Raw genomic sequence first — 71,812 nt, forward strand, 5'->3', positions numbered from 1 at the left:
GCCAAGACGTCTCTCCAAATAGTAAACGATCGGCTAAGTAATTTCCAACAACTAGACATCGATTCTTTGGTTCTACTCCCACCCATTTTCTCAAGATAATTGGTGTTGAGCAAAAATTGTACATAATATGTAAACAAATAATTCACTCGACACAATTTCACCCTCGTTCTTTTTTCCGAAGAGGGTTTTATTAATTCGAGTTCGACCCATTCTAGGCTATGCGCCTATTAATTACAACCCTTCTTTTGGGAAAGGAATACCCTTTGATTCCAATTCGAATAAAATGTAACTTGAGGATTTTGGTGTTTGTTTGATTTTGTGACTGCATCTAGGTCGAATCCTAGATTGCCTACGTACCCTCTTGAGGGATCAAGTCACTCATAGTTCATGATGTATTTGTTGGAGTTTAATGCCTTGTGCAGTTTTAGCTCATGCGGGCAAGGAGCAACTGATGCCTTGTGCAGTTTTAGCTCATGCAGGCAAGGACTTTAAGCCGTTGGAGCTGTTTAGTGCCTTATGCAGTTTTAGCTCATGCGGGCGAGGAGCATTAGAAAATTTGATGTGGCTTTATGCCATTTGAGATTTTTCTTCGGCTTCGTGCCACTCGGGATTTGATACGGCTTTGTGCCCTTTGAAACATTTCTTCGGCTTCGTGCCATTTTGGTATTTGATAGTAGGAGTGAATTTAGTTTATATAAACCAGAGATTCGTTTCGGTTTCACGGTTGCGTCTATAACTTGATATCAGACTGCCTACGTATCCTTAATGGAATCAAACCGGCGTAGTTCGTTATCTTGATTTCATGGTTGTGTTTGAAAATTGATATCAAACTGCCTACGTATCCTTAACGGAATCAAACCAGCGTAGTTTGTAATGTATTTGAGACCTTTCTTCGGCTTCATGCCATTTGGAATTTAATACGGCTTCGTGCCATTGAATCGGCTTTTAGCCATTTGAGGCAGCTTTGTCCCATTTAAAGTGGTTTTGTGCCGTTTGAGCGTAGAGTAAATTAACGGATTTATTTCTGATAAACCCACTAATATTTTGGCATTTGACTCTAGCTTGGTACCATTTCTTACTCCATGTTTAATTTTACTTTTCCTTTGCAGCTTTCTTTCTTCTGACAAATTTGTAGGGGATCATGCTTGGAATAGAGAAAATATTTTATCTAACTCCTTCACGGGATTCATCCCATACGGGTTATGTGTTGAAAGCAGCCTTCCCCTTTGTTTTTATACTTTTATTTTGAACTTTCAATCCCACTCAACATGGGATTTTAGTCCCATTTGTCCTAAGCTTCTTTCTAATATGTCAGCAAGCCTTTTTTTCTTCTTTCACCTTTCCAAGTCCAAACAGGACCTTTTCATGAAGTCAGGAAGATAGTTATCTTCTGCTGTTCATTTGAGTACGCGGCGTAGTTTTCAGAATTTTATGAAGTCAACGAGAGTCGTTGCATGTCCTCTTTATTTCCTTGTGAGATTAACATAATCTTCTTTTTGCATGAAGATTCCGTGAGTCATCTCCCCATTATTTCTTTAGGAAACAATGATATTTTTTCAATCTTTGGTGTCTTAGAGCAGCTGCTGTATGATTGAGATGATAGTGTTGATTATTATTTCTTTTTTATTTTGCTTCATCTTGGTGCTCGTAGAGCAGGTGGAACATGGACTGCAGCTGTACCAATTTTGGTGCACCTTGAGCCCGATCTTAGCCTTCCAATTTTGTTTGACTTTAACTAGTGTCGTAGGCTTTTTGTCCCCATGCCGTGAAGATATCAAGGGGCAAATTTGTTTTGTACCCTTTAGTTAGTTTGCTTCCATATTTTCTTTTCTTCCTGCACCATATTCGATTAAATGGGGCCCTTCTCATAGTGCCCACGTGAGTGGAAAGTTTTGGAGGGGCTTTTGTTTCCCTCTCATGCCGTAGCCTTTTCATCTCACCATTTTATATGTTTTTTTTTTGTCTGGTACCACACATTATGATGGAGTTCTTATAAACTACAATACAACAGCCTGAGAACTTTCTTTTAAACAAAAAAAAAAATCTTTGAGGCAACTTCTCCCACCATGTGTGAACTTGGAAAAAAAAACACGAGGGCTCTTCCCTTTCTTTTTAAAGAAACTTGCAGCCGCAGTTCTCTGGGCACTAGAAAATCGTGATGATAATCACTCTGCTACGGAAGAAAATTGAAGGACTGGCTGCTTTCTTTAAACACTCATAACCAACGGTGCGCGGAAGGAGGGAACGGTACGAGCTGCTCCTTTTCTTCTTGACATGGACGAAAAGTATGGATGGAAGGTACTGTTTCGGGGATAAAGAACTTGAAATCTCAATTTCAAAATCTTCTTTGTCCAGGTGCTGCCGCAGCGTCATGGTAAAAAAAAAAAAGGCAAGGCTACTGCTTGTTCGTCCATCATTGTTGTTGCCTTGTTCGAAACTGTCCTTACATCATCGGCGGGTTTCAGGACCATCGCTGGGCACGATGGTTTCTTCCTTCCCATTTGTTCAATCGTGGAGGATGATAGTTTCTTTTCTGTTGTATCTCTGAAACTTCTTTAAACACCCAAGAAGTTGCTCTTTCTCTGTCGCATTTCTGAAAAGAGAAAGATGTCAAAACTTCTTTAGACACCCAAGAGATTGCTGCTTCTCTGTTGTATCTTCGAAGAGAGAAAGAAAGATATAGAAACTTCACGCAAGAGATTGCAGGAGGCCGTGGGAAGCGGATCTGCTGCGTTTTGGTGGGATTCATGCCGCCCGGAGTGAGCATTGTGATAATGGTTGTTCTTTGTGAGTGGCTTTCTTCTGGTTTTATGCAACACAGCATCACCAAACCCATTTCCTTCAAGCCACATCGACTTCCTTCGGGTTCTTCTAGTTTTATGCAACATGGCATCACCAAACCCATCTCCTTCAAGCCACATCCTGCGACTTCCTTCGGGTTCTTCTGGTTTTATGCAACACGGCATTACCAAACCCATTTCCTTCAAGCCGCGTAGTGCACGGGTTCCATCTGGAAAACCACCGGAGACGACGGTTGGAGACGTGGTACGACTGCCATTTCTGTTTGGGATTTTTTTTTGTCTAACGTCGACAGTTGCTAGCATATAAGTTCTTGTTGCTGCCCAAAGTTTTTTAAAGACAACGTTTGCCTGCAAAATAATTTTACTAGAGAGCAGATGAAGAGAAAAGAATCATAGTTTTGTACCTTTTGATTGTTGCTTGTAGTTTGCTCTTCTTCCTTGAAAGTCTCCTCTTTCGTTGCTCAATTTCTATCTCAATTTCTGCAGCGTACCTTTCCTTTTCTTTCGTCCTCCGTGTGCTGCAATTTCTGCAGCGTCTCCCTCTTTTTTTCCTGTTCTCCCTTTTTTTGCTATGGTTGATGCCTATTTATAGGCATCTTAGGAGGTTTCCAGAGTTCTTACTTGGGGGAGGATAGAGGCCTTTCTTTTCGCCACTTTCTCTTAAACTGACTCCACTTTTCTTTTTTTGTTGCAGGAAATGGGGGAGCCGCTGATTTTGTATGTTTCTTCCCTCTTTTGTAGGGAAATGCATATTTTATTTTATTTTATTTATGGATGTATGTAAAGCCCATCCTCATTTTTGTTGGGCTGGATTACATCTTGTTTTGCCTTGTAGTTTGACCCAATTTGTATGGACCTTATTTTTTATACGTCATGTATTTTTATTGTTCAACAATTGGTATGAATAAGACTCCACATTTCTCGCAACTGCATCTCATTACCCGTACACGAACTATGAGTAACTTCAACCCAACTAGTACACAATGCAACATCTTCAAGAGACGTCCAATTTGTACCTGCATCAATAGTCATTTTGTTGAAAAAAATTGGATTGAAATTTTGAGAGAAAGATAGGAATGTGATTGAAAGTAGTTGAGAACATATGAAATTGTGGTGCAAGGTTGTTGACCCTAGAAACTACAGAGCCTACGTGGCGCGCAGGCCGAATATTTTCTAAGCTAACTACGTCCTTCGGTGATTGCGGGGCGTGCCAACTCGTCGGCCGAGCTCGGCCGAGGAGTAAATTTGATGATGTTGCGTTGGGTCGCGCTACTGACTTTTGCGTCTTGCGATTGCGGCCGAGAAAGGAACACGTCTCGGCCTCTTGGGTTCTCGAGCCTGAAGACAAGGCTGCTATTCTTACGAAGTTCACGAACCGAATTCGGCTTTCAACGTGCCGAATATAATAACTGTAACACCTCACTTCGCCGAGAAGGCTAATGAGATGACCCCGACCAATAAGGATTCAGAAACCCTTCTCGACCGAGACTTGGATAGGTAATCAATCGTTCTCACCGCAGTGCTGTTGATGCCAACGGAAGATACTGCAAGACCGACTGACTCTACGGTGACAGAGCTATCTATGCCGACTTAAGATATCACCGGTTGCTTCCACAGTGCTGTTGATGCCAACGGAAGATGTGTCAGCGAAAAAAGAAAAAGAAAAGATCTCAAGTTGTGAGAGTTTGCGCAGGGCAATTTTGTATTGATTTGCAGGCCCTCTTTCTGTTGCAGAATAGCTTGTATTTATAGTATTTTGTACTTGCTTGGCACGAACTGCAACTCTGACTCCTTCAAAATTGATCCGTGTAAGCCTATCCTCCAGCTTTTGTGACTTTTCAAACCTAATAAAAGTTAGGCTTTATCATATCTCATAAAAAGCCTAGCCCACCTAAACTTCTTATCATCAAAACCCCATCTGACACCATCCATCACCATGTAAAAAGACCTAGTCTACCTAGGTTCCTTATCCCATCATTATCCAAGACCATGACTTTAAAATCATCAAATCCCCAAGTTTTTTTTCAATCTGCACGTTCATTGCTAAACATCCAAATTAATTTGAACTGTACCTCTTACTTGAGGATATAATTTGCATCCTATCCATCCCGTTTAAGAATATGTCAAGATAATTCAAATTAAAAGATAATTATGATAAAAACCATAATATTATCTTTTAACAAAAATATCTTCACTTTTCCATCCGACGGCTGAGAACTATGTTTACTCTACGGTCTCGATTACACGGGCCGATGATGTAAATTTGGGTCCAAACATTGCCCCCCAGTTTCCTTGAACTTCGGCTCGTAAGCCGAATGATTAAGGAAATTAAGTATCTCCAGCCTAATCAGATGTACTTTTGACCGTCATCCCTTGCTGCTGTTTACTCACGGCTCCTTTCGACCAAAGAACAACTCATGGCCGAAGATAAACAGTTATGAACCAGGGTCGAGAAGAATTGGAATTGGGGTCGAGGATAAATTTGGCCGAGGTCGAGAAGAGTCTTTTCTTGGCAGCTCGGCCTGCCTACATATATATGCATATCAAACCCATTGTCAGCAATCATGACTATATACATATATATATATATATATATATATATATATATATATATATAACCTCAAAACAGCAACCATGACTTATTCAGCCAAACTTTGACCCTAGCATCTTCCTGATTAAATGGTTTTGAAACTTGTCCCCACACTTTAACCATAGGCATGGTACTATTGATAGCAGCGAAAATAACTCTTCTCAGGTCGGCTTGTTTGTCGAGCCCGGCTAAAAACAAAATGACCAAAATTTTGCCGAGCACACCACTTGTTGCCCCTCTTATTTTCTTAAGTATCAGTCAAGGGCCGAATGGTTAAGAAAATAATTTATTATATATAATTATATTTTTAGCAAACGAAAAGAAAAGTGGCCGAAACATAGTCAGGAGGAGGCCAACGATGCTTTATTCCAAGCCGAGATCTTTTTACATCAAAATTTTCACTTTGACATTTTCCAAAACCGAATAAAAGATCATCTCCCAATATTTCTGACTTGGTGAAATATTTTGCATTTTCGGCCGCCGAATGTGTGGAATAAGTATTATGCCCCCCAGGCATAATTTCGGCGTTTAATTCAAACAACTTAGCCGAACAGGATTTCTCCATATCGGCTTTATTGCCAATAATCATATCAATTGGCGTAGTTTCTCGGGCTAGGCCAATATCTCGGCCTCGTTCGTCACTGGAGCATTCTTTTGACGAATCTTTTTCCAAGTCAATTTTTGTATATAACTTAGGGACTTGCATTTTTTCTTCTAGGCCTACCACACTTTCAGTCTCGACCGAAAAAATAGGTAGCCTAGGTTTTTCTTCTTGGCCGACCATATCTTCAGCCTCGACCGAAAAAATAGGTGGCCTTTGTTCTTCGGCCAAATTAACAATTTTCTTAGGCCGATGTCTGATTACGGCCGGAGCGAAAAATTGCCCCCCGGCCTTTGGGCCTAACCATTTTTCAAATGGAATTGATCTGTAATCAGAAACGTAAGGAAAATTTTCTTCATCTAACCAGGCATTAAATCGAGCTCTGTCTTCATTTACCCATTGCCCTTGCAGGGTAACAGGAGCTTTTATTTCCAACATGCAAGCGAATGACTTTTGCATCTCTCTATGGCCACGAAGAACTTTTTCTGCTTCCAAAGATTTTTTACATTCCTCATTATGTTTTTTCAATTCCTCCAGGAGCTCGTACAATCAGCTACGTTGAGCCAGATTGGAATCTTGATATATCATATGAACTTCGTAGTTTTAGCACTGGGTCCCACTGGGCGTGCCAAAACGTTGACCCTAGAAACTACAGAGCCTACGTGGCGCGCAGGCCGAATATTTTCTAAGTTAACTACGTCCTTCGGTGATTGCGGGGCGTGCCAACTCGTCGGCCGAGCTCGGCCGAGGAGTAAATTTGATGATGTTGCGTTGGGTCGCGCTACTGACTTCTGCGTCTTACGATTGCGGCCGAGAAAGGAACACGTCTCGGCCTCTTGAGTTCTCGAGCCTGAAGACAAGGCTGCTATTCTTACGAAGTTCACGAACCGAATTCGGCTTTCAACGTGCCGAATATAATAACTGTAACACCTCACTTCGCCGAGAAGGCTAATGAGATGACCCCGACCAATAAGGATTCAGAAACCCTTCTCGACCGAGACTTGGATAGGTAATCAATCGTTCTCGCCGCAGTGCTGTTGATGCCAACGGAAGATACTGCAAGACCGACTGACTCTACGGTGACAGAGCTATCTATGCCGACTTAAGATATCACCGGTTGCTTCCACAGTGCTGTTGATGCCAACGGAAGATGTGTCAGTGAAAAAAGAAAAAGAAAAGATCTCAAGTTGTGAGAGTTTGCGCAGGGCAATTTTGTATTGATTTGCAGGCCCTCTTTCTGTCGCAGAATAGCTTGTATTTATAGTATTTTGTACTTGCTTGGCACGAACTGCAACTCTGACTCCTTCAAAATTGATCCGTGTAAGCCTATCCTCCAGCTTTTGTGACTTTTCAAACCTAATAAAAGTTAGGCTTTATCATATCTCATAAAAAGCCTAGCCCACCTAAACTTCTTATCATCAAAACCCCATCTGACACCATCCATCACCATGTAAAAAGACCTAGTCTACCTAGGTTCCTTATCCCATCATTATCCAAGACCATGACTTTAAAATCATCAAATCCCCAAGTTTTTTTTTCAATCTGCACGTTCATTGCTAAACATCCAAATTAATTTGAACTGTACCTCTTACTTGAGGATATAATTTGCATCCTATCCATCCCGTTTAAGAATATGTCAAGATAATTCAAATTAAAAGATAATTATGATAAAAACCATAATATTATCTTTTAACAAAAATATCTTCACTTTTCCATCCGACGGTTGAGAACTATGTTTACTCTACGGTCTCGATTACACGGGCCGATGATGTAAATTTGGGTCCAAACAAAGGTATATGATAATGAGAAGGTATTTATAGAAAAGTAGAAACATTTTTTTTAAAAAAATTTCAGATATTTTTGAGGAATTTTTTTACAATTTTTTTAATTTTTTTATTCAAATAATTAATCTCTACCGTTGGATTTAAAAAAAAATTGAATTCCAACACTCCAAATTATGCCACGTGTCACAACGGTAACTTTTCTTAATTTTAAAACTATTTTTTCGTTTTATGTATTTATTTATAAAGCATATTAATATCGACCGTTGATCTCAGATCGAACGGTTGATATTAAATAAGATTTTTTGTATTTTTTTTACCGTTGAGATCGAACGGTCCAAGTTAAATAGCCATTGAGATCAAACGGACCGTGGGAAGCCACGTGGCTTCCCAACAGTAACATTGAAGTCTGAAAAGGCTTCTGTTTTTTCTGAGTCGGGCGACACGCCCCCACGCTCGAGTGGGGTGCACGCGCCTGACAGAAAAAAAATTAAAAAAAGGCCTGGAGCTCGGGCTTGTGGGCTGTCAACTCTTCACAGGCCCAGAGCTCGGGCCTCCACCTCCGCTTGGGCTCCTTCACGCTGGAGCAAATCTACAGGGCCTCGGGCCCTTTTCTCTCGCTTGTCCCCCGAGCAATCTACAAGGGTGGAGTTGCTCTTAGTGTAGATAATATTGTTTGTTAAAAAAAAACAATTATATCGTTTGTTAAAAAAAAAAAAACAATCATTTGATAACTTATTTAACCACATTGTTATCCGTGTGTGAATTTTTTTTTATAACCGCCATTATACGCCTCTTAAGATGTTTTTTGACGTGCTTAAAAATAAAGAAATTAAATCACATTATTGCTAGCTTATTGTGAGGTACTTATTTAAAAAAAAGCATCAGAAAGTAAATTATTAAAGAAATACTATTAAAATGACAAAAATGCCCCTACCTTATTTGATGTATTATTTTAGAATGCCTTTGAAGTTTTTTGTTTTGGGGGCATTTTTGTCCAAATATTTTTGTTGAAGCATGACACCAAATCACTATTCACCTTTTCCATTCTCTTTATATATAATAGAATAGAAGATAGATAATACAGAAAACATAAGTAATTCAGTTATGTACATAACATATGCCCAGCTCCAACATTTGGGGCTCTACATTTCTATACACAGGAAACTGTCAAAGTAGAAGCTGAAAGCCTGAGAGTACTGAGATAGCCAAACTATCCCTTTCTCAACAGCTCCAAGATGCACTCTGCATTCCGGATATCTTGGTTGTCTTGCGTATCCTCGTTCCCCTGCGAAAAATCCATGCTTGTGAAAGTCTGGATGCCCGGGCCGTGACCGCTACAATCCCTCTCCCTTCCTTGCTGTGCTCGCCTTACTTCCTTCTGATGCTCAGTTAGTTCCAACCTTTTCCTTTTCAAACTCGAACATGGAGGCATTTCTTTGAGCTCACCGCCTATCGTGTCCTCTTGCAGTTCTACTCTTTTTGAGCCTCTGTTATGGGTTGCATTGACCCTGTATCTTGGTGGAGCGGTAGCGGATCCCGGTCTTGATTGACATCTTTGACGTGGTGGGCTTCTCTTATGGAGGCTTATTCTTCCATTTCTCCAGAGCTTGTCTAAGACATGACGTAAGGTCTGGGGGTAATCCAATTCAGTTTGTTCGCCATATGTGGAATTCCAGAAGGTGATGGTTGGATTTGAAATGGACAGGTTTGAGTGATCAAGAGTTTTTGCAAGGATGGGTGCTTGGAGTTGGAGAAATGCAGAGTCAAAGATTATTGGAGGCTGACTCCTCCTTAAACAATTAAGCGTTTCTGCCCACAGGAGTTGAAATTGATTGCTGGTGTTCTCATCTTGTGTTTCCATGAGTACCAGCCACTGAAGCAGTGGATCAGATACTATCTGCAAGTACATGACGCATTAAACCAACATTAACAATATTTTAGCTATGCATTTACACACTGAACAATAAGGAAACCTGAAATAACAGATGAAACGGCAAGAAATTTCAGTATCTTGATCACCAACTCCAACAGATAAGGACAACGCTCTCAGAACAGCTTTCCTATGAGGAACATACTCTAATAGAAGGTTTCCAGCACCCATAGTTTAGATGAATTTATAGTGAAGATTCTACGGTTTGCCAAAAATAAAAAATAAGATAAAATTTTAAGAGCCGGTGCATGACATTTGTTAGGGTTTAAGAATAATTTGAACAGATATCATTCACTTCCACTTGCAACAACTTTGATCAGAAACTGATTCAATTTGGGAATAAAGAAAAACAATCTAAAGATCTATGGCAGTGAACTGGTACACAGCCTATCATATCGCTCCACCTCAGTATGAAATGAGACAGAACACAAAACCTTGGAAATAAGCACAAACCTTGAAGAAGGATAGGATATCCTCTTTCAAGTGCAGGGAACTCAGCAAGTGTGCCAATGCAGAATATACCCTGCAAATTTCACATCAAAGGAGAAATTGACATTAATGTAATTACACAAGGAACATAAACATGAAAGTTGACAAAATGGCTACCTAAACTAACCTTGAGACTGCACTAAGACCAATTGGTTCGTCTGATCCTATCTTTGTCTGCAACAACTTCATATATCTGTATAATAATAACACATTCAACATAAAAACTGACGGCGGAAGCATTTGACTTTGACTAAATCCAAACTAGCAACATTTGGACTAACCTGATGATCAATTTCAAGCAGAATTGAATGGCACTAGAGACCTTGTGGTTAGAGCCATGCTTGTTATCTCGATATGAATTAAATTCTGAAGAGCAGAATTTTTCCAAAATACATATCAACACATCGCCATATGAGGAAATGCGATGAAGAGCCAGATCCTTGAATTTTAAGACATACTCATCAGCACACACAAGCATGCTAGTACACTTTTCAAGGCACCTATCCAATATTGAAAGGAGATCCTCAAAGAAACTGCCGCCAATGAAACACCCAGATATTGAGGTGCAGAGGGAACAATAGAGGGACTTCCAGAGTGTGATAACTTGGTCAAGCTCAACCTGTATGTGATGTGAAGCATGAGATTCTTTTGAGGGGCTTCCAAGCTCTGCAGACATAAAGTATTTCGGAGTACAGGAGCATACAACTAGTGGATAGGACAACAGATCGCACACGGCAAAACAACATTTGCTGTCAGACTCCATTTTCAATGACGAAAAATCCTTCATATCATCAATGTAGAACTTCAAACCTTCTGCCACTGCAATCCACATCCTTAAGCAGCTAGGCCCACTGTGCTTGTACAATAATCCAGTAGTGACAACCAGGCTTTCCAGGGGATCAAACATTGATAACAGATATTTGAAATAATTCTGCATTCTCTGAAGATTGATGTCTGTTTTGGGTTCGGTCATTGTTGACTGAACCACTAAGCAGAAGTAAAGTACACTTAAATAAACCATTGGTGAAACCATATCCATGTAAGCGTTAGTGACACCAGATTTTCCACATCCAATGTCAACTAATATTTGCAGGTTATCAATACACTTGATGTCAAATGGCACCCTGTAAAGAGGGGATCCCACTATAGTATGTTCAATCTCCTCACAGACAGCCTCCACCAACTGAAGCGATATGTGATGTAAGTCATTTCTGTCACTACAATCTGAAATAACTTTTTCACAAGTATTTTTTACGAACTTCAATATTGCATTCAAACAAAACATAATATCATCATAACTGATAGACGACCTTTTCAACTCCAACTGAACTCCTTTCAAAACAGATCTAAATAACCTTAAGGAGGCATCCGCAGCTGAAATCCTGTTATCGTGGGAGACAGTTTCCCTTAACGCTTGACAGATAAGAATGTAGATCATCTTTAAATGGAAGTCTAAAAGACTCAGATCCCATGGAAACCATTTGATGGGATACTGCTTCCAAGAGAAACTTCCAGATACAAGGGGAGCAATCCTAGAGGTTTTGCCCAATAACTGATGGTTCACTTGATTAAGTGAGTCATAATCTATATCTTTACATTTTGCCAATATGAAATCATTAAGCAAATCTATGCACAGATTCCTGGCCCAGATGCTCTTACTATCAGGATCAACTTGAAAAATTGCCTCAACAACAGGCTCTAGTACCATTCTGATGACAGAAGAATCACTGAGAGAGATATCAAGTTTATGCAATAAATAACACCACGTGTTCAAGCAAGCTAAATGAACAGATACATCACATTTAGTCGACATGATGCCTATCAGTGGTGTCATAATGAGCTTTGTGCCTTTTAAGTATCCATTTTTTTTAATTTCACTACCGTTTCCCGTGCATGTTCCTATTTGTTCCATACCATTGTCCTTTTTTGTCGCATTTGTCTCAAAGGGTAATATCATGGTAGGGTGAACAAGGGCATCAATAAGACCTTCCCAGGCAACCTGCAAAATTGGAGTACATAACAATCTTAGCTTAAGATATGGAATCAGAAAGTCTGGATATTCTGAGACTAGATTAAGTTTTAACGCTGACAAGGATTAGGGACTTGGATCTAGCTTCGAAGGAGCATAACATAAATGAAATCATTAAGAAAAAGACATCATCTATTCTTTGGAATTAGACTTACTTGTGAAGCAATTTGAACTTGTGAGTCATGATCTGAAAATGTCTGCTCGGGAATTTTTAGCATCTGATTAATTAACTGCCTGTTCTTCAAGGCATGAGATCCCAGTAAGCGGATAAACCATCCCCATGCTTGAATAGTTTGAACCTTCATGCCATTGGTTAGCATGTGGTGCATCCCAGTAAGCAACCTTGGCTTCAAATCTTTGACAACTGCCTGTTTATGGAAGAAAATGAAGAAAAAGGAAATGTACATGTCAATATAAATTACAGAATAACCAGCAAGACAAGATCATGGAAAGCCACCTCATGGTTCTATGTGAGACCCGTGAAGCCAATGGAAGGGATGCTATATAATCTTATGGTTAATTTTTCCGTGACACGGCATAATCTACTCATACTAGAAGTCATACTTCAAGAAAATGACATGAGCAAGTGAGTACCTTGGAAAGATTTAGCGGAGGGGGTAATATTGTAGACCTAGTGTTCAATAAACAACTCTCCGACATATCCCTCTCCCTCTTATCAGAGCTAAGGAGTCTTCTATATACTGGAGGAGCCCATATATGCGACATCTCTCTCATATTCTCACTTAACAAAGTTGCTAGCTTCATAACAGCCTGTCACAATAACATAAGGCATATTCAGAAGAATTAGTATGAAAACAACGCTGTTTAAAACGCATGATACTTGCGATGTATTACCTGAATAGCCTCAAAAGTAGTCGACAAAGAACCGATAGGATTGTCAATGGCATGAACAATCGCAAGCAAAAGAGAATGGAAATGGGCAGCTAAAAGTGGTGTACTCAATTGTTGGATAGATATGCACCACACCCCTAAATTGCAAACAGACTGCAGTTATGAAATCAGCAGGTTAATATTCGGACACACACGCGAAAAAACAAAAACTAAAAACACAAAAAGATTATCGCTTTTAGTAATAAATTCCCGTTAATATAAAGAAATAACCTTCATTTTTGTGGTTGTAATGAGCTTTGCCAGTGAATCTAAAACAAATTTGACATCATCCGCTGCGAAACAAAGAAATTGGTGACAGAAATTTGGTTATCAGTTTAAGCTCAGCTGCCTAAAAAGTTCAAAATTTAAATTTCAAACGAAACAGATTTTTGAGTGGCTACATGTACCTGCGATTTCGGCAACGATGGACGGATGATATATCATAAAGCCCAAGCATTTCAATGCCTGAGTTGCACTGCAAAATTTTTAAATAAAAAAATAAAATCCAAGACGTATTCAGTTACACCATACCATTAAAATAAATGAAAAACCCAGAAAAATGACATTTCGAATCGGAAGAACTCACATTTCTTCGTCATTGTTCCGAACATCGGCGACGGTCGGACGGATGAGGCTCCGGCAGCTCCGCGCAAGCATTTGAATTGAATCGTGGCAGTCGGAGGATTGCTGCTGGAGGTGTAAGAGGGTGGAGTAGGCGAAGGACTTGTTTGCTTTGGTGGCGGCTGAAGATATCAGGGATTTTATTTCTTCGAGCTGGTCTGAAAATCCGGACATCGTTGCGGTGGGGGAGAGGAAGCAGCAGTGCCCAGACTACCGGTAGCATGTGAGGTGAAACCCTAATGTCGCACTGGATTTTTTCGGAATTGGTAGTCTTTTCGCGCCATAGCGCGGAAAAGGGTGACGGGTTTATCAACTTGGGGCCTGTTGGGCTTTGGGCCTAAATAAATGGAAAGAAATATTTCAAGTGTTTTTAGAACTAAAAAATATTTCTTTAAAAGCGTTTTTAATTGCTAGTGCTTGTTAAACGAGTCCTAAGGCCATCTCTAACCGAGGGCTGGCCAGAGGGCTCGTTTGAGCCCTCTGGCCCTCCAAGATTCCCCAATATATTAATATTTTAATGAATAGTATAAGGTCGTATTTGCCTCCGTCTCCAACTGAGGGCTAGAGGGCCAAATGACTCATTTTAGCCCTGTCACAAAAAGCCGTCTCCAACCGAGGGCCAAAGGGCCATAGGGCCAAACATAATTTATTATTTATAAACTACAATTTAAATTCAAATCTAACGGCTAGGTGACGTCAACATGATGTCAGCTAGCCGTTGGTAGCTGACATCATGCTGACGTCAACTAGCCGTTGGATTTGAATTTTTTTTTGCTATAAATAGGGTGGATATTGGGCTATAATTCACACAACTTTAAATTCAATCTATTTCAATTCAATCTCTTGCAATTCAATCTCTTTCAATTCAAGTTTGCAATGAATTCCAACTTTGGATCTTCATCCAATTCCAAATTGGAAGCAAAATGGGCGCAAATGAGACGAGAAGATGAGGAGTCTGATGAAGAAGTTCAAGTAAGGCGCAACAAACAAAACATGGCAGCAGCCATGGCTGCGGCCATGGTTTGTCAGCCAACTGAGGAACAACCTCAATGGGGTGGCTCTGTTGCTGGTCACTCTTACAAACCACGAAACAGAGCGATGGCGCATGCCAATCTGATGAACAACTACTTCAACCCCAACTCGGTGTACACAGAAGAGGATTTCAGACGTCGCTTCTGGATGAGGCGTCATGTCTTCGAGCGTTTACTTCGTGATGTCCAGCAGGTCAATCCATACTTTCGACAGAAGCGGGACAGAGCAGGCCGCCCTGATTTCTCACCTCATCAGAAGGTTATTGTTGCACTCCGAATGATGTCATATGGCTCCTCAGCTGATTCGATGGATGAAACCCATGGTATGTTTGAGTCTACATGCCTTAATACTCTTGAAGAATTTTGTAACACAATTGTTCAGGTTTACAAAGACGAGTACCTCCGAGAGCCAAATCAAGAAGATTTGAATCGGCTCATTCACAAAGCTGAAGACCGTGGGTTTCCGGGCATGACAGGGTCATTAGACTGCATGCATTGGGATTGGAAGAACTGTCCCACTGGATGGCAAGGAGGCTTTAGCGGAAGGTCGAGAAAGCCAACTGTTGTGTTAGAGGCAGTTGCCTCATATGACACATGGATCTGGCATGCTTTCTTTGGAGTCCCTGGATCCCAAAATGACATTACAGTTCTTGGGCGTTCACCCCTTTTCAATAACTTGACTGAAGGTAAAACACCTCAACTTGACTACTACATCAACGGCCGTGAATACAATATGGGGTATTACTTGGCAGATGACATCTACCCAAAGTGGGCGACACTTGTCGAAGCAATTCCAAACCCTAGGAATGATGCAGAAAAGTTGTTTACCTTACACCAAGAGGCATATCGGAAAGATGTTGAGAGAGCTTTCGGTATTCTACAAGCACGGTGGAAGATTATCAGCGAATCGGCAAGAGGGCGGAGTCGAGAAAATTTGAACTCCATCATGATGTCTTGCATCATATTACACAATATGATAGTGGAGGATGAGCGAGATGGGTATATTGATGGAGAGTTCGATGATGACCAAGAAGATCCAAATAGGTCAAGAAGGGCTCTAGCAAAAATATATGATGGGCCTAATTTGCCTTTCAATCCAAGAACTGGTAGTATCTCTATAAATGAGTATATGAGGCGCTATAGAATGATACGTTCTCGTGCCACAAATAGGTACCTACAACAGAATCTTGTTGCACATCTTTGGGCCAAAAGAAGCATGGAGTAGGCTTTTAAGTTTTATGTTGTTAAATGTTTTTAAAAATGTTGTTTAAGTTTCATGTTGTTAAATGTTTTTTTATGTTGTATAATTTGTATGTTGGTTAATGTTATTTAATGTTGTTTCATATTGTTTAATGTTGTTTCATGTTACTTAATTTAATTTAATGTTGTATAAATGGCCTAGGAAGTTATAGGAAAAAAACAGAATTGAAAAATAATATGAAACAAATTTTGTGAAATAGAAGTTATAGGAAAAAAAATGGAATTTAAAAAAATATGAAACAAATTTTGTAAAATAGAAGTTATATGAAAAAAAATATGAATCAAATTTTGTAAAATAGAAGTTATAGGAAAAAAAATAGAATTTAAAAAAAAATTGAAACAAATTTTGTAAAATAGAATTGAAAAAAAATATGAAACAAAATTTGATTCAAATGAAAAGGAAAAAAAAGGGAAAAAAAGAAGTTTAAATTCATAAAAAAAAAGGGCCTAATAATACAACGGCTACTAGCCGTTATATTAAAAAACATTCAAACTATTAGTGTCGGTTATAACCGACACTAATAGTAAAACTATTAAAAAAAAAGAATCTCTTTAATGTTGTCGGTTATAACCGACAGCAATAGGAAAACATTAAAAAAAAAATAGCCAGCTAGGGGCTGGCTGGCTGGCCGAAAGCAGCCAGCCCTCAAGCCCTCTCTGATCCTGTGGGGCCCTCCCAGATTCCAGAGCCCTCTGGCCTAACCCTCGGTTGGAGACGGTTTTAGGGCTATTTTCGGCCCTTTGGCCCTCTGGACCCTTCGGTTAGAGATGGTCTAAGTCCCACTAGGCCTGGAAAACGGGTTGTGTTTGTTATGTTTGTGTTGTTTTCGTATAACATCTGTTATCTTAACGGGTCGTGTCGTGTCACACCCGTTATCTTAACGGATCCTTAGAGTAAAGTGACCCGACCAGTTATGACCCCTTAAGAAAAATATATATTTTTTCTTAAATTTGCACATACCACACATTGCCACATAAATATTACTTCAAAACATTAAAACACATTTGTCATTTAAGTACTACATCTACACTAAAAAATAAGAGCCTAATAAACAAATATCCATACACTACTAGTCTATTACAAAATATTAAATGTGCAAGGATATGCAAAAAGAAAGAGTTTTTGTTTTCAGGGTTATGAAGCATTTCTCAAAAGTTTAAACCTTACTAATGGAACTCAAAGCTTGCATGTTATTCCTTTTACAAAATCCTCAATTTTCATCGATCATCATGACATAAGATTTTGTGGCATCCACTTGTGTAAATATTTTAGATTGACAATCAAATTAGTTCATTGTATTCATATAGGATTAAGGAGTGTAGCTTTTAAAAATCATCAAAATCGGAGTTAAAATAACCGTTAAATGATGTTTAGTTTATAACCGTAAATTTTTTTTTGTCCCATTACTTGATCTCTGAATGTTTGTTTTTTGCAATTTTTGGCGTATGTGATCTTGAAGTATATACAAACGTGTTTGATGGTTGGATCGTTGAAACTAGTTTCGTAGAATGCGTATCCCATCAATACAATAGATTCACTAACACTTAAGAGTTTATTCATATTTTCATTAAGTATAACATAAAATTTTGTAGTATCCACTTGTGTAAATATTTTAAATTGAAGATCGAGTTCATTCATTGTATTCATATAGGGTCAAGGAGTGTAGCTGTAAAAAATCATCAAAATCGAAGTTAAAATAACCGTTAAATCGTGATTTTTCTTTGATAACCATCGAAAAGTTTTGTCCCGTTACTTGATCTCTAAATGTTTGTTTTTTTCAATTTTTGGCGTATGAGATCTCAAAGCATATACAAACAAGTTCGACGGTTGGATCGTTGAAATTAGTTTTGTAGAATGCATATCCCATCAAAACGATAGATTCACTAACACTTAGAGTTTATTTATACTTTAATTAAGTATAACATAAGATCGAATTCATTCATTGTAATCATATAGGGTCAAGGAGTGTAGCTGTAAAAAATCATCCAAATCGGAGTTAAAGTAATCGTTAAATCGTGATTTTTCGTTTATAACCGTCGAAAAGTTTGTCCCGTTACTTGATTTCTGAATGTTTATTTTGTACGTATAACACTTAAGAAATTGAATGATATGTATATTTAAGCCGATCCAATGGTCACCAATTTTAAAATTTAATATACATATATATAATTATTATAGTTTTTAGGGGTATAAAATTGTTAAATTAATATATATAATTATTATAGTATTTTTTTAGGGTTATAAAATTATAAAATTCATATTTTACTTATCGTGTATCGTGATACCCACGTGTATACCCGAACCAACTCGTTATCTTAACAGGTGCTTATCGGGTTACCTAATAACGACATGATTTGTTATCGTGTTGATCCGAACACCTGTTAATTTCGTGTCGTGTCGTGTCAGGAATTGCCAGGCCTAGTTCCAAGTTTGCTTGTAGCGCACGTAAACTATAGTTGAGTTTGTGATAAGTTCAATTTCTTCATTATGCATGAATTTCTCCATATATATATATGCATATTACGTACTTATGTGTGTACTATAGTTACGTAGGTGAGACATTTGTACTAAAACTTATGTACTAATGTATTTGTGCCACAATTTTATGTACCTATACATTTGTAACAATACTCTGTACCTATGAGTTTTTTTCATATAAATTTTTTATGTATTGTTGTTGATTTTTTTTTTAATTATAAGAATTTAAATTTTGGATAAATTTTTATCTATTTGTATGATTGGAGCATAAAAATATACATGACTTAAGAATAGGTTTATAAATGTTATAATACTTAAATATGGTAAGTTTTAATAATAAATACTTGAATTAGATTTAGAAAACGATTCACGTTAAAATATAAAAATATCTTATTTAAGTCATAAAATCTAAAAACTCCATTTTTTTCAAAACTAGTAAAGGAAAAAGTGACGATGAAACATTGCGGACAACAATTGGAGTCGCTCGGGTTAGATTTCATGTCTTCTGGAACAAGTATGGCCATATCAGCGGAGTCACTCGGATTTCACCTATTGTCCCGGAACAAGGTAATGGTGGCATCGCTACTCTGTCAGGTCAAACTCTTCACAGAGTTGTTGAGTCATGACCAGATTTTTGAGGTAACATTATTCCGATCATCCTTTCTCCAACTTTAGAATACGTACTGTTTGGTCTTCTATCTTTGTATATGATCCAATTTCGTACAATGTAGCAGAGACATTTCCGACTCAGTGGTGCAATCTCGAACGTTGTGCAAAAAAATTGTGATGATGATGAATACTGTTTGCTTCCTAATAGATTAATAGAGTTTAATCTGTCAATCTTTTCGAAGTAAGGAGTGTTGAGGAAAAACATAGGTAAGCTTATAGGCCCGGGGTAGAGTTCAAAAGCCATCTTCGGTGACGTTGTTTTGGAAAAAACGTCACCTCCAAATTTAGTATTTGTAAAGATTTCCACCGCGATATCCGGAATACCACCTTACTTCGATACTAGGTATTAAATATTAAGCTAATGGAAAACCTTTAGCCCTAGACTCACGGTAATGCATTGACCAGATTAAGGTTGAGGAAGTGTCGAATCATACCTGGAAAGACCTTTAGATTTAAATGTTAGTCTGACATGTTTGAGTTGTCTTTGTTTGTTGATTTCGTTTGTTCTTTCACCTTGTCCCCACTCAAAGTTAGAGAATTTCAATAGTGCAACGTATCATTCTCAGTCCGAAGTGTGTGTCCATCCCTAGTGATTCTTAAACGAAAGATCGTTAGGAACTTGGTTGGCTGCATGTAGGTCGGAAACACTTTGTAAATCCTTTTATCAGACCCTATGCATCAGAATCGCGGACTTTGAATGTCGTTTTCGGTTTCTCCGAATGTGTCACACATATTGCATGTGGTGATGACCGGTTGTTGTTTGGATGGGATATTTTGCATGCGTACGATATCCCTTATGTGCACCCCACTGCGTTATGGTCTTGGTAGTTATTATATTTTACTTGGTCATCAGGCATTGTTGGTTTATAGTAATGTTCGGGTAATCACTTACCACTCTACTCTCTTATTTACCCACCATCACTTCACTCTTCATTTCTCACCGAATCTCTCTCTCTCTCTCTCTCACTCACACTCCACCCTCTTGTATTATGTGTATAATGCTAGCAGAAAAAGTGGCAGTGGAGGTTGGCCAGAGAAATATATTGGCGCCAATACTGGATGATATTCATGTGGAGGTTGAGATAGGAGGACCTCAATTTTGGTAGATTTTAGATGCTGTTATCTTGTAAAATGTTAAACAACTTCATTCACTTAATATATATTACCTAGTTAAACTCATTCTATTTTCTCTTCAGATATTGTTTCTAATCTTAATACCTCACCCAATTCGTGAATTTGAGTTAAGTTTTTTTTTTCCTTCTTCTTTTCAATTTTCTTCTCAACTAATGCAGTTTAAGGTTTATTAATTATAGATCGATATAATTAGTATGTGAGTGGGCAAGAATCCGATATAATTCATGTGAAAAAAAAATTTCAATTCTTTTAAAAAAATTTTGGTATAGGGCACGATTATACAGAAGTGCCCAATCAGTTGAGAAGGGCTGTCAGACCTATCTGAATGAAGGCACAAATTAGGCTCTATAGTGCTTTGCCTTAATAACACAAACAACTATATTGTGCCCTTTGACCAAAGGACACACTCATAAGGGGCACACATAGAATTATCGTTGCTGCACTGTTGCTATTTGTCTACGAGCACATATGTTGGTGCTCTTTGGTCTCAAAGGGCACAAATAGTTTAAGGAAAACTAATGAAAATGGCTTGAAAACTTTGAGTTTTAACGAGAAGGACAAAATAAAAAGGTAAAGTGAATAGTAGCAGGTTTGACTTTTTTGTGTAAAAATGTGATTTTTCGTTAAAATGAACAGAACCGTAGACTTTTCGTTAAAACTCCCAATAATTTATTGTGTGCAGTGCCCATATTTTTTGTAGTGTGCCGAGTGCTATGCATATATATGCAACCGGAGAGCTTGTCTAACAATCGATTTTAGCAATCTTGGTCCAAGATTTCAGAGATCTGTCATCGTAGTCTATTTCATACAATGCAAAGTGAGTTATGGGGAAGGTCCAGCTAGTAATGCTCTCGTCGAGAATATTAACAATTTCTCCAGCTTTTTTCCTTTCTTCTTCCGTCAACTTCCCGTAGAGGAGACTCAAATATGGCATAGAACCTGCATCAAATATTGCAGACACGCATATTACATACATACATTCCTGTCAACACTTTAAGAAATTAAGTTACTGTAAATAGCAACTTACTGTTGTAGAAATCGAAATGGTAGCTCCAACTTTGGGCATTTTCAAATAACTAAGAAAAGAAGGTGTAATGATAAGTGAGTCTATTCAAGCTCAAACCAAAACGAGAAAGATGAAAAGGAAACAAAACAGAACTAAACAAAACATCAAGAAAATATATACCTCTCGATCCATCAATAATGAAACACACTGGTGATAGTAATTCTTAGTAACCACCCGATCAACTTTAGCAACGATGTCATTAGGAGCAAATCTAAACTTGTTAAGGGCATCCTCACGACTCATCATCTGGATGGATCCCAAGATGGGGATGTGAGGTTCGATCTCTGGCCCACCAAACTCTGCCTGGAGGCCCTCCATCACCTTCTTGATTCTATGGGAAACATCAGCCGGTGGAATGGCCCAAACCGAATATGAGTACAACCTCTGGCAGCTTTCCCTCTTCCCGTCTACCATCACCATCGCATCTTCATCTTTATCTGAGCAAGTGTTCTCTATGCTCTTAAGCTTGTGGCTGCGTCCCATGACTGAAACTATGCTATTCACATAAACAAAAATATTCTCATCATCTTCTGTTTCAATGGGAATATGCTTAAGCTTTTTGGTACAAAGATTAAAGAAAACTACGTGTCCATCACTGTCAACCATAAGACACTCATTCCCCCACAATTCCACAATTCTAGACCTACGTATCTGATCATCTGTGCCCTCAATAGTCAAGTATTTTGTCCAAGCACCCTTAAAGTCATCATCCATCACCCACATTTCATAAGGTTCAGGATATCGACGATCGTCCACACTAATGGCAAAAAAAGCAACTGATTCATTCCAAACAGTAAGCTTCAAATAGAGGTGATTCGATCAGACAAACTGTTGGAGCTCAGATGGTAAGGGTATACCGTGAAATACCTCACGACTTGTATCGAAGGAAATGATCAATCTCCCATTCGTATGGAATCGATGCCCAACTGCGTCAAATGGAAATAATTCCTTATCTTGCTCAATTCCCAGCCAATAACACATTCCCTTGAAGGACATCTGGAAATACTCAGGCCAAAACAAAGTAGTTTCGGTTTCTAAAGAATCTGTGTTGATCTCTTCCCAAAAATCACAACCCATGGTGTATACTATTGCTCTGTGCCGACTAAGAAAAGTCCGGCAGTCTTCATGTACCTCTTGAAAATAAGTAGTAAAGGTCACAACTTTGTACTCATTAGACATGGGGTCATAGCCAAATCCAGTATGAAAACCAGTTTCCATATGTTCTTGCCCATCGTAATCATCCGGCTGGTCTAAGGGCCACATTGGAAGGCATGGCTCATCGGGAATACGATTGAATTCCCCAATTCCGGGATTGCATAAAACTAGGCTACTCTCACTAGATAGTAAAACGATGCCATTGCAGTGGCCTTGAATAACAAATTGTTGTTCCGGCACTCCGATATTTTGAATCAAAATTGAGGAATAATGATGTCCTGGACACCAACAAGAGAGCAGCTATTGCTATGCTCGTCATCAATATTATCATCGTCTTTGCAAAACTCAAGAAATGATAATACTTCTTCAGTCTCCTCCTTCTTAGTGGTGCTGTTACACTTGGGCTCCTCCTCCTCCTCCTCATGCTGCCGCTGCACTACTAATCGCGCCAAAAAGACGTGGAGAGTGGTGAGATTGTTGTTCGCGGAGTTGGAGAGGTGCTTTGACACGAAACCCGGATTGTTGATGAGAGCAGACCACCATTTAGAGACACATTTGAATCGCATCAGAGTTTTGGGAGGCAGAGTTAGTAGGATTTTCACCAACATATCTTGTCCCATTTTCATTTTGCTGCTGCGACACTACTCGCGCTCTCCCTCTAACGATAAACAACAAATTATGAAAACTTTTTAATTAAGATTTCTAAGAAGAAAAAATCACAAACAGTAAACTGATTAAGATTTTAGATCAAATCTTTGATTAATTCTCGGAAGCAAGGTCCAATTACATACATCCTGATCTGCGTGTGTGCATATCATCACCATAGAAACTGATTAGGATTAGTACGTAAAGATTTTAATTAATTGTTGCAGAAATTACCAGAGACGAAAGAGACCCCCGGTGGAGAAGGAGTCGATGGAGGCCGCACCTGCTGGCTTTGTGTTCTGCTCTACGACCGTGATGATAGACCGAGTGTGAGAGATGCGTTTCTTGAACCCTCTACCTCAAAAGTTGGGCCCACCTAATTTCATCCATTGCTTTCTTTGTGGCCCTCCGGTAGCGTTTGGTTCTGCGTTTGGTACGCGCAGAACAGGACAGTTGTTCCATTCTGCGTTTGGTAGCGCATGGACGGAACGGAACCAAAAGATTAAAATGACTAAAATACCCATGTTCCGTTCTGCGTTTGGTAGCGCATGGACAAAACAGAACCACAATGGCTTTTTATTATTTTTTTATTTTCTAAGTTGTTCAAATTTGAACACTATTATCCATTATTTGTTTTTCTTGGTCCAAATTTTAATAGGTATATATTGTGTTCCACATGCAAACCCCTTTAAAATTTGTAATTTTGGGTAGTTACTTGTAGTTAACCCTTTTATTGTTTTTTAAAACAAAATATAATTATCAAATAAGTTATCAGTTTAAAAAAAAATATTGATTGAGCTTTCAAATTATGGGACAAATATGTATAGTTGTTTGGGCCCAAAATAATAGTTTGGGCCGAGTGTAGAACCATTCTCGGCCCGGAAGGCCTTGCGACAAGAAGACCATGGATCGTTCAGCTTATGGGCTTCCAAACCTAGGCCGGTTAGGTCAAAATGCAATGACAAGCCGAGTCCTGATACAATAGGGATTCTCGGCAGGATTAACAACCTAGAAGCGGATAGGGCTCGAATAAGGACTAGGTTCACAATCCTAATAAAAACAGGACTGGTCGAGGTGATATTGATCCGGAGAGGGAAAACCTAGTCCGAATAGGATTCTATCTCAGATTCGGGGTCCAGTGCTATAAATAGCGGAAGCTGTGCATCAGGAAAGCCCCGACAAAATCAACACAAAATTGCCCTGCGCAAACTCTCACAACTTGAGATCTTTTTCTTTTCCTTTTTCGCTGACACATCTTCCGTTGGCATCAACAGCACTGTGGAAGCAACCGGTGATATCTTAAGTCGGCATAGATAGCTCTGTCACCGTAGAATTGGTCGGTCTCGCAGTATCTTCCGTTGGCATCAACAGCACTGCGGCGAGAACGGTCGATTACCTATCCAAGTCTCGGTCGAGAAGGGTTTTCGAATCCTTGTTGGTCGAGGTCATCTCATTAGCCTTCTCGGCGAGGTGAGGTGTCACAGTTATTACATTCGGCACATTGAAAGCCGAATTCGGTTCGTGAACTTTGTAAGAAATAGCAGCCTTGTCTTCAGGCTCGAGAACCCAAGAGGCCGAGACGTGTTCCTTTCTCGGCCGCAATCGCAAGACGCAGAAGTCAGTAGCGCGACCCAACGCAACATCATCAAATTTACTCCTCGGCCGAGCCTCGGCCGACGAGTTGGCACGCCCCGCAATCACCGAAGGACGTAGTTAGCTTAGAATATACTCGGCCTGCGCGCCACGTAGGCTTGGTAGATTTTAGGGTCAACATTTTGGCACGCCCGGTGGGACCCAGTGCTAAAACTACGAAGTTCATGCCAATTGAAACGCGATCGGTAAAAAAGAAAACAGCTATGGGAAAATCAACAGCCGATTTACCGATTCAGAACGTAGGACAAAGTGTGCCACAGGCGCAGAATCCCCTTAGCGCCGGGACACCTGAGTCCACAAGTGCGACTCGCCGAGAAAGGGAAGTTAATCTCGGCGGTCAACACCGCAGTCTAGAAATCCCTAACAGGAACACTTGTGTTCTCAATGAAGGGATAGTGGAGGATTGCGACGAGGATGGCGGTGAAGGATCTGACCCACCAACAAGGTCGTTTCTTCGAAAGCGACTCGACGAGCAGTCTCGGTCAGTTGAGCAGACGTTTAGCCGAGGTATTGACAAGCTACATGACGTGATACTCAATTCCACTGAGCAGCAAACCAGACTGCTCGAAATGCTGGTTAGTAAATTCAGTGACGGCAGGCCTTTCGATCCTTTCCAACGCTTGCCACCAAGAAATAATCCGTTACCAATGGTACAGGCCGAGCCAATTCCTGCTCGGCCCAAACCAATTGACTTGGAAAAGGTCGGAGGGTCAAATAGTAGGTCGGACGGAATCGACCAGAGGGTCGAAGCAACACCTGTTGATATGACCGAGGTTCAGCGGATGATCGACTCGGCCATGAAGAAAGGGCCGAAGTTTCCTAAGTTTATCCATCCGTACCCGGCCTACATAGAAACGTTCGGATATCCGAAAGGTTTCAAGATTCCGGATTTTAGCCTTTTTGCCGGTGAATCATCCTTGTCTTCGTTGGAGCACGTGGCTCGTTTCACCGCGCAATGCGGCGATGTTCATAGTGATTTCCATAAATTACGGCTGTTCAACTTCTCGTTGACCGGCTCGGCATTTGCTTGGTATATCAATCTCCCTCCTAATTCCATCCAAAACTGGGAGGAGTTGGTCGAGAAATTCCACGAGCAGTTTTATCGACCAGGGTTGGAGGTGTCGGTTTCTTCATTAGCAAGGATGGCTCAGGCATCAGATGAGTCCCCGATGGATTATCTTACCAGGTTCAAATCAGCCAGGAATTGGTGCCGAGTACCCTTGCCCGAAGTCGAGTTCGTCCGGCTTGCTTTGAACGGCCTCGACGTCGAATACAAAAAGAAATTCTTGGGGGCAAATGTTCGGGATATGTATGAATTAGCCCAACATGTCGAACAGTATGATTATTTGCTCCGCGAGGAAAAGATTTCGAAAACTCCGTCTCGGGGGACGATTTACAAGAATCCTACCGTCAGTTATGCGTCAACCGAGGATGAATGCGTTAGTGTGGATGCGGCTGAGATAGTAATAGATAAGCCATACGTTTGCAAGGCCTTGACTCAAGTTGACTCCAGGGAAGTCAAAAGCCGCTCGGCCACTGAAGGAACATTGAAACCGTCAAAAGTGTATACTTTTGATATTACAAAGGCTGACGCAATTTTTGATCAACTGTTGTCAGCAAGGATCATCAAACTTCGGCCTGGTCACAACATTCCCAAGGCCGAAGAGCTTAAAGGAAAGGTGTATTGCAAATACCATAATTCAAGTAAACATACGACAAACAATTGTGTCGTATTTCGAGACAACGTCCAGAGCTGGATTGATAATGGAAAACTGAAATTTCCAGAGAAGAAGATGAGTATTGATGCTGATCCTTTCCCCACAGCAACCGTGAATATGGTCGATGCATACTTACCTAAGGACAAAGGAAAAGGGAAGGCCGAAGTTGTTGCGACGCAAGACTTTCGCACTCAGAATTCTCGGCCACGTTTCATGGCCGATTTTCGTTCGAACAAACCACCTACAGCTTTAACAGGACCCGCTATTGTTAAACCTATGAGGGATTATAGCACCGATGAAGATAGTGGGACGGCGGTTTTTTGCAGTAAATGTAGAGCGAAGGTCGGCAGTGAGCCAGAGGAGAAACCATCTTCGCCTATCACAGAACGACCTACGGCCGCAATTCAGCAAAAAGCAGCCGGCGTCGGCCGACACCAAGGGGTTTTTGATAGGCTCGGCCCAAAAGTGAAGATGGAAGAGACATCCTCAGTCAGGCGGCGCCTCGATTTTGGCGCTTCATTTTATGACGAGGACTATTATACACGTAATTCTGGTAGTTCGGAATCGTCGCGGAGTCAAAAAACCTTCAAACCTCCCGAGCCTAAAGATTTACGTTGGTACACATATCATTCTTCGAAAGGCGTCTACACCGCGTTGTCCAAATCCCAGAAACGCCGGCACCAGAGGATAGATTGCATGGCCCGTCGGCAGGCAGCCCAAGAAACTTCGGCCCCTAAATGGCGGCCGAAGGACACAGTTGCTACTGGTGATGAACGACCATCTCCAGCTATTATGACAGAGTTGGGTCAGGGGAAACGGTTGGTCGACCGAGATATCGAGACCACGTTCGAAGAAGCCGATAAACGGATCAAACTTCTTCTTCGCCCAGGGGAGATGAAGGCACGCCTCGAGCATTTCAGGCAAGAGGCCGAGAGCAAATTAGCCCAGCCAGCTATACAAGAACCGTTGATTAAAATTCGACGGAATTTGCATCCACCATTCCTTGGGGAGGCTTTAGAATATATGCGCGAATTCCATAAGAAACATTCGGCCAACGATCTGTATGGTTTGCCGAAAGCATGCCAGGACACCATTGATCTAGTCCTGACTTGTCCGGACGCCGAGCGCATCATCCAGAAGACCTCTGACCCGGGATTGAAGGCAAGGTTCCAGCACATACGAGAAGCCCGTGTCCTTGGATTTGAAGTCGACCCATACACTGATATCGTTGCAGCCGACCTTCCTTTCTCAATGGAGGATCTTCAGTATTTACGATATCACTTCGAAGTATTTTCAGCGGTTTCTCTCTTCGGTCTCACGACCGATGAAGTAGCACGTGTTGCACGTCTGGATGCTTATCTCGATACCAGAGATGCCCGGCTATACTACCAAGAGCAGGTGCAGGTCCTGACCCCAAGCACACTGTCGATCTCAACCTCGCCTGCGGCGGTCACACAGAACCAACAAGCTGCCGAAGCAGCACCGCAGGTTCAAACCCTCGAAGAAGGGACAGAGGAGTCTTTTTGTCCAACTCTGACAAAAACAGAGCCCGCAGTCGTCGACCAAACGAGGGATGAGGTTAGCGAGGAGGGTCCCAACCCGATGGGCCCGTCAGTCTTGGATAACATGGAAATTAGTATGGTCCATGTGTTACCTGCTGATTTTCAATCAAGCACGGCTCAACCGAATTTCCTCGATGGTGATGTAGTCGCCGAGGAAACTGGCCATGTGGATTTTGTGTCTATTGCTGAAGATGAGTCAACAACGAAAGATGACAGTCTGAAGGCCGCTTTGACCGAATTATTTCCTCGTTCGTCATCGGCCGCACTCCACCATTTAAAGCCATTGTATGTGACGGCCCACATCGAGGGATATCCCGTTTCTAAAGTTTTTGTCGACTGTGGCGCGACCGTCAATATCCTGCCTCTGAACATCATGAAGGCCTTGCGTCGCTCGAACGACGAACTTATTCCGTCAGGGATCACAATGAGTAGTTTCGTCGGCGACAAATCGCAAACCAAGGGTGTACTTCCGTTAACTGTGACTATTGCCGGTCGCACTCACATGACCGCTTTTTTTGTAGTTGATTCCAAAACCGAGTATAATGCACTACTCGGTCGAGATTGGATTCATCAAACCAGTTGTATTCCTTCCTCATTGTATCAAGTGCTTGTTTTTTGGGACGGCAAATCGGTCACTGTTCACCCAGCCGATAACCAGCCCTTTGAAACTAACATGATCCAAGCACGGTATTATGATGACCACGTCGGCTACATTACTTTGCAAGGCTTCAATGATGAAGGCCGGCCGACTCGGATTTCTGTACAGAAAGCTATCGAGGTTGGCGCCGAGACTGTCCACCAGGATTCGGCGAGACTCGGATTAGCCAATTTCCTCCCCGAGGCCGATGTCTGACACCGATCGAGAAGCACGTAGGGCCGCGGTTTCATCTACTATGGAACGACTGCTGGCCCATTGGTATACTATATCTAAACAGCCAAATTCGGGCGTTAACCTCGTCGAGTTCCTGGCCGAAGGAGATAATGGTCCTGTTTTGTCTCTTGATAAAATTCAAGCCGCCCCGGCCGCGCTCGAAGACCATCGGCCCCAAGTTAAGGATCCCCTGGAAGAGATTAATGTTGGGACGGCCGATGACCCACGGCCTTTGTTTATTAGTGCTTTACTTCCCCAACAAATGAAAGATGAGCTTCGTGCCTTGCTTACGGAGTTCAAAGATTGCTTTGCTTGGAGCTACCATGAGATGCCCGGCTTAGATCGTACTCTTGTCGAGCATGAGTTACGTATTAAGCCCGGATGTAAACCTTTCCGTCAGCCACCGCGTCGATTTTCGACGGAAGTGCAACTCAGCATCAAGGACGAGCTGGTTCAGCTTTTGAAAGCCGGGTTTATTCGGACAGCTCGATATGTTGAATGGTTGGCGAATATCGTTCCTGTTTTAAAGAAAAATGGTGCACTGCGCATATGCATCGATTTCAGAAATCTGAATCTGGCAACTCCCAAAGATGAGTATACAATGCCGATTTCAGACCTGTTAATCGACGCCGCGGCGAATCATGAGATGTTATCCTTTATGGATGGGCATGCTGGGTACAATCAAATATTCATCGCCGAAGCCGATGTGCATAAAACTGCTTTCCGTTGCCCGGGGGCACTCGGTACTTACGAGTGGGTTGTTATGCCATTCGGCCTCAAAAATGCCGGCGCCACATACCAACGAGCGATGAACACCATCTTCCACGACTTAATCGGAACCATCGTCGAAGTTTACATCGACGACGTTGTCATCAAATCTAAACGCCGACGGACACATCTGGACGACCTCCGACAGGCTTTCCTCCGCATGCGTCAGCACAACCTCAAGATGAATCCTGCCAAATGTGCTTTCGGCGTGTCGGCCGGAAATTTCCTTGGTTTCCTCGTGCATCACCGTGGAATTGAAGTCGATGCGAATAAAGCACGCGCAATCGTCGATGCCCCACCCCCAACGACGAAGAAACAACTCCAGTCCTTGCTTGGCCAGATCAATTTCCTCCGCCGATTTATTGCTAACTCGGCCGGTAAAATGAAAGCGTTCTCCACGCTTTTGAAACTCAAGGACTCGAATAAATTCGTGTGGAACGGCGAGCATCAGGCGGCGTTTACACAGATCAAAGTATCCCTCACGAAACCCCCTGTCATAGTTCCCCCTCGGCGTGGTAAACCTCTGAAGCTCTATATCTCGGCGGCCGAAGAATCTATCGGCTGCCTCCTCGCGCAAGACAATGATGCCGGCCGAGAGCAGGCTATATTTTATCTAAGCCGGAATCTCAATCAACCAGAGATCAATTATCCCGCCGTCGAGAAACTGTGTCTCGCCGTATTTTTCACCGCATCCAAGCTCCGGCATTACATGCTCCCGTCGGTCACCCAAGTCATTGCCCAGACCGACGTTATCCGGTACATGCTTACCCGACCAATCGTCAAAGGCCGAATTGGGAAGTGGACAATGGCGTTGTCCGAATTTAGTTTGCAGTACGTGCCGCAGAAAGCTGTGAAGGGACAGGCGTTGGCCGATTTCCTTGCTCAGCACCCTTCGCCTTATGGTTTCGGGGATGCTGACGTCGAAATCGGCATGGTGGTGACCCGCGACAACTATTGGACGATGTATTTTGATGGTTCCAGTACTTCGTCTTCGGCCGGCGTGGGCATCGTCATTCAATCTCCTCACAACGATCGCTGGTATTTTTCGCTCAAACTGGATTTCGAGTGCACCAATAATCAGGCCGAATACGAGGCTCTTGTCATTGGTCTTGGCCTCCTTCTTGACCTTCGAGCCACTCGTGCCCTCGTCCTCGGTGATTCTGAACTCGTGATTAACCAAATTAATGGGTCTTTTCGTTGCATGAGTTGTACTCTGGCGCCCTACCACATGGTCGCCAGCTATTTGGCCGAGTCTTTTGACGGTATTACATTCGAGCATATTTCTCGGGTTCATAATACCGACGCAGACGAGTTAGCTCAGATCGCCTCCGGTGCTCAACTCATGGGGGGCAAGCTAGGCCGGGAGATACCAATATTACGACAGCTATACCCGGCCTTGGTTAATCAGCAAATCCTCCGTCGAGACAATGTGATCCGCACCAGGGTCATGTCCTTGCCTTCGTTGTTGGATCGGCAGGACTCTATAGAAATTTGCGCGGCCGAGGCTATACCAGATGATTGGAGGAAACCCATTATGCAGTACCTTGATAATCCTAACGGGACACATAGTCGCAGGACACGGGTTCACGCCATGAACTATGTCACGTACCAGAACGAGTTGTACCGAAAGGGCGAAGATGGTTTGTTACTGCTATGCCTCGGCCCCCAAGAGAGTGCTCGGGCGATCGCAGAGGTTCATGAAGGGGTATGCGGAGCTCACCAATCTGGACGGAAAATGCGATGGCTACTCCGACGACACGGCTATTTTTGGCCGAAAATACTGAAAGATTGTATCGAGTTTGCACGAGGATGCGTGCAGTGCCAAATCCATGGGCCTATACAAAGGGTCCCGGCCGAATCACTACATTCGGTCATTAAGCCGTGGCCGTTTAGAGGATGGGCCATGGACGTAATCGGCAAAATCACGCCGACTTCTGGAGCTGCTAAGCATGCATGGATAATAGTCGCAACTGATTACTTTACTAAGTGGGTCGAAGCAAAATCATATGCCGAGTTAACATCTAAAGAAGTTTGCGACTTCGTGGAGGAACACATTGTGACTCGGTTCGGTGTACCAGAAACAATCATAACCGACAATGGAACAATCTTCACAGCCGAAAGGTTTAAAGAATACACGGCAAATTTGAACATTCGGCTGGAGCAGTCCACACCGTATTATCCACAGGCGAATGGGCAGGCCGAAGCAAGTAATAAAGTGTTGATCGGCATCCTCGAAAAAATAATAAAAGACAGGCCTGGCATGTGGCATTTGAAGTTGAACGAGGCATTATGGGCATACCGAACGTCGCCCCGATCGGCGACTGCAACAACCCCATACGCATTAACCTACGGACACGATGCAGTGCTACCAGTCGAGTTGAGCATAAATTCGTTGCGATTAATTGAACAAAGTAGTTTGTTTAGCGCCGAATACAATCAGTCCATGAGACAGGAACTAGAAGATTTGGAAGAAGCGCGACTTGACGCGTATAACTTACTAGTGGCGCAAAAACAGATTGCCGAGCGAGCCTATAATCAAAAGGTGCGACAGAAAACGTTCGGCGAGGGTGAATTGGTATGGCAAACGGTGTTGCCCGTAGGACTAAAAGATCCTAGGTTCGGCAAGTGGTCGCCGAATTGGGAAGGGCCGTTCATTGTGCATAAAGTATACGGTAAAGGGGCGTATCATCTTAAAGATCGGACTGGTGTGATTCACAAATTACCGATTAATGGGAAGTTTTTGAAGAAATACTATCCAGTTACTTGGGAAATGCGTGAGTAAAAAAATCAATCCATTAAAATTGATAAGTATTTACAAATGAGTAGGACGGTTGGTTTACATTCAAATATATCTAAGGAGAGGAGGGAAGAAGAGTGCTGAGCAGAGCCTTCAGCTCCAACCACCGCACGTCGGCCATGATGACTTCGGCCTGCCGATTCTTTTTATCCAGCTTCAGCCGCTCGACTCGTTTGTTGGCCGCCGCATACTCAGTTAGGCGATCCTTCCCGCCTGACTCGAAGTCCCTCGCAAGCTCAGAAGCAATGGCCGACCAACGTTTTGCTAGTTCGGCCATCTGACGGTCGAGCTCGGCTAACATTTCTCCTTTTGCCCGTAGATCGTCAATCTTCGGACGGAGGGTGTCTTGAACGGCCATGGCGGCTTGCAGGTCCTGTTCGGCCTTCAGAGCAGTCTGGAAGATACTAAATGTCTCCCGAACGCGCTCCAAGGCAGACGATGCCCGGACAATGGCATCTCCGCTCAGGCGACCATCGGCTCCAAGGTCGTTCAGACACACGCCGAGCAAATCGAGACCGTTGCGCTCAAGAACTTGCGATGATGAGAGCGCTAGGACTTCTCGCAGCTGGGTTAGGGCACTTGGATCGGCAGCATCAGTCGAAGCGGCCGAAGGGCCGGACTCTGCAGTCGTGCTGGAGAGGAGGGCTTTGAATTCAACCTCCCATGAAGCCTGCACAAATAAACAAGGTTAAGTTTAAAGGAAGTCATGACAAGAATAGCAAGAAGGTGTCGTGTTTTAACCTGCCGAGAGGAGACCTCGGCCATGTCCCCAGGATCGTTGCTCGAACCTAAAGAACTCAATGGCCGAGCCCAGTGTCTCAGATTGCTTCTCACTTCACGCGGCCGATGGAGGTTATCTACGTTTGATGGCCACTGAGGCGGCCAGGAAATATAGATAACGCCCTTCGGCGCATAGAATTGACGGTGAAAAGAATGTATAGGCACCTGACATTTGGTATTTTCTTTGTTTAGAGGTCTAAAGCGGAAAAGTAATCAGGAGGAGACGAGTGAAGGTACTTACAAAGGCCGAGGTAACCTCCTGTGGAGGAATATGGAAGCCTTGGTCTTGGGGATGGACCGGCGATTCCGCCGTAGCCTCGGGTTCCTCGAGCAGCCGTTTGCCCCGGTCGGCTGCCGATGGGCCGACTGGCGCAGCTGCTTCAGAGGAGGCAGGGACGCCCTGGTCCTGAGAAGGAACGAGAGGTTCGGCCACCGGGATCGGTTCCTCGACCGTGCGCTTGCCACGATTAACCGGGGAGGGGCCGGTTTGAACCGCCATCTCGGGTATTGGAGGAGGTTGTCGACGAGTATGAGGACGGTGCGCCAGCGGGACCTCGTCGCTCCCCTCGCTTTCGTCCAACACAAGGACCGAGGGCTTTGGATTCTTGGGAGAAGTTCCCTCGGTCGTAGAAACCGCCTGTTGAGAGACAGGTGCCTTCTCGGCAGAGGGAGGTACAACTGATGCGCCGGCCACAGAGGCAGGCCGCGCTGGGGCCGTCTCTGCGGCCGAGGCCGGCTGTGTCTCGACCCCAGAATGGCCGGCGGCGGGAGAAGAAGCACTGGGAGTCGTCGTGTGACTGGAGATAACGTGGATCTCCCGGGCACCCTTCTTCGCCATTTGTTTGACCCGCTTGGCTGGCGGGGAAGGCTCGACAGCCGGCTCGGCCTCTTGGCGAGGCCGTTTGATCAGCACGGCCCTACCAGCGGGTTTGTCCTTTTGGGCCACGACCGATTTTTTCCGGTCGTGGCAGCGGCAACTGCCTCCGTCTTTCTCAAAGGCCGACTACCTAAAAAGATAAAGACAACTCAGTAAGGCAACTCAATATGCAAGGTTGATGGAAAGGAAGAAAATGAAACCGGTACCTTGAGGATGAGGGGCCGAGGCCTTCTTAGGCCGGTCACCAAAGAGTCTGCTAAGCACGTCTTCGACCGGCGCACCAAAGAATTCCTGGGTGTATTGCTCCCACCACTCACCAAAGGTGTCGGTGTATTGGGTTTCCGGGGTGGCTGGTCGAAGGCGGAATTTTTGGCAGCGCTCTTGGAACTCCTTCACGGCGATTCTACATTCCTTCTCAGAGGAACGAGGTTCGCGTCCACGGCTTAGGACCGTTCGGGAGAAGAGAAGGGGGATAGGGCAGCCCTGAAGGTAGCCGAGCTGTCGGGCGAGGAAGTTCGGATGATATACTTCCCATCCTGACCGTTTCCCATCGCAGCCGAGAGGGAGGTCGCGGGCAAGCACAAACGACCCCCAGGTCTGACGGAGATCGGCGTCCTCCTCCGCGCTCCATGAGGAGATAGGCAGCCTGATGGAGGAAGGATAGTCTCGACGACGACATATTAGGAACTCGTCGTTGGAGAAGTCGTCGAGGGCGAAGAGGTACCGAAATACCTCTTCGGCTTGATGGGGAGGTGTCGGACGAGAGGCCAATTGAGACCCAAGCGCCTCTGTTGGTGAGAATTCGGCTATGGCCGGCCGAAGGGAGGTGAAGTATACCTGCAACCAGAGTTGGAAGACCCAGAGAGGACCATTCTGGTGCGGGTCGACCTTTTGGAGGGTCGCCTCGGCCAGGCAGCGGAAAAGTTGGGCGAGAATGTTGGAACTCAGCGCCAAGACGTGACCACTGGCCAGGGCTTCGGCTACCGGCATGTTCTCGACCAAACACTTGTTTGACTTGGTACAACAAATGTATTTGTTGTACCAGTAGAAGAGGAAAGCTTCATGCTCTCCCTCTCGCAGGTCCTCTTCTCCTCGGCCGGCGAAGTGAAGATAGAGGGTGTTGTAATTACAGAAGTTCTTGTGGAGCTTCTGAATATCTTCCTTCGACGGGATATGACCGTCACGGCTCAAGGTCTCGAAGGCCCGACGGTCGAAGAGCGTTTTCAGGTCGATATTCGACGGATGCCCAGAGAGGGTCGCGTCGACAGGGATCCCGGTCGCCGAAGTCCCCAGAATGGCAGTAATATCCAGGACGGTGGGACCCATGGGACCCAGAGGAAGGACCATTGTGTTGGTAGCCGAACACCAGAAGCACAGAGCGGCTTGGAGAAGTTCCTTGTCGGGGACGATTTCCATGGACGAAAGGAGGATGGCGTCGTAGATGCCAAGGGCCTTCCATTGCTCGCCGAAGAGTCGTTCCATTTGAACGACCCAGGCTGCCCAGGATGTGGTCGTCGAGGGCCAGGAGCCCTGGGGTTTAGCCGCATCCCATCGCGACCATTCAAACCCTCGAAGCAAGGGTTTTAGGCAGTGCTCCTGTAGAAGGCCGATGATAGTCGGCGGTATTGTAGCCTTGAAGAGAGGACCTAGGATTTGGTACTGGGTGTTCATGTCGTTTTCAAACCGGATGGTCTTGATCGAGCTCCGATCAAGGATCTTCGGATGTTGGTCACATTCCCTGGAAAGCTTGGAGATGAAGGATGCCATTATGAAAAAGAAGCACGGAGTAAAAGGGTTTTTTCTGGGTTGGGGATTTAAAGACGAAGACTCGGAATAGGAGAGGCACTAGAAATCAATGGCAGAGAATTTTGGGAAGTTTGAGAGCGTAAAAGTACAAATGAGGAAATTTCGGTATTTATAGAGTTGTGGGGGGAAGAGCAATCGTTCGAAATTCAAAACAAAGGGCAAAATCGACCAAAGGAATTGTTGATCATGATGAACATTTGGGAAATGCGGTTGAGAAGACCGAAGGTTTTAGGGTTTTGGGGGCGCACGATTGCGTGTGACGGCTAAATTAATGACGAAAAGACGGTTCGACGACCGCACGATGACAAATGGGCTCACGGACTGAGGTAGTGGCTCGCGGATTGAGATAGTGGTCATGATAGGCAAGACAGTTCAGGCTGCCGCACGCCTTAGACGTCATTATGTGGGATTGGCCATATTAGAGGACGCCACTTGGTGAGTAGGTTAGCAGGATCAAGATCGTGCGATTGTGCTCAATAAATGCGCCTTGGAACTCGGGTATGAGGATTCTGAGTGGTAGATTCGCTTCTTCAAGGCCGGAACTCGGCCGAAGATTGCAGGCCGAGGACCTCAGAAGCGAGGGGGCAATGTTTGGGCCCAAAATAATAGTTTGGGCCGAGTGTAGAACCATTCTCGGCCCGGAAGGCCTTGCGACAAGAAGACCATGGATCGTTCAGCTTATGGGCTTCCAAACCTAGGCCGGTTAGGTCAAAATGCAATGACAAGCCGAGTCCTGATACAATAGGGATTCTCGGCAGGATTAACAACCTAGAAGCGGATAGGGCTCGAATAAGGACTAGGTTCACAATCCTAATAAAAACAGGACTGGTCGAGGTGATATTGATCCGGAGAGGGAAAACCTAGTCCGAATAGGATTCTATCTCAGATTCGGGGTCCAGTGCTATAAATAGCGGAAGCTGTGCATCAGGAAAGCCCCGACAAAATCAACACAAAATTGCCCTGCGCAAACTCTCACAACTTGAGATCTTTTTCTTTTCCTTTTTCGCTGACACATCTTCCGTTGGCATCAACAGCACTGTGGAAGCAACCGGTGATATCTTAAGTCGGCATAGATAGCTCTGTCACCGTAGAATTGGTCGGTCTCGCAGTATCTTCCGTTGGCATCAACAGCACTGCGGCGAGAACGGTCGATTACCTATCCAAGTCTCGGTCGAGAAGGGTTTTCGAATCCTTGTTGGTCGAGGTCATCTCATTAGCCTTCTCGGCGAGGTGAGGTGTCACAGTTATTACATTCGGCACATTGAAAGCCGAATTCGGTTCGTGAACTTTGTAAGAAATAGCAGCCTTGTCTTCAGGCTCGAGAACCCAAGAGGCCGAGACGTGTTCCTTTCTCGGCCGCAATCGCAAGACGCAGAAGTCAGTAGCGCGACCCAACGCAACATCATCAAATTTACTCCTCGGCCGAGCCTCGGCCGACGAGTTGGCACGCCCCGCAATCACCGAAGGACGTAGTTAGCTTAGAATATACTCGGCCTGCGCGCCACGTAGGCTTGGTAGATTTTAGGGTCAACAATAGTACATGTTTAACAAAAAGAAAAAAAAAAAATATATATATATATATATATATATAGTTTATAACTCGCAACGCTCACTTAAAACGAAAAGAAATATGAACATATATTTTGTCACATTGTTACTGGCTAGTTCATCATTTCTATGATTATTTCGAGGGAACCCAGTATCCATGTAGTCCATATGGAAGACCATAGGGGAACTTTGCCCTAGCAATCTCTTCAAACGTTGATCCATCTAACAACAATGCATATATAAGTTTAATGATGGAGTGAAACCTTGAGCAATTTGAGCACGCCGTTTTTCTTTGGTTGACTCTTGATAAGCCTGTTATAGATAACAAACCTTTAAGTTTCTGAGAACAAATAAGATCTTACACAGAGAACAAATAAGATACTGATTGCATAACAACAAAGTTGACATGAGGTTTATATTCACATATCTAGCTCACTTCTCAAAACCTAAAAAGCATTTCTAAATAATGAATAAATATAACAACAATAATATGGAACTACAACAAAAGCAAAACATAGAATTTCCAAATGAATGTTCATGTTTCTCTGAGACCTCATTTGTGATGAGTCAGAGATGGTTCTTGTAGAATGTTACAACCCCTAGTTTTATGGTTAGAATTCAAAACTAAATATTGGACTTTCTAACCAAGTTAGTGGTATGTCCATACAATTTATGAATTGATTCTGAAGCCTTCTTCTTTTATAGCTACCTCATATACATAGACAACTTTTATGTCTTCCTTTTTAACAATTTTGAAAAGAAAGACAAAAAGAGTACAGTCAACCAGCTTTATGGAGTTTGTGTTAACAAAAGAGGTTCTTGGTTCAAAGGAAACATTTCCAGAAAGAGTTGAACTAACAAACAAGTACTACCACTGCTACATAAGAATGGTTACCAAAAAGAAACCAGAAAAATATGAGAAACAACAAAAAGTGCAATAAATACAGATATACAGCACCTGCAAGTTTCCTGTGCAATCAATGTATGGTTGAGGTTCTTCTTTTACAGGATCAGCTTTCAACAGACCCTTCACATTAGCCCCTTGACGCTTTAAGAGTGCTGCAGAAAGAATGAGAAACAATAGAAGTGAGATTTTGCTTGGTTATGATCACAAGAACAATACACGTTGCAAGCAAGAACAAGAAAAAGAAAAAGAAGAAGAAAAATCAGAAGCAAAACAGTTCAAACAGGGAAGAAAAAAATAGATACTTTGAACACATTTGAACGACTAAATTAAACAGATTCGAAGAAAAAAACAGACAATTTAATCCTTTAAGATTAGGACAACTCGTCATGGGATGGAAAAGCAACGTAAAGGATGGGAAAATCTCAAGCAAACGGAAGGAGGAAATCTTGTATAAAACAACCTCAGAAAAGATATTAACTTAAGAATCAATTCAAGTAAATTATAATCGAAAGCAAAACCACAGTTCTTCTAACTTTATTCTTTGGCCTAAACATAATTTGTGGGCAACAACCCCACAAAACCCTTCCTTTATTTTGTTAAAATGAGCAAACTTTGAATCAAATGGCATTGCAAATCCCAATATATGAAAACCAAAACAACGGCAAGCAACTTCACTGAGGTGTTGTATGAAACTTAAGACCAGAATCAATCAAGAACTCCAAAAAAACAACAAAACCCAGGATTTTAATGTGGAACATTTACTCTACAATCGAAACAATCCAAGCATGCAGTGATAGAAATCAACCCAACTCAAAATTTCCAATTCTCACCAAGAAAAAAAGCCAATGAAATACAGTGGATTTAGAAAGACGAAGTCTTTACCTCGGAAGAAACAGTAACGGAAAGCTGAAAATCAGCAGAAAGGTGAAGCTTCAACAGAGAAGTGCTTTTGGTGGACTGCAGAGAAATGAGTTTTTCTCTGACAAGAATTTGCCTTCAATTGCTCTCTCTTTCTCTCTTCAAAGGTGCAGACGTTTCTCCATTGATTATCGCATCAGCGGAGACTGCCAACGAGGAACCCAGTGCAAGAAAGTCAGCGGCTGAGAAGAAGATGAGGAGGAAGGTTGCAAAGGGGAGAGATGGGATGAAGAGGGTCAGCGGCTGAGAAGAAGAGATATAGTTTTTAGGGTTTGTTATATGATTTTGATGCTGTAAATTTTGAAAAAGATAAGGGGCATTTTTGTCCTAAAATGTTAAAATTTTCTGTCCCACGGACGTGGAACAACCCGTTCCAGGGAGGGGAGGTGGAACAAAAAATCATCCAAAACTTGTCCCTAGGAATGCCTCGTCCCACTCATTTTAGGCGTACCAAACGCGGGACGGAACGCCTCGTTCCACCCTGCTCCGTCCCGTCCCGCGTACCAAACACGCCCTCATGGAACATGTAATTTGATTTTAGCCCGAGTTCATTTCTTCTGTCACATCGTGTCAACATGGCATAATGTGGATTATGCCTTGATTTTAGCCTGCATTATACTGTGAAGATCCATTATTCGGAAAAAAATGTATAATATTTGCATTCTTAGAGTAGATATGAATCATGTCAATTTTACTGTATTGAGATATGCATTCATTGCATCTATATTTTGGGTAAATATCAGTTTTCTACCCTCAAGTTTCATGGTTTTCAACATTTGGTACATGAAGTTTTTTTTCGTTCCAGAGTCATACCTAAAGTTTTAATTTTAGGACAGTTTCATACATCCGTTAGTCAAACTATTAACTCTGCCGTTAACTAATGATGTAGCGTCTATGTGGACAATGATTGGACGCCACGTGTCATTAAGGGATCCATGTGGAAATTAAAAATTAAAAAACAATTATATAAAGAAAAGTTAAAAAAAAAAAGCAAAAGCAAAACCTAGATCGTTTTCCCCAAATCCCCCCGTGGCCACCCTCTCACCCTCATCACCCGCAACCACTTCCCTCCCCATTGCGCCTCTATCCCACCTTCTCCCATCCCCCATCATCCCTCCCAAAAATCTCGCCGTCGCCCTCCTTCTCCTGTCCCGCCGTCCCCTCGAAGCCATTGATAGCGAGGTCCAAATCCTTGAAGTTTTTGAGATGACCCAGCGAGTCGGGAATCTCTCCAACTAAGTTTCACTCGGTGAGCCAGAGCACCTCAAGGTTCGTCAAATTGCCGAGCTCCGTCGGGATCTGACCAAGGTGAAACGGGTTGTAGGAAAGGTTGAGCATTTTTAGGGTGGAAATGTTGTCGAGAAACTGGGGGATGGTGCTTTCGATGAGATTGTAGACGAGAGAGAGGACCTCGAGTTTCTGGAAGCGACCGAAGGAGTAAGGAATTGGTCCGGAGAAATTGTTTACTGTGAGGTTGAGGTATTTGAGGTCAGGGAGGGTGGCAGGGAGGGCGTTGGTGAGAAGGTTCTGGGAGAGGTCAAGGTGCTCGAGATTTTGACAAGGGAAGAGTGAGGGAAGAAGGGTGGGGAGCGAAATGGTTGCGAGTGATGAGGGTGGGAGGGTGGGCACGAGGGATTTGGGGAAGACGATCTGGGTTTTGGTTTTGCTTTTTTATTATTATTATTTTTAAATACTTTTCTTTAAATAATTATTTTTTTGAATTTTTAATTTTCACGTGGACCCTTTAATGACACGTGACGTTCAGTCATTGTCTACATGGGCACCACATCATCAGTTAACGGCAGAGTTAACAATTTGACTAACAGATGTATGAGACTGTTCCAAAATTAAAACTTTAGGTATGACTCTAGGACGAAAAAAACTTCATGTAGCACCAACCCACCAAACCCTCATCTCTTCTCCTTTTCGACTCGTCATACATCCACCCTTCCCACTCCATCTTCGACACCACCCATCCACCCACCCACCCAACCCTCATATTCTCTTCAATGGCCTTCATGAGCTCAAACCTCCGACCCCCATCTACCTGATTTGACAGCGGTGGAGAGCCACGAGGTGCTAACCAAAACTACAACCCCTTCGCCACTGATCTACTGGATCTCGGATCTCCTCCAATTGCAACTGGTTTCGGTGTCTTCTCCAAAAACCCCAAGAACCACCTCACCTCCTCCTACGAACCCTTCGATCTTTTCCTCTCCTCTGCCAACAACATCCAAATCAACAACACCACCTTCTTCTGTTCCGTCTTGTCAACGTCACAGACTCTCGACGGTTACCAAGAATAACATCTCCCCTCTCATCCCATACGGAAATCCCATTTCCCCAAATCCAATTGATTTTACAACCACCCAATTTCCCAAAATTTCAAATTGAATCAGAAAAATAAATAAAAAATTAAATTTTTTGAGTTGCTTGAGCTGCTTTAATGGCATTGTCGGAAAACATGGCGAGCATGATGGCGTTGGCTTTCTAGCCCAACACCTTAGCCTACTCCTGAATCTCCGAAGCCTTTGCTTGGGACACCAAAACCCTCACCAAGACCCTCCAAAAGCCCTCTCCAGTTTGACCCACAAGACATTGGAGTCTGGAAGCGATGGAGGAAACTAATTTATTAGGAGAGAGGAAGTGGGTTTTGGCGAGGTTCTGGGGAAGCAACGGCGGTGAGAGAGGGGGTGGCAACTGCGAAGAACAAGGAGGTTGGAGATCTCAGAGAGCCTTGGAATGTATTGGGTCTTGACGAAGGTTCCAGCTCCAAAAATGGCAATATGGGTGCTATTTTTCAGAACTCAAATGCAACTTTTCTTGAAAATATAGCAAATGGGGTATAGCCAAATTTTTTGTCTTTGGCGATAAGGAAATTCGCTGAGATGATTTTGGGAAGATGGTAAGGAGTTAGGGTTGGGTGGGTGGGTGGGTGGATGGGGGAGTCGAAGATGGAGAGGGAAGGGTGGATGTATGACGAGTCAAAGAGGAGAGGAGATGAGGGTGGGCACGGGTGGGATTGGGGAAGATGAATGTTTTTTTAATTTTTAAAATTTAAAATTTTATTTATTTATTAATTTTATAAATAATTTATTTTTAATTTTCACGTGATTGACACATGGCGCCCAATCATTGTCCACATGGCGTCACGTCACAGTTAGGGATGGGCAAATACCCATTGGTTATTGGTAACCGCGGTTACCTGTCCATTTAAATTAAACAGTTATGGTTATGGGTAACCATTTAGATAAATAAATGGTTATGGGTATAACCGTTTACCCGCGAAATTTAAATGGGCGGTTATGGGTATTAACCGCGGTTATAAACGGGTAACCGTTTACTCATTTATTTTATATATGTAAAACTAACACAAACCATGTTCTCGATCCAATAATACTTAGCACCCAATAAATTAGCAAGGAATTCATCGGTCATTCTCTCAATAACACTACTACAGGAATGATGATTCTCATCATCAAGGAATTTGCCAAATTAATTTAAATTTCTTGCGGGTAACCGTGAAATTGACAAAAATGTCTTCTAAACAATTTTTGTAACCCAATAATACTTAGCAAATATTATATTTACCTTCATTGGTAACAGTTAAAAATATAGTCCGTAAACTATTATTTCAATTATTGGAATGGTATAAGGACTTAAAAATTAAAATATGGAAATATATGATAATGTACCTATAACGGTGTTTAATTGTCAAAAAAAAAGAAAATTATGACAATTGTTTTTTAATTTTTAAGTTGTTAAAAAACATGTAGACGGGTGAAAAAGGGGTAATGGTAAAAAAAAGAAGATAAACAGGTTAAAAAGGATAAATGGGTACACGGGTAGTAAACAGTTACGGTTAAATGAGTATGCGGTTATGAGTATGGTTAACCATTTATAAACGGTTATGAGTATGGGTATAACCGTTTAGGCAATTACCCAACGGGTAAACGGTTATGCAGGTATGAGCATAAACGGTTATGGGTAAATAACCGCGGTTACCCGCCCGCCATAACCGTTACCCATCCCTAGTCACAGTTAACGAGAGACTTAACAGTTTGACTAAAGGATGTATGAGACTGTTCCAAAATTTATACTTTAGGTATGACTCTGGGACGAAAAAAACTTGATGTACTAAATGTTGAAAACCACAAAACTTCAGTAGTAAGCAGAGTTTAACCCTTTATTAAATGACAACTACTTAGAAATTAACTAAGCAGAAATTACATGCCCTATTAATAAAGTTCATATGCTGAGTAAATTAGATAAGTGAAAACCATAAAATTATGAGAGTACTCAATAATCAAATGACATAATTTTCTTTTACCAAAACAGCTAAAGAGTACTTCCGTGTATGTCTCACAATTCCAATTCACAGTTCTTATCATCTCATCTTCATACTTCCTTGTCATATATTCATAATTCCTTGTCATCATCTGCAAATAGACCTCTGTACACGAAAATTTTCTAAACCCCACAATTTGAATGATATTCTGAAATTCATTTGGAAAAAATTCATCAGTGATGACGTCTACTAGATTAAAGATAAACTCATATAACTAATAATTTGGTTGAAAGGAATATAACTCCACCAAAATATTTATAGCAAAAATGTCATTGCCATGAACAGATTGTGATCATGTTGGAATTTGCACAATATCAGATATAGCTAAAAATTAATAAATAATACACAAGTTAATGTAACTTAATGAATAAAAGAAAGCCGCACAATTTAAAATATGCCATTAATTTTAATATGAATATTCCTCACAAAGGGTTCTCCTATAACCCCCACAATTTGAATGATCTCCTAGAATTCACTCGACCAAACTCATTAGTGATGCATGAAATAGATGGAATGTAAAACTCAAATTATATGATACTAATAATCACATGGTACAATGCATCTAATTTAATTCCTCCAAACCAAATAGTGACCCCCACAGTTTAAAGATGCTATAAAATTTATATGCCAAAAGTGTTTCTTATTTCAACTCTCTACAAAAAAAGGGTCCAACTAAATTATATTAGTATAATAGTGAAGCAAGGCAATATAGCAGTAACCAAAAGGATTAATATAAAGACCAATGGGTGATAAAACGTAGGTTAATAGAAATAATAGGGAACGACTGTTTTATCTCTTAGGCTCAAAACCAGTAAATAAGAGAGAAGGAAATCAAATCAATTATACATTTGCTAAACGATAGGCTTTAGCTATCAATATAATTCGAAGAGAATAAGGTACAAAATGGATCTTACTTATCAAGGCTTCTTTCTAGCTATCGACTCATTAATGGAAATAAAACAAAGTCAATGATATAAATATATAATTATATTATATATTATATATATTGTGATCAATTTAATCATAGTCATCAAGCAATCAGAGCCAATCAACAAATTGGACTGACTTTTGTAGTGTCCTCCCACAATGAAATCAACAGGATTGAGCTCTCAAAATGATTAAATGCAATAGTTAGCATATGTACCAAAAAACATATAATTAATTCCCTTTTGATGTAAATTCTCAATATATAGTGGCTTGTCCGCAGAATATGAATTCATATTTGATCAAGGAAGGTTGTAGTAGTAATTAAAGTAGCAACTAAAATCTACTCTTAAGATTGTTGAAAATATTTGAGATATGGATGCTACTTCTCCTACAACAAATCACAAAATTAATAGTAGTACATCACAATTTTATCACCACAATTTATTAAATAAAATAAACCAAATAAGATAAAATAAACCACAATTTTATCACCACAATATATCTCTGATTTCATTAAATACTAATTATTTATATTGCCGTACACAGGCATCGGTCATAATTATGACAGTATAAGTAGGTAGATTTTTCAATGTGACGAAAATATGGGGTGGTGTCCATGCAAATTTCCGCCGTCTTCAGTCTTGACGAAAATGCACCTGCAAAACAATTAACACCTTTGATCAAAGACCTAAGCCTCACGCCCCATAAGGTGGGGGGGGTTAGGTCAACGGATCTCCGATGTCTAAGTTAGTTTCGAGTAAAGTGTTTAGGGCCTTTTTAGGGTTGCCAAAAGCCTTTGAAATTTGACAGAATATGGAGTATTTATAGGGATAGGGCCGGCCATAGTGTTTAATGGAGAGATATTCTCTAAATATTTCCAAGATATTAAATAGGCAATAATATCTTGAGATAATGATGTAATTATCCCTAATTTATTTGAATTAGGATTACTTACTTGATTGGAGTCAATCTTCAATTGGGATTGTATTAAAGATAGGATTTGGGCAATTAATCCTTATCTTTAATTCCTTGCCAAAGGTAGGTGAGCTGTGGGCAGTCGTATTCAGTTACTGGGACCTCCAGGGATGTAAGCTGCGCGTGGGAGCATCTGAGAAGCCTGCCCATATATTGAGGGCAATCTTGTGTTCCTTGAATAAAAGTCCATGTGTCGCCCCTAGAATTTTTGAGATTATTTTAGGCTCCACAAATGCCCTCACACCTACTATGCTACACGTAGGAAATGATAGGAATCCCAAGATGCTTAGGCTTGTAGAATTGTTTCCCAATTTGAACTTGATCTTCTTTCTTGATTTGCAGATAGACTTCTTCTAGGAAAAGGAAATCAATTACCCCCAATACCTATTTAATTCTGCCTTAAGTAGGGGATTAAATCAATTTGGAGAACAACCATCATTCCTACAAGGAAGAGAAGCCAAAGGAAATTTTTATTCCCCCTCCCCTAGCGTTCTTCTTTTCTTGCTCTTGCTAAGAGTCGTCTCTCTTTGTTGTTCTTCTTCTCCGTGCCGCACCAAGGTAAGAAAAATTTGAATTTTCTTCTTCTTGAATTTTTTTGGGAGTTTTGGGACTTGAAAAATTAGCTCGGCGGGTGCCCAAGGAGGTGTGAGTGGCGTGGCAAGGATGCCATGGGGCTGCAGGTGGTGTGGCAAAAGAATCGGCTTGGCTTGGCCGAGGTTTTGGCGGCGCTGGGGCACTGGGTAGGGGCTCGTGTAGGTGGATGGCAAGAGGGAGAGAGATCGGCACGGGCCAAATCTCTCTGGCTAGTGCGCTGGGCTATGGCCCGTTGGAAATTGGAGAAGATGATGAGAGGTTGGCTTAGGCCGGACCCCTTGTTGGTGCCTGCAACCTGGGCCGAGAGGCCTAGTCCTGCTTCGGGGCGCCTGGCGCCTGAAGGAGGAGAGAAGAAGGAAGTGCAGGCTTCCCTTCTCGCTGGGTCGAATGGCTTGGGCTGTGTGTAGGGCGAGCTAGAGTGAGGGCTGGGCCTTTTGTGGCCTAGTCGTGTGGATGAGCTGGGTCGTGGGGCTTGGTGCTTGGGCGTTGGGCTCTGCGGTCTTTCATTTTTTTTCTCATCTAGCAAGCTACCCTCTAAATATTTTTTTCCCTTGTACTTTTGCAGAGACTTTGAGATGTCTTCCCTCGATCGCAAGAGTGCCGAATATCCTTCACCCTTGTACCGTCAAGGTGGTTCTTCCTGCAAGGTACGCTATTTCAAGGCTCCGCATGTCAAGATTAATTATGACGAGCTATTTCGGGATTTTCTTGAGGCGTATAAGCATGCGATTCCATCAGGGGTTCGTGTCAAGTTGGTGAAAGATGACAGCGGCCATGAGCCATGCGACGAGGGCACCACTGCTAGGAAGAGGGCCATCAAATTCCATCAGTACTACTTTGTGTTGGGATTCACTTTTCCCATGTCGCGTTTTTTCCAGGAGGTGATATGCTCCATGAAATGTGCGCCTGCTCAGTGCTCCCCAAATGCAGTTCGTGCGATAGTGGGATTCTCGAACTTGAGCAGGTTCTTTGATCTTAGCTTGACCATAAATGAGTTATGGTACTTCTTTGAGATCGGCCACAAGGAATCTGTGGGGCAGCTGAGGTCTCACCATAGGCTGCTCGATGTTTCTAGCAAAGGCAATCATGAATGGGCGAGAGATACCTTGAAGGTGAGCGGAGAATGGGAGTCTGACTCTTCTCCCAAGCTGCGTGTCCCGACTACCTTTATCAGTGGTAAGTGAACTGCGTCATTCTTATCCTACTTGAATTTTTGTTAAGTTGCTCCATGACTTCAATTTATTGATCGTATTTCTTACTTTGTGTCAATTCGGAGTTTGGCTCAACTCCAAGAACTTCGGCAGATATGAAGAAAGTTAGACCCGGCAGTTTCTGACACAACACGGTGACACAACACGAAAACGACGGGTTTCGGGTCAACACGATAACTTATCGGGTCATTATCGGGTGACCAGTTAAGAACCCATTAATAACGGGTTCTTAACAGGTATACATGCGGGTAACACGCGAGTAACCCGTTTCGACCTGTTAAGAAAAAAATTATTTTGACAATTTTAAAGTTTAATTACTAAAATATTTATTATAAAATACAATAGCCATATTAATATATACAATATATTCTATATTAAATATATAGTTTTGTATTATTATTCTATATAAGTTTAAAAAAAAGTTTTAGTCATTATTTATTTTATTATGAGAGTTCCTTATTATCATTACTAGGATAAATTTTACTTAACATGTAGTTGTCCAAAATTAAAATAAACTAATATAGTATTTGTATAGGCAAGAACTAAGAAGACATATATACAAGTATGAAAAATATGAAAGAATATATAAACACTCGTGATTCGTCATTATTCTTTCACGAGTAGATAATGGTTACACTTACATTATCATTTAGATTTTTAAAATCCTCCAAACCTTTATGAATAATGTTTTTTATTTGAGGGCAAATGATAGGAGCATATTTATGCGACTTAGTTGGCTTGTTCTTGTGCATTTATGTCGTGTTTCCTTAGTTATTTTAATGTTTAAAGTCATTTTCATGTGTTTTCAGATTTTAAGGACAAAGTAGGCAAGAAGATGCATTTTGGAGCAAAATGGAGCTTGGAATGCATGTCACATATTTGGAACCAAGGTTTGGACGAAGTTGAAGACTTAAAGAGGCTAAGAGTGTGAAGAATTAGTGTACAAAGGATCATGAATTCAGCCACAAAAGAACAAGAGCATCCTTGCCGTGCAATCCACATTGCATTCCCTTTGGATTCCCATGCATGCTTAATCATCCTTGTCCCCTAAAATATTTCTGATTTCATGCCCCAATACACTCAATTATCACACTCAATTGCTGCATACCTCTTGTTCCCTTCACCCATCTGATTTCACACAACTTTCACAACCATTCCATGCACCAATTGATGCTCTATCATCCACATTTGGGATCCAATGCCATGTGCAACACATGTTGCTGTACCTTTGACTAATTTCTGAAACATTTCACCTCCCCTTTTCATTTCCATGCAATGAACACAATCATTCATGCTCCCTAGCTGAAATACCACTCCATTTTACCCTCCATACTTTGTATCATTGCTCCATTTTCATCCTTGGACCATTGCACACCACAAATTCACCCTCCTTGCTGTGAATTTCCCCCACTGCCTAATCTGATTCTCTAGGGTTTTTGGGGCCTATATATACATGTTTACAACCCTTGGCAAAGGGTTGAACCTCCCATATTCATCATTCATGCAGAAAATTCGTCCATACTCACCTTAGGCAGCAAAACACCCCAAAACACCATTCTAGTGCCCAGAAAACATAACAGCCACTCCACCCTCTTCCACCCTTTTTGCCGAGTTCTCCACCACCCTCCAACCATCAAACACTCCTCCACACTCACCCTAAACCTTTCCATACCATTCCCCATCCATTCTACACCATAAAACTACCCAAAACTTGTCCATAACCCAATCTGCCGCAAGCAAGGGAAATGAGGAATCTTGGATGCACTTGCTGCCAAGTTGGAGCATTCTAGGTGTTTTCTTTCTTTGGATTTTAATGTCTAATTCATGTAATCTTTGTTTTGCTTTAAGTATGATTGGCTAATTTCGTTTTTGGCTAAGGGTGTATTCAAAACCATGATTATATATGTGAAATGAGTTGATTATTTCCAGTTATTGTTACATAAGTCATGAATACAATTTGCTTAACCATTTGATTTATAACTTATTCTTGTATGTTGATTGAGAGTGCACGCTTAATTTGCATGCTTGAATTTGATGCTAGGATATAAATTTGTTTCACCTAATCGTTATGAATTTATATTCGTAAGTAGTGAAGGTCGCTAGTCACGATCGTGTTAAGTAGATTCCTGGCAAGAGTATCATGCTTTTCATAGTTACAAATGCCTTGTCGATGCTTATGATTTCCAAAGAACGTAATGATTCTAACTTGTGTCTTTATCATGTTGTTCATATAAAGAACTTGTTAGGAATAATTTGTTTGCGATGCATATTCATCCAATTCAATGATCCTAGGGAAATCTGAAGGTTAATTTAAGCGGACCTAATTAACTTGGAGTGTCGAGGTTCATAACTTATTGAATTGATAACTGGAAATTGATTTACGTTGCATATATTTCATGTGTGGAGAAGAACCCCTTAGCCATTCCATCATCCATTGATTCTTCATAACTTTGTATTTTAATCTGTTTCTCTTACAATCTGCCATTTAAGTTTATTTTCGTCCAAATCAAATCCCCAATTATTTTGAATTCCTAGATTAATTGGAAAGTGTGTTGGTTTATGTTTTTAGGTGTTTTAGGTCACTAGGAAACCAAAATTCGTCCAAGTTGAGTTAGAGTCCCAAAACTGCCCAGAAAGTGGTTTTTAGGCAGTTTTGAGTGTTTGGTTGCTGTTTTGATTCTTTTGGTTCGTTTTAGTATTTTAACGTGAGTTTTGCATTCTTTGAGTCTAATCTAGTGCTTTAAACTTTGTTTTTACATTTCTAAGTCAGTTTTCAAGTGTTTAGCAATCCCTCCTAATCCCCGGTCTAGAACGATCCCTATTTACATACTTTGCTACAATTGATAAAAAGAGGGTTTAATTTTGTGTGTTAACTTATTTTTCACATCAGCAAAATTAATAAAATTAATAATAATTATTGTAGAAGTGTAAAAAATGTAAAAAAATAAAATATACAATCACTCATAGTGACAAACTTTACAACTTTCATGAAGGGGTCAACTTCGAAATCCAACACTATAATTCATAAACCTTAAATTTATATTTAACCGTCGATTGTCATTTACGCTTTATTCTTCTTATTGAATTTCATTTTTAAAATTTTCTTTTTTGAAAACATGATCATCTGATGAATGTAAGAAGATGAACGGTTTAGATCTTTGATATCACATTTCGATATTTTATGATTAACTGAAATATGAGTCGATGTCATATAGTTTGTAGAAACTTTATAAACATCAAGTAATATTTTCACTAACCGTAAACTCTGAATATATTATCAATGATCCAAACCGTTCACCTTCCTGTATCCTCTAATAGATCAAGTTTTCAAAAAAGAAAATCTGAAAAAAATAAAAAACAAAATTTGATGAGAACAATGAAGTGTAAATGTAAACAACAATCAACGGTTAAATTTTGATCTATGATTTGTATGATTATAGTGGCGAATTTCGAAGTTAAGCTCTTCATGAAAGTTGTAAAGTTTGTCATTACAAGCGTTTATATATTTTTTTGGGTAAAAGACTGTTTACTACCCTCATGTTTCGTGGTTTTCAACATTTAGTACATTAAGTTTTTTTCGTCTCAGAGTCATACCTAAAGTGTAAATTTTGGGACAGTTTCATACATCAATTAGTCAAACTGTTAAATCTGCCGTTAATTGTGACGTGGCGCCCATGTGGACAATGACTGGGCGCCACGTGTCAGCCACGTTTTTTTTTCTTTTTTCTTCTTTCTTCCTCCGACTGCAACTTTTTTTTTTCTTCTTCCTTCTCCTTCTTCCTTCCCCTTCTCATTCTTCCTTCTTCTTCCTTCTCCCTTCTCATTCTCTCTTTTTCCTTCGAATATGGGGAAGTTTCTTTTTTTTTTTCCTTCTTCCTCATCCTTCCTCATTCCTTCTTCCTTCTCTTTCCTCTTTCCTTCTCCTTCCTCCTTCTTCCTTCATCTTCTTCTTATTCTTCCTCCGAATCTGCCCAGATTCGGTTTTTTTTTTCTTTTCTTCTTCCTTCTTCTTCTCCTTCTTCCTTCCCCCTTCCTCCTTCTTTCTTCTTCCTTCTTCCTTCCCCTTCTTCTCCTTCTTCCTTCTTCTTCCTCCGAATCTGGGGAAGATGAAGGTTTTTTTTTTTTTTTTTTTTTTTTTTTTTTTTTTTTTTTTGAGGAAGATGAAGAAGAAGGAAGAAGGAAGAAGGAGAAGAAGGGGAAGGAAGAAGGAGGAAGGAAGAAGGAGAACGAAGAAAAAAAAAGTTGCAGTAGGAGGAAGAAGAAGAAGAAGAAGAAGAAAGAAGAAAAAAAAAGAAAAAAAAAATAAATAAAAAGCCGAATCTGGGCAGATTCGGAGGAAGAAGAAGAAGAAGAAGAAGAAGAAGGAAGATGAAGGAAGAAGGATGAAGGAGAAAGAAGAAGGAGAAAAAAAAAAACTTCCCCAGATTTGGAGGAAGAAGAAGAAGAAGAAGGAGAAGGGGAAGGAAGAAGGAGGAAGAAGAAGAAAGAAGAAGAAAAAAAAGAAAAAAAAGAAAAAAAAGAAAAAAAAAAACCGAATCTGGGCAGATTCAGAGGAAGAAGAAGGAAGAAGGAAGAAGGAAGAAGGAAGGAAGAAGAAGGAAGAAGGAGGAAGAAGAAAAAAAAAAAACCATCCCCATATTCGGAGGAAGAAGAAGAAGAAGGAGAAGGAGAAGGGAGAAGGGAGAAGGAAGAAGAAGGAAGAAGGAAGAAGGAGAAGAAGGGGAAGGAAGAAGGAGGAAGGAAGAAGGAGAAAAAAAAGGAAGAAGGAGAAAGAAGAAAAAAAAAAGTTGCAGTCGGAGGAAGAAGAAGAAGAAGAAGAAGAAAGAAGAAAAAAGAAGAAAAAAATAAATAAATAAAAAGCCGAATCTGGGCAGATTCGGAGGAAGAAGAAGAAGAAGAAGAAGAAGAGGAAGGAAGAAGGAAGAAGGATGAAGGAGAAAGAAGAAGGAGAAAAAAAAAAAATTCCCCAGATTTGGAGGAAGAAGAAGAAGAAGAAGGAGAAGGGGAAGGAAGAAGGAGGAAGAAGGAGGAAGAAGAAGAAAGAAGAAGAAAAAAAAAAAAGAAAAAAAAAAACCGAATCTGGGCAGATTCGGAGGAAGAAGAAGGAAGAAGGAAGAAGGAAGAAGGAAGAAGAAGAAAAAAAAAAAAACCATCCCCAGATTCGGAGGAAGAAGAAGGAGAAGGAGAAGGAGAAGGGAGAAGGGAGAAGGAAGAAGAAGGAAGAAGGAGAAGAAGGGGAAGGAAGAAGGAGGAAGGAAGAAGGAGAAGGAGGAAGAAAAAAAAAAGTTGAGTCGGAGGAAGAAGAAGAAGAAGAAAGAAGGAAAAAAAAAAGAAAAATGTGGCTGACACGTGGTGCCCAATCATTGTCCACATGGGCGCCACGTCACAATTAACGGCAGATTTAACAGTTTGACTAACGATGTATGAGACTGTCCCAAAATTTACACTTTAGGTATGACTCTGAGACGAAAAAAACTTGATCTACTAAATGTTGAAAATCATGAAACATGAGGGTAGTAAACAGTCTTTTACCCTATTTTGTTCTATATTTTTTTACACTTGTACATTAATTAAAAAACTATTAAAGACTTTAGGTAAGTGAAAATATACTTAAAAGAAAAATGTGTTTTTATGTTTTGGATGTGACAATATAGTATGTATATACTTATTTAGTATTATGTTTTTCATTTGATTGTTTATTGGTTTAAAATATATTTTCCTTAACGGGTAACGGGTCGGGTCATATTACCTGTTAATATTATCGGGTTGATTTCAGGTCGGGTCATTTTACCCGTTTATTTTAACGGGTGTTATACGACACGACCCGTTAAGATATTGGGTATGACACGAAAATGACACGAACACGTAAAACACGACACGAATGCCAGGTTTAAAGAAAGTGCACATCGTCTTGGGCATTCCTATTGAGTAACGTGAGTGGTGTTAGCTGCTCAGCCCTAATCATCGGGAGAAATATGGCCTGCCTCCGAGGGAAAAGATAAAGCATATAAAGGACGAGGCGTTGGCTCGCTCGATCGCTGCTCTAGAGCCTGCTGCCAATGTGGGTGGAAAGAAAAGATCTTCTTCACCTGCTTGTGAGTCTTTGGCCGAGAAGAAGCCAAAGACTTCTTCTACTGCTCATGGGAGCTCATCTGCTACCGAGAAGTTTGTCATTGATTTAACTTCCCCCAAGGGGGTGAAGAATACCGTTGAGCTTGAGCCTGTGAAACTTGCTGCTCCAAAGGTAACCGCATTTATTATTGAGAGACTTGCCCAGCAGAAGGGTTCGATGAAGCATCTGGTGTCTGGGTTTGTGTTTAAACGTCCGTCAGGAGCTAAGCCTAGTTCGGCTTTTGAGAGGCTCGCTGCTATAAAAAATGGGAATATGGATTCTGCTGCTAAGGTGGCGCCTAGGCCTGTTCTTCCTTCCGCTATGACTGACTTGTCTGCTGAGAAGGGGAAATCTGCTCGTATGGGCAGTTGTGAGAGATCCACCGAGTCTAAAGTTGGAAAGTTTCTTGAGGTTTGTGAGCTACTGAAGGCTGACCTGCTTGAGGACATCGATGCATGCGCCAAATTTGTTGATAGTGTTAGGAAAGTTGTTATCCGCTCAGACTCCTTTGCGAAGCGCCCTGCCTTCTCGAGAAGGTTATCTCTGATTGTTACAATACATAAGATTTTGATCTTGGTAGCTAAGTCTATGCGCGTTGATTAGGATGTTGTCAAGTGTGCTAAGGAGGCCAAAGTGGCATTGGTGGCTCAGCTTCGCTCATCTCCTTAAAAGATCGAGAAGCTCGAATTTGAACTCGCCGTTTTGAAGGGGTTTGATGTCTCTGCCCCCACTTCTTTGTAGCTGGAGATCGCTCATCAGGAGGTCGCCAACTTGAATGCTAGGCTTAGTGCGACTCAGGCGATGTTGGAAGCTGTAGAGAATGAAGTCAGTCGTGTTTCTTCGGTGGTCGATGACCTTGCGCGTGTCAATTAGGAGCTACGATCTGCTTGCTTTGACGAGGACGAAGAGCTTATCTTCATGCATGCTAAAGTGTCTCATCTCAAGAAGGTGGATCTGCATGGTGCGTTGTCTGCTAACGAAAACCTGAAAAATGAACTGGATGAGCTACACGGTGCTTACACTGGGCTTGTTGAGGAGAATGTGTAGCTGAAGAATGAGAAAGCTGGTCACGAAGTGGCGCTTGCTTCTTGTCAGGCCGATTTCTACAAGCTTGGCTATGTAGACCATCTTCAGGGTAGGCTGTCGGATTATGAGTTTTCCAAGAATGACTTCGAGACTTTTTCCATTTCTCCAATTGATCTGCTTGATTTCTCATTTGAGGCTGCCTTTGGTGGAGCAGTTGAGGGTTAGGCAGTCCAGGCAGGGATGGCTGAGGATGAGCTGATGGAAGCTTTGGCTGCTGGGAGTGGTGCGGCTGCTGAAGACGTGGCAGTTGAGGAACCAGTGGTTCGCAGGCTACCTATGAGTAGTCTTTTTTCTTAGACTTAGGAATTTTCTTCTTTTCCTTTTTGTTCTGCTTTATTTGAGCTTTGCTGGCCTTCGAGCCGGTTTATCAATTTGCTAGAAATTTAATAAACAGCTTTCCTTGTTTTGCTTTATCCTACTGTTTCACCATGTTTTTTGCAAAACTTTATCCTAGGACGTTTGGCTAGGTGAGCTGCCTCAATGAAGCAGCCGATCCCACGTCGTCACTTAGGTTTTAGCTTTGTCTTCGGGACTTCTAAAGCTTTACCTACAAGGGGAAAAATATGAGATTTTTAACTTATAGAGCCGGCTACCGAGCTCGTTGCCTCCGTAGGAAGTAGGCGAGTTCTCGTAGCTACAATAGTTATGAATCTCGACTTTGGATATCTTCATGATCTTTAGCCCTCCTGGGGTGTGTTGCAAGATTTTTGACTTATAAAGCCGTAGGCCGGACTTGTGCTTCTTGTAGAAAGCAGACGGGGTCCGCGTAGGTGCTATAGTCGTGACACTCGACTTTAGTGGCTTTTTAAGTTTTGGGCATCTTGGAGCACATTGTGAGATTTTTTACTTATAGAGTCATCGGTCGTACTCATGCTTCTCGTAGGAAGCAGAGGAGGTCCACGTAGCTGCTATAGTCGTGACACTCGACTTTGATCTAGCAAAATTTAAATAATAGACTGTTGGTCGGAAGCGCTGCTTTTAAGTAAGTAGGCGAGTTCGCGTAGTCATAGCAAACGTAAGTCTTGGCTTACGGATTACCTTGGGCTGCCAGCCATTGGGTTGTCGACCGGGTGTCTTATTTAAAGAAGCAGACGACCCGCATAACCACTTCAGGCGTCGTCCCTAGCTCTCGGAGGTGTTTTAGGCACGATGTGTAGGCGAAATCGCAAGAGGCCACATCCTTCCGAGTCGCACTTTGATTCCGCATGTTGCTTAACTAGTACTGCAACATTTTAAAACCAAGTCACTTTATGAAGATTTGCACTCGAGGACGAACCATATTGTCACGCGAATTCTTTCATGGGCAGGGTTCCTGCACTTAGCGTCTCTTCCGGTTAGAGACCCAGGATCCTGTGGAATTGAATCCTTCAGTTGGCTAAGTCTATTCCAGGGGAAGGACTATTGTGGCCAATACTGGGAGTCATCCAGCTCAGGTAGTCGTTGTATTTAGGGGAAATTGAGTGGTCATACCACCCATCCACGTCTAGATATTCCGATTAGTTTACCCTCTCATATTGGAAAACACACACCATGTCTGAATGGGCATAGGGCATCTTCTACTTGTTGAAGAATTAGTTTACCTTCTTGCATTGGAGAGATTACCCAAATAGGTGTCGGGGAATTAGTTTATCTTATCGCTCTGGAGAGCTTACCTAGATGGGTGTCAGGGAATTAGTTTACCCTCTCGCTCTGGAGAGCTTACCCTGATTGGTGTCGAGGGATTAGTTTACCCTCTCGCTTTGGAGAGCTTACCCAGATGGGTGTTGGGGAATTAGTTTACCCTTTCACTCTAGAGAGCTTACCTTGATGGGTGCCAGATGATTAGTTTACCCTCTCGCTTTGGAGAGCTTACCCAAATGAGGTTTTGAGTAGTTACAGGCAGCAGTTGAGCCAGGTTTATGAATAACTTCTTGGCATGTTGATGCATGATTGGCCAATAATAGCCAGCGTTAAGAGCTTTTTGTGCCAGGGAGCGGCCTCTTGAGTGGTTTCCACAGACGCCTTCATGGATTGAGCTAAGAATCTTCAGGTCATCGGGATGCAATAGGCAGTTGAGGTATGGTTCTAAAAAGGATCTTCGAACGAGCATGCCGTTCCACATATAGTAGTATGCTGACTTCATTTGAAGCTTCCTGGACTCTAGTTTGTCTGCGGGGAGTGTTCCATTGACTATGTAGTTGATGATGGGATCTTGCCAACTCAGGGTTGTGCGAATCTGCATCACCTCAACTGTTGGTTCCTCATCTATGCTTGGCTTTTCCAAGTACTTGACTGGAATGGAGCGCCTAAGCTAATGGTCTAGCACAAAGCCTAGGCTTACTAGTACATCTGTATGGGCATTTTATGCTCGCGGAACCTAAGTAAGTGTGTACGCTTGTAACGTCGCTAGCTGCTCTCGTACCTTATCGAGGTATCGAGCCATCCTTGGATGATTTGCTGCGTATTCCCCCCTGAAGTTTGGTTGGTGATCAGCTGGGAATCGGAATAGATTCTGAGCTTTTTCACCGCTAGGTCTTTTGCCAATTGGAGACCTGCTAGTAGGGCTTTATACTCTGCTTCGTTGTTTGATGCCTTGAAGCTTAGAGTGATCGCCTGCTCGAGCATTGAACAGTTCGGGGTAGTGAGAACTAGGCTTACTCCCAATCCTTGGTAGTTGGATGATACGTCAATGTGCAAGCGTCGGAAATCTCTTGCAGGTGGGGCTGGTGCGGCTACGGTGTGCTCGGCTGCCTCTAAGGTATTTTTGGGCTAAGTTGCTGTGCTCGTCGGAATGTCCGCCGGTTTTTACCCCTTTAACGTCGTGCGTCTGGGCTGTACGGAATATTGTGTCATGATGATGACTGCGTACGTTTGAAGGTATGGCTTGAGTTTTTGGGTTGCAACAACTAGCGTTAAAATCAAAGTTTTGATTTTCGGGTATCTGGCCTCCACATCGAGGAGAAATTTTGAACTATGGAATATAGGTGGTCGCCCCCCAGCTCTTCTCGTACGAGGGTAGAGCTTATTGCTGCTTCAGATACTGCCATATAGATGCATAGATCATCCGCTACCTCCAGCTTGGATAGTAGGGTAGGTGATGTCAGGTACTTCGTAGGAGGATCTCCTTGTGGGCCTAGCCTCGTGTGGACACTTCTCCAGGAATGTCCTGAGTGCTCGTCGGAGTGTGGACCCAATCTCAAATGCACACTGACTCGTGAGCTAAGTCAGGAATGTATGCTTTTCTACGCAACTAGGCGGGAGAAGAAGCTTCCCCGAGGGCCCAAACAAGAGTGCACACTACCAAACACATGATTCGTGACGGGCTGAGCGGCTCTTTACGGGGACGTCACTGGAATAGGTCATGTTTTTCCATCCTTGTCCTGCTTCGGGACATCTCCTCTGGGGCGCGCTGCATCTCGATCCACTCGAGGAGTTGGTTCACCAAGGTGGTCTGCTGTGCGAGGGCGTTCATCAAATTGGCGACTTGCTGGAGCATATGGTGCTCGCCATTTGGATTGGAAGAGTCTGGATGATGGGCGTCTCCATGTGTGGTAGAAGTTTAGTGGACTGCAGGTACAAAACTTGAGCCTAAAGTGGGCATTCCTGCAGAAAAGTAGGGTGAAAGTAACCTTGAATCAATCGTGGGATTTGTGGTCGAAATCTGGATCGCTGAAGGTGGCCTTGGAATGGATTGGGCCTCGAGCCGGGTCGTTGGGCGCGTTGGACCGGCGCCTACTCGCATTGGGCCTACATGGCCTTGGGCCTTCCTGGCCGTTGGGCTGCCACATTATGTCCTGCTGGCTAAGTGGATTGGGCTTAGGGTATGCCTCCTGCCCTGGGCCTGCTGTGGCAACTGCCAAGTTTTGGGCCTCCTGCTCATGGGCTTGGAAATAAACCTGGGCTTCCTGCCTAGGGCTTGGTAGGGTGCAGCACTGCAAGGGCAGCGGCGATGGAAGTTATGTCGTGGCCTGGTTGCCTTGCCGTGGCTGCTGGGTAACGGTGGTTATGGTGGTGGCGCAGCTTCTCGACGGTAAGGCTCCTCCTGTCGTCATGTTGAGCCTTGAAGACTTCAAACGTGGGGCTATGTTCTCGTCTCCACTATCCGGTCCAAATTCTTGCACGTAGAAGGTTCCGTTAGTTGTGGTTTCTGAATTTTCTACCATTGTATCCTTTTTCCAGGGATTGATCAAGAAACTTTTCTAGGAAAAATTAATTGATACGACGTGTGAGAAATTCAACGTAACAGAAAATTCAAGAAACCAAATAAGAGAGGCTTTTTCGAGTATTTTGAATCAGCTCTCAATGAAAGCACCAATTTGTCAACGCAAATTTCCACCGTCTTCAGTCTTGATGAAAATGGACCTGCAAAACAATCAACACATTTGATCAAAGACCTAAGCCTCACGCGCCTATGAGGTGGGAGGGTTAGGTCAACAGATCTCCGATGCCTAAGTTAGTTTCTCTGTGAGAGTTAAGTGTTTAGGGCATTTTTAGGGTTGCCAAAAGCCTCTGAAATTTGACAGAATATAGGGTATTTATAGGGATAGGGTTGGCCATAGTGTTTAATGGAGAGATATTCTCTAAATATTTCCAAGATATTAAATAGGAAATAGTATCTTGAGATAATGGTTTAATTATCCCTAATTTATTTGAATTAGGATTACCTACTTGATTGGAGTCAATATTCAATTGGGATTGTATTAAAGATAGAATTTGGGCAATTAATCCTTATCTTTAATTCCTTGCCAATGGCAGGTGAGCTGTGGGCAGTCGTATTTAGTTGCTGGGACCTCCAGGGATGTGAGTTGCGCGTGGGAGCATCTGAGAAGCCTACCCATATATTGAGGGCAATCTTGTCTTCCTTGAATAAAAGTACATGTGTCACCTCTAGAATTTTTGGGATTATTTTGGGCCAGATGTGGTATATCATGTGTCACTATACAAATGGTGGGATATGTGTGTTAAAAAGTTAATAACTTAAAAAATAAATTTTCTACAATTTATATAAAAACACATGGTGTACCACTCGTGTTCTGGTCACAATAAAAAATTTCTCTGTAATGACATCGATCGACTAATCATGCAACTTAGCAAGTAGCAATACTAGTTTGTAAGTTCTAATGAGAGCTGAACACTTGATCATCTTTAGTTTAGAGACGTTATGATATAAGAGATTGGAATTAACTAAGGTTGTAAGCTGATAGGGAATTTGTATAATAGGGGTTTCAGCTGAAACAGTCACAATAATGTTGAAACACTTATAATGGATGTGAATGATAGGTTTTCTGGATGATAAGGTTAGATTGATTAGGATTGTATAATGGGAAGAGTCCTTATCAATCATAATCGTATGCGGTAGAAAACAAGGGGTCTTTGCGCTCTCTCAATCACGCAAACTAAATTATACTCAGATCCCATTCATTGACTGATTGCATGCAGTTGAGGAGAGCTACAGAATATCCCTACTTTCCAAGAGATGTCTTCTTTAGGTTAGTGGTTACTTTTGGTATTGTAATTATTCTATTTCGCTGACTTTATTTATATTGATCTTACATTTGGTATCAGGGCTTTCACATACCAATTAACCCTAAGAAGAAAGCATCAAGAATTGTTTTGTGTAGCAGATTAAAGAATTGATATATATATATATATATATATATATTGTACAGAGAAGGATGTATGTGAACACATGACAGCTAAAGCTGTCTGTTGACAAAAATGTTATCAATATCAATATATATACATTAGTAATGGCACTAGGATTTGAAACATAGACACTGATCATCTAAAGAAGTTCAGCTGGATTTGAAGTGGCATAACACTTCATATATCAATGTGTGAATCAAGTCAGTTTATAAATCATAAAGGTTTCTATTTATGACTACAGAAAACTTATACGTTGGATATGAAGGTGGTATGATTAAGAGAATTACTCACGTACTCCTCAATCTAAAATTGTTGAGTCTTTGAAATAAAGATGGGGATTAAAGATTAATATTTTCATTCTATATGACTACAGCCATGAATCCAAGTTCCATGAACCTTAACACAGTTGAACCTCTCACCAGTGTTAACTATAAGAAGTGTAAATAAGATTTGGAGATAGTTTTGGGTGTCATGGATATGGATTTGGCGCTAAGAACTGAAGAACCACCAATGCCAAATGAAGGATGCACTTTGAGCCAGAGATCCAAGCATGAAAAACGGGAGAAATCGAACAGAATATCCCTCATGATAATCAAAAGGTCCATTTCTGATGTAGTTCGTGGAGGCTTCCCAGAGGCAACTAATGCAAAGGAGTTCATGAAATCGATCGAAGAGAAGTACAAAGAATATGAAAAGATAGAAATTGGGAACTTGATGAACTCATATTGACAACCATAAGATACGATGGTGAATCGAGTATCCGTGAATACATTCTCAAGGTTATTGACATTGTTGGGAAGCTTAGAACACTCGAGGTACTCATTTCTGAAACATTTTTGGTCCATGTCATCATGAATTCCTTGCCTATTTCTTATACTCAGTTGAAAGTATCCTATAATACACTGCAAGGAAAGTGGGATGTCAATGAATTAATAACTATATGTGTGGGTGAGGAAGTGAGGATTAAGAAGGAAAGGGCTGAAAAGGAGACGGGTGAGTCGGTGAATTTTGTTCAGGGTTATGCAAAGAATGCCAATAACAACAACTCGGATACTACCAAAAGTAATTCTGCCAGAAACATTCCTCCCTCTAAAAACACATTCAAAGTGAATAACTCATCAATTTTTAAGTGTTATTTTTGCCAAAAAAAAAAAGGCCATATGAAGAGAAACTGTCCTAAATACAAGTGTCATGGCTTGCCAACCAAGAGGCAAAGGAAGGTAAAAATAATTTTTCAAATTATTTGTTGAATATGGTAATAAGCATGATTTGTAGGGTTCACTAGCCTAAATATTTATGGGGAGATGCAGTAAAAACTGCCAATTATTTGTTGAATAGAGTTCCTTCAAAAGCAGTAGAAAACACTCCATTTGAATTATGGACTGGATGAGACCGAGCTTGAATCATTTACATGTATGGGGATGTAAAGCAAAAGCCAAAATTTACAACCCCAGTAGTGTTAAACTTGATCCCAAGACAATTAGTTGTTACTTCATTGGTTATGTCGAGAGATCAAAATGGTTTAGATTCTACTGTTCTAGCAATCAAGGTCCTAAAATTATTGAGACATAGAAAGCAATATTTATGGAGCACAGCCTGGACGATGAGTCTGGGACAAATGATCAAGGTATTAAATATCGGTAATATCGGAAATATCGGTAGTCCAAAAACACGGAAATATCGATGGAAATATCAGGATATTATCGATATCGATAAAAATAATATGGAAACCACGGAAATTGTAAGAAAAACTTGGAAATTTTTATTGAAACTTTGCAGGATGTTTATTTAGTCAATTATCTATTAGTTTATCACAAAAAATTGGAAGGAAATGCATTGCATGATGGATTTAACTGATTTAAGTTGATTATATAGCAAGCTGGCAAACATTGTGAGTGTAGAAAATATGTAGTAATTAATGAAAGAAGTTTAAACACACCATAATCATTTATATATAATGAATTAGTACAATATTTTACACTTTATACATTGCATGGTAAGATACATGAGTGACTTATTCTTATAACGGGTACATATCAATTTTTTTATAAAAATTAATGGGTACAAACTTATTCTTATTTTATTTTTTATATATTTGAATCGTTTGAATTGAAAATTAATTAGAAGTTTAATAAGAATGTGAGTATTAAAACTCTAAATCAATTACTAATTTTTGTTATGAAAGTTATGTAACTTACATGTAATTCATTAATGCTAGGGACTTTGATCAAAATATAAAAACTGATAAGATTTTAGTCAATGAACATTAGAAACTAGGGATTGGATACTAATTTTTCTTTATTTTTTTAAAATAATAATAATTTGGTTAATCACATTTTACATCATCTAGTTTCGAGAAAAAAGAAAACTGTTTAGTCAATTTTGAAAGGCATATCAAAATTTTGAGTGATATTTTTATCCAACGTGTTAATACAAAATCATATAGACATAGTACATGATTATGTTTTGGTAATCAAAGACGCCACAATGAGATGAACAGTTCTACCTAGGTAATTATAGGTTTTTAATTAAATTGATGATGTAGTAAATATAAGACTGACGTAGAAACGTCACTTCCACCATTTAGACTAAATTGTATGATTGGTTTTCCTTTCATGTTACTAATTTGAATAGAAGCCGAAGCTTTACGATGACGAGTTTTTGTTCATATGTGCTAGTTTGGTTTCCCTCGTTAGCCCACAAATAAATCGAATGCCTATCATATCATTATTCTGGCGAACAGTCAAATTAGAAAATAACCAAAAGACGTATATCAATATGATATTTTTCTAATGGTGCAATGTGAGAAAATTAGTACTCATCGTTAAACTCATTCCCCAACCTAAAATGTATAAATCGAAGTAGCCTTAAATTCTTTGGTGGGTAATTGAAAAACTAAATTGCAACTCGTATAAGTCCAAAAGATCATTACCCATAATAAAAACGCAATTTTGTTGGATAAAGCCGGTGGGTGTTGAATGGGAAAGCGAAGAATACAATGCAATTGTGAGATTAGAGTTGTTGTTGTTGTCCCACATCGCCCAAGGCATAAAGAGAAGCTGGTGGAGGGATTATAAAATGGACCACTGTTGTCCCACATCGCCCAAGTCATAAAGAAGAAGCTGGTGGAGGGATTATAAAATGGACCATCAGCCCAAACTTGAAAGCATACCAGAAAATCATTACCCTTAGCGATAATATCGCAATATTTGCGATATTATCAATAATATCGCGATATTATCGATATTATCGATAATATCGCGATATATGGACGATAATTAAGGGATAAGTGTGAAAATATCGGTATCTAAAAAAAACGACAATATCGGCGATATTTCGCCGATATTATCGATATTTTGTTCCTTTCAAATGATAATGATTTTGTGTTTGAAGAAGAAAGATACACTGGCACTACTATAGAACATACAAAGATTTCTTTTCTCGAGGCATCAACAGTGGCAATTGAATTTCCAAGTACATGCATGATGATACAAATGAAGTTGAAGGGAACGTGAATTCTGAGCAAGGAAATAGTGTGGGAGCCACACCACCGATTGATAATGATGTTAATATCAATGGTGTCAATGAGCTTATGGACACCGAAGCACTAGACATGCAAACATAGCAAGGGCAAGAGGGTGGCATAGTTGAAAATCAACCAATGGTCCTGAGGAAATCAACTAGGGTAAGGAGATCAACCGCCTTAGAAAATTTTGTGTACATGACTGAAGCAGCAGCCAACGACATTGATTTGTTAGAATTCAATGATCCCAAAACTTTTAAAGAAGCAGTCTCAAGTATAAATGCTAACAAATGGTTAGAAGCAGTGGAAAGTGAAAGAAGCAGTCTCAAGTATAAATGCTACCAAATGGATAGAAACAATGGAAAGTGAATTGGGATCGATGAAAAATACCAAAGTCTGGGAGCTTGTAGAGAAAACAGAAAACATTATGCCAATAGGCTGCGGATGGGTATTCAAGACCAAAAGAGATTAGAAGGGAAACATAGAGAGGCACAAAGCGAGACTTGTAGCTAAAGGGTTTACTCAGAAAGAGTGAGTGGATTATAAAGAGACCTTCAGTCATGTTTCAACAAAAGATGCATTTAGAGTTATTATGGCTATCATTGCACATTTTGATCCAATCTTGCACCAAATGGACATTAGGACGACATTCTTAAATGGTGACTTTGAAGAATGCATCTACATGAAGCAACCAGAGGGATTCATAGAAGAAGGGAATGAAAATTTAGTTGGGTTAAAACAAGCATCGAGATAATGGTACCTCAAGTTTCATAGAGTTGTTAAAGAGAATGGCTTTGTTGAGAATCCTTCTAATAACTGCATGTACTTGAGGATCAATGGGAGTAGCTTCATAATATTGGTCATTTATGTGGATGACATACTACTTGCAACGAACGCATCTAGCTTATTGGATGAAACCAAGAAATTGCTACAAGAAAACTTTGAAATGAAAGACCTTGGAGAAGCTTCGTATGTTCTTGGTGTTGAAATTAAAAGAGATATGAAGAATGGATTTTAATCTAATTAGAGCTGCACACTTAATTTATCATGAGCTTAAAGGATTGAAGTCTTAAGAGATTGGGATAGACTAGACTTGTAATGCTATCAGGGAATGTTTTTGATCGAAAAATAAAGCTGAAAGTAATCCTGGTATGATTAGGTTTAACTATTCTGATATGATAACTTTGGTTTGTGGTGATAAGGATATTGGTTTATACAATTTGATTAGGATTACATGATGGGAAGTAACCTAATCAAATACCACCCCTAAGGATATATAATAGAGGTCCCCGCATTCACACTGATTATGCAAAACAGAGAGAACAAGCCCTATTGTTTGTTAATTGCATAGTGTTGAGTGTAGAAGAGCTCTAGTTTTTCTGCTGCAATGGCTTCACAAGGTTAGTGGTTAATTGTATTTGTGATTTGCTTATTTCCGCTATTAACTATATTACATTTGGTATCAGAGTCTTTCACATATCTTTTAACCCTATATGGAAAGCACAAGAAATTGTCTTCTTTCTTTTGCAGAATACAGACTGGTTCCAGTCCATAAAAAAAAAAATTATGGGCATGTATTAGCTAAAGCTCTTCTTGCTCATATGTTGTATAAAGGACTGGAACACCAGTACTTGCAATGAATATTGGAAACATGACCGATAGTTATCTATTGAAAATTATCATTCATATTTTTTGGTTTTCAAGTGGCATAATATTTTATACGTTCTTGTTAGAATCCAACCATGTTTACTAACCACAAAGGCATGTTGATATGGTTATAGAAATTCAAACAAAACTATGATAGTATTATGATTAACAAAAAGGTTCACGAGTTCTCTTCGATTCGAAAATGTAGAGACTTATGACATAAGGTATTGGGGCATAAAGATTAAAGTTTTGTGCATGTTGTGTATTCAGTTATGAACCCCAATTCCAGGAGCTTGAATATGGTGGAACCCCTAACTAGAGTTAATTACAAAAAGTGGAAGCAAGATTTGGAGATAGTGCTTGGTGTGATGGATTGGGATCTAGCACTAAGAACTGAGGAACTATCGGTACCCATTGAATAAAGCAGAGCAAGCCAGATATCCAAGCATGAGAAATGAGAAAGGTCCAATAGAATTTGCTTGATGATTATTAAGATATCAATGACTGAAGTAGTGCGTGGTGGTTTTCCAAAGACATCAAATGCATTGAGGAAAAGTACAATGAGTCAGACAAGAGTGAAACTGGGAACCTTATGAATTTATTGACAACCATGAGGTATGATGGTGTTCAGAGTGTGTATGAGTATATTCTGGAAATGATTGATGTTGCTGGAAAACTAAAAACACTAGAGGTACCCATATATGAAACTTTCCTTGTGCATGTTATTATGAATTCACTCTCTAATACATATACTCAACTCAAAGTGTCTTACAATGCTTTACGTGGAAATTGGATGTCAATGAGTTAATCTCCATATGTGTAAGTGAGAAGGTTAGGATGAAAATGGAGAAAATGGACAAAGAAAGGGTGAAATGGTTAATTTTGTTCAAAGCAGCAATAGGGATGTCAAGGCATCAAACTCGAATGCCATCAGGAAATATCATAGTAGAAATGTTCACTTGTCTTCCAAGAGGGTTTTTAAACCTAACAGACCTTTGGTTTTCAAATGTTACTTTTGTAAAAAGGCCAGCCATATGAAGAGGAGTTGTCCTAAATATAAAGCATGACTTGCTAAACAAAAAGCTAAAAAGGGTAAAAAGGTTTTTGCTTGTTTTGAAAGTAATTTGATTGATATACCTAGCAGTGCTTGGTGGCTTGACTCTAGCTCTTCTGTTCATGTTACGAACTTATTACAGGACTTCATAACAAGGAGAATTCCAAATAAAGATGAAGTCAAGGTATTCGTTGACAATGGGAGAAGGGTTGAAGTCAAGGCTCTAGGCACAGTTAGGCTTAATTTGGATTTTGGTTTTTGTTGATGCACAAAATCAGTGGGGACTTTGGTACAACAGAAAATGTTAAGTTTGTAACCTTCGCTAGATTGCTCCGGTCACTAGTGTGGATAAGTATGTAAATGGATAGAGACAGGGAAGCAAACACAAGATTTACGTGGTTCACCCAGATTGGCTACGTCTACGGAGTAGATGAGTTCTCATTAATTGTGAAGGGTTTACACAAGTACATATGTTCAAGCTCTCCTTTAGTGAGTACAAGTGAATGATTTAGTACAAATGACATTAGGAAATATTGTGGGAGAATGATCTCCTTTTATAGAAGAGAGTTTCTAGCTTTGTTCTGATATTGACACGTGTCGTGTTGTGATTGGCTTCTGATGTTGACACGTGTCGCGCTATGATTGGCTTCTGATGTCGACACGTGTCGCGCTGTGATTGGCCTCCTGGTTGGAGGGAAACTCTTCTAGGTCCTTGACGGTATAACGTTGACCGGTACTCGGTAGTTTCAGGATTGGTCAAGTATGGTACAAACAGTGCTCCCCTAAGTTCTCGAGTGAGGGAAGCTCCTCGGTTAGGGACTTGCAAGATTCAAGCCGCTGATTAATCACGAAACTTCTAAGTACCGAAGTGTGGTATCATCTTCACTTGCCTTATCTGTCTCTTAGGTAAATGTGGCATCTTCTCTGGAAGTACTCTTCCTCTATCCAGGGGTGGTATCTTTAACTGGTGGAGATGCACAAGGTAATGTATCAATTTCACTTGAAGCTTACTTGTAGTTTCAGGCTTGGTCAAGCGCGATACAAACCATGTAGTAGTAGTCCCCCAAGTCGCCGAGCTAGGAGATTTGCTGAAAGAGGTGACAAACAAGGTAAACAATCAGAGTTCCAAGCAATCGGTCCCATATCAAAAATTTGATTTCAAGTTCCAGCTGATTGTTCTCATTCTCCATATCTTGCAAGCAGCAGGAAGGATAAAGAGAAGAAAAAGGAGAAGAGATGATATGAGATACTTTTGCTTTTGAAGAAGTAACTTTCCACAGGCTTGTTCTTGAACTGGGCTGGAGGGTTTTCTGGTTTCCTCCAGAGTATAAGGTCGACTCAAGAATTTGAGGGTCAAAACAAATCCATCAAATTAAGAGTGCGTTCGACCTTGATGATATGGGATACTTTTGCTGTTGACAAAGTAATAGATGAATCGGCACGTGTTCTGTTGCGCTTGTCTTCACATGCTTCCTTGTATCCTTCTCACTTGCCCTATCTGTTCCTCAGGCAGATGTGGTATCTTTTCTGGAAGCATAAGATGTTGAAGATGAGTACTCGAGAGCAATGCCAGGTAAGTAATCAGATAAAGAGTTCCAGGTAGTCAGTTTCTGACTGGAAGCTTGATTCCAAGTGCTGACTAATTGCTTTCTTTCTCCTCGTCTTGCAGGTAAGAATAAGGCCAAAGGAAAAGACAGGGAAAAAGCATGATCTGGGATACTCTTGCTTTTAACCCTGATGATATGAGATACTCTTGCTCTAGTGTGGCTCGCTTGCAGAGGTATTATGGGGGGGGAATAAGATGAGTATTTCGAGAGACTTTGCTGAGAGTGCCCTCTCAGATGTGAAGAAAAGTTGAGCATTTTTTTTATTTGCAGGTTTGCCTGGCTGTGGAAGATGAAGGTCGACATATATAGGAATTGTCCCAACAGCGAGTAGTAACGCTGTTCTTTTACCCTTCTCAGTCATATCAATGTAGTGGGAGCTGCAAGATTCACGTGTTTTAACTTTGTCAGAGCACTTTGAAAAAGTGGTCTGTGGTATCTGGAAAGCTGATGTTGCGTGTGAAGATTGTAGATAAGCTTTATCCAAGGAAATCTGGCTCTCGAAGTTCAGAAAGCGGTGCCTCTTCTGTTTTTGACGGGGATCTGGCTCTCGAGATTCGGAGAACGGTGCCTCTTCGATTTTTGAGAAAGCAATCCTGTTGTGAGTCTGGCTCTTGAGAGTCGGATAACGGTGCCTCTTCGATTTTTTAGAAAGCTATCCTGGTGGGAGTTTGGCTCTTGAGATTCGGGGAGTGGTGCCTCTTCGATTTTTGAGCAAGTAATCCTGTTGGGAGTGTTTTCTCGATGTGAGTAAACGTTGGGCATTTTTGCCAGTTTGCCTTGCCACAGAGCACGGAGGTTGACACACACAGGGACTTTCCAGTTATCAAGCAGTGGTGCTGTTCCTTTACCCTTGTGGGTAATGGTAGGGTAGCTGGACCTTCAAAATTTATATGTCTAAACTTTGTCAGAGATCTTTGGCAAAGTTATCTGTGGTACCCGATGAGCTAATGTTGCGTGTGGGGATTGTCGACATATTTTACTCAGGAAAATCTGCTTCTCGAAATCCGGAGAGTGGTGCTTCTTCGATTTTTGAACCAATGGCCATGTTGCCCTTTCTTTTATAGGAGCACCAATTGTACGCAAGAAGTACGTTAAGAGAGTTATTGCTTGCAGGAATTTTCCCCTTATTTTTGTACTTCAGAGATTTATTACCCCTCATTTCTCCTTCATCATTTCTGAGAATGTCTAGCCCATCCGACCGTCGTTTTGACTTGAACTTTGGTGAAGAGGCAGCCATGCCTTCTCAAGACAACATATGACGCCCATCCTTCTTATCCCCTACTGGTCCTCTTACCGTTGGGGACTCTGTGATGAAGAATGATATGACCACTGTGATGGTGGCCAGGAACCTTCTCACTCCCAAAGATAACAGACTACTTTCCAAACGGTCTGATGAGTTGGCTGTTAAGGATTCTCTGGCTCTCAGTGTTCAGTGTACAGGTTCTGTGTCTAATATGGCCCAACGCCTATTTGCTCAAACCTGCCAAGTTGAATCATTGACTGCTGAAGTGATAAGTCTCAAACAGGAGATCAGAGGGCTCAAGCATGAGAATAAATAGTTGCACATGATCGCACATGACTATGCTACAAACATGAAGAGGAAGCTTGACCAGCTGTAGGAATCTGATGGTCAGATTTTACTTGATCATCAGAAGTTTGTGGGTTTGTTCCAAAGGCATTTATTGCCTTCGTCTTCTGGGGTTGTACTGCATAATAAAGCTCCAAATGATCAACCTTCGGTGCCTCCTCCTTTTGGGGTTCTGCCTAGTACTGAGGCTTCGAATAATCATCCTCCGGTGCCTCCTCTTTCTGGGGCTCTGCCGAATGCTGAGACTTCTCCTGAGCAACTTTTGTGAAGGCTCCCTCTTGTTTGTTTATTTTGATTAATGTATATGTACATATTTGTAACTTATCAGAGATATCAATAAACAAGCTTTGCTTCATTTCAACGTATTGTGTTAAATACACCAAGGCCTTTTACTAAGTTCTTTGAATTTTTTCTTTTGTTGAAGCTTGTATGTTGAAGCTTTGTGAGTGAAGCATGTATGTTGAGGTAGTGCTTCCTTAATTTCCCGAGTGAGGAAAACTTCTCGGTTGGAGACTTGAAAAATCCAAGTCATTGAGTAGTCGTGAGACTTCCGAGTATCAAGGTGCAGTAGCATATGGTAGGAGTCCCCCAAGTCTCTGATCAAGGGAGTTGACGAATGAGGCATTTCCTTTTTAAGTGGTAGCCCAAAACTCCTTCTACATATATATTTGTTATGAAAGTTGTTAGGCCCAAAGAAGATGAGGCCTAGGCAATTTTTTTTTTCGAATTTTTGAATTTTTGAATTTCGGAATATATATATATATATATATATTTTAATCTTTGTAGGTGAAGCTTTGAGGTTGAAGCTTTGTTGGGTACCATGAATTGATTTTGCTTCACACTATCTTGATCAAGATAGTGTGAAGCTTTTGTAGGTGAAGCTTTTGTGTTGAAGCTTTGTAGGTGAAGCTTTTATGGGTGAAGCTTTTGTGGTGGGTGAAGCTCTTGTTGGTGAAGCTTTTATGGGTGAAACTTTTGTAGGTGAAGCTTTTGTAGGTGAAGCTATTGTGGGTGAAGCTTTTGTGTTGAAGCTTTGTAGGTGAAGCTTTAGAGTTGAAGTTTTGTAGGTGAAGCTTTGTAGGTGAAGCTTTTGTGGGTGAAGCTTTTGTGGTGGGTGAAGCTCTTGTTGGTGAAGCTTTTATGGGTGAAACTTTTGTAGGTGAAGCTTTTGTGGTGGGTGAAGCTTTTGTTGGTGAAGCTTTTGTCGGTGAAGCTTTTATAGGTGAAGCTTTTGTAGGTGAAGCTATTGTGGGTGAAGCTATTGTGGGTGAAGCTTTTGTGGGTGAAGCTTTTGTGTTGAAGCTTTGTAGGTGAAGCTTTGGAGTTGAAGTTTTGTAGGTGAAGCTTTTGTGTTGAAACTTTTGTAGGTGAAGCTTTGGAGTTGAAGCTTTTGTGTTGAAACTTTTGTAGGTGAAGCTTTGGAGTTGAAGCTTTGTAGGTGAAGCTTTGGAGTTGAAGCTTTGTAGGTGAAGCTTTGGAGTTGAAGCTTTGTAGGTGAAGCTTTGGAGTTGAAGCTTTTGTTGGGTACCATGAATTGATTTTGCTTCACACTATCTTGATCAAGATAATGTGAAGCTTTTGAGAATTTGTAGTTGTCCTCCATTGATGAAGCTTTGTTGAATTTCCCAATTTTTTTTTTGTTTCCACACTGTTGAGCAAGAGATTGTAATGCAAGTCACACCTTGTAGTAGTCGAAGGATTGGATGAACCATATAAATTGAATTTGCTTCGAACAGTCTTGATCAAGAGTGTGTGAAGCTTTCTACGAGTTGTAGTTGCCCTTCATTGATGAAGCTTTTGTTGGCACCATAAATTGGTTTTGCTTCACACTGTCTTGATTAAGAGTGTGTGAAGCTTTTGAGAATTGTGGTTGCCCTCCATTGATGAAGCTCTTGTTGGCACCATAAATTGGTTTTGCTTCACACTGTCTTGATCAAGAGTGTGTGAAGCTTTCTACGAGTTGTAGTGTTTGCATTGTTACAGAGGAGAAATGTCTGAAGCAGATGCAAGAGGGCTGAATAGCTTGATCTTCGTATGCCATGCACTGAAGTTGTTGTTAGCTTGCAATAAGACTTTGTTGGTGACTATAACTCTTGTTGGGCATAAGTGATCCCCTAGTTGAGTTATCAAGCTTA

The 71,812-nt window shown here is 41.3% G+C and overlaps 3 protein-coding genes and 1 long non-coding RNA gene across 6 annotated transcripts; all 4 read right to left on the bottom strand.

The window, feature by feature from the left end:
* Positions 1 to 1,998: 1,998 nt before the first annotated feature.
* On the bottom strand, positions 1,999 to 5,494 carry LOC114821837 (uncharacterized). 2 transcript variants are annotated; one of them, XR_011576654.1, is made up of 2 exons: positions 3,206 to 5,494; positions 1,999 to 3,060 (listed from the first exon to the last, which is right to left on the bottom strand). It is a non-coding gene; the product is annotated as an uncharacterized lncRNA (long non-coding RNA). The 2 variants fall into 2 exon arrangements; XR_003769676.2 differs by having other exon boundaries at positions 1,999 to 3,081.
* Positions 5,495 to 8,805: 3,311 nt separating this feature from the next.
* On the bottom strand, positions 8,806 to 14,026 carry LOC103421216 (uncharacterized). Its single transcript, XM_070813902.1, has 10 exons — positions 13,702 to 14,026; positions 13,523 to 13,590; positions 13,347 to 13,408; positions 13,080 to 13,229; positions 12,819 to 12,995; positions 12,380 to 12,592; positions 10,477 to 12,194; positions 10,323 to 10,388; positions 10,160 to 10,229; positions 8,806 to 9,673 (listed from the first exon to the last, which is right to left on the bottom strand). The coding sequence occupies exons 1-10, from the start codon at positions 13,908 to 13,910 to the stop codon at positions 8,987 to 8,989; spliced, it is 3,420 nt and encodes a 1,139-aa protein (XP_070670003.1). The 5' UTR covers positions 13,911 to 14,026; the 3' UTR covers positions 8,806 to 8,986.
* Positions 14,027 to 21,047: 7,021 nt separating this feature from the next.
* LOC114821801 (cyclic phosphodiesterase-like) lies at positions 21,048 to 23,551 on the bottom strand. 2 transcript variants are annotated; one of them, XM_070814633.1, is made up of 4 exons: positions 23,410 to 23,551; positions 21,496 to 23,188; positions 21,337 to 21,385; positions 21,048 to 21,248 (listed from the first exon to the last, which is right to left on the bottom strand). In XM_070814633.1, the coding sequence occupies exons 2-4, from the start codon at positions 22,096 to 22,098 to the stop codon at positions 21,052 to 21,054; spliced, it is 849 nt and encodes a 282-aa protein (XP_070670734.1). In that variant the 5' UTR covers positions 22,099 to 23,188; positions 23,410 to 23,551; the 3' UTR covers positions 21,048 to 21,051. The 2 variants fall into 2 exon arrangements, with proteins under 2 accessions (XP_070670734.1, XP_070670735.1); XM_070814634.1 differs by lacking the exon at positions 23,410 to 23,551 and having other exon boundaries at positions 21,496 to 21,871; positions 22,243 to 22,366.
* On the bottom strand, positions 22,195 to 22,638 carry LOC114821312 (putative F-box protein At3g52320). The gene has a single exon (XM_070812680.1). The coding sequence runs from the start codon at positions 22,636 to 22,638 to the stop codon at positions 22,195 to 22,197; it is 444 nt and encodes a 147-aa protein (XP_070668781.1).
* Positions 23,552 to 71,812: the final 48,261 nt, after the last annotated feature.

Source organism: Malus domestica, chromosome 15, assembly GCF_042453785.1.
Source record: "Malus domestica chromosome 15, GDT2T_hap1".
NCBI classification, from domain to species: Eukaryota; Viridiplantae; Streptophyta; class Magnoliopsida; order Rosales; family Rosaceae; genus Malus; species Malus domestica.

Bases quoted from the DNA above. Each gene is read 5' to 3' on its own strand.
- LOC103421216 (XM_070813902.1), bottom strand. From the start codon at position 13,910: ATGTCCGGATTTTCAGACCAGCTCGAAGAAATAAAATCCCTGATATCT. The intron at 12,996-13,079 runs GTAATACATCGC...TTATTGTGACAG, and splicing joins CTACTTTTGAGGCTATTCAG to GCTGTTATGAAGCTAGCAAC. The intron at 10,389-10,476 runs GTTAGTCCAAAT...ATTATTATACAG, and splicing joins TGCTTGAAATTGATCATCAG to ATATATGAAGTTGTTGCAGA.
- LOC114821801 (XM_070814633.1), bottom strand. From the start codon at position 22,098: ATGTGGGTGATGGATGATGACTTTAAGGGTGCTTGGACAAAATACTTG. The intron at 21,386-21,495 runs GTATATATTTTC...TTCTTTTCTTAG, and splicing joins CATTATTGATGGATCGAGAG to TTATTTGAAAATGCCCAAAG. The intron at 21,249-21,336 runs GTAAGTTGCTAT...TATTTGATGCAG, and splicing joins CCATTTCGATTTCTACAACA to GTTCTATGCCATATTTGAGT.
- LOC114821312 (XM_070812680.1), bottom strand. From the start codon at position 22,638: ATGTGGCCCTTAGACCAGCCGGATGATTACGATGGGCAAGAACATATG.